The sequence below is a fragment of the Canis lupus genome, chromosome 8 (assembly GCF_011100685.1).
Source record: "Canis lupus familiaris isolate Mischka breed German Shepherd chromosome 8, alternate assembly UU_Cfam_GSD_1.0, whole genome shotgun sequence".
NCBI lineage: Eukaryota > Metazoa > Chordata > Mammalia > Carnivora > Canidae > Canis > Canis lupus.
The window spans coordinates 75,060,468-75,132,556 of NC_049229.1; the positions used below are offsets into that span (position 1 = coordinate 75,060,468).

General features: G+C 41.7%; 3 gene segments (V, D, J or C); all 3 read right to left on the minus strand.

Moving 5' to 3' along the window:
• Positions 1-24,422: 24,422 nt before the first annotated feature.
• On the minus strand, positions 24,423-28,947 carry LOC119876548 (the record flags this gene model as incomplete). The annotated part of the segment is given in 3 exon segments: positions 24,423-24,545; positions 28,520-28,830; positions 28,926-28,947. Coding segments are annotated over 3 exon segments (456 nt in total), but the record flags the coding sequence as incomplete, so codon positions are not given.
• Positions 28,948-32,097: 3,150 nt separating this feature from the next.
• LOC119872961 lies at positions 32,098-32,870 on the minus strand. The segment is given in 3 exon segments: positions 32,098-32,120; positions 32,203-32,529; positions 32,825-32,870. Coding segments are annotated over 3 exon segments (396 nt in total).
• A 10,404-nt stretch (positions 32,871-43,274) lies between these two features.
• Positions 43,275-43,918, minus strand: LOC607467. The segment is given in 2 exon segments: positions 43,275-43,630; positions 43,734-43,918. Coding segments are annotated over 2 exon segments (402 nt in total).
• Positions 43,919-72,089: the final 28,171 nt, after the last annotated feature.

The following is a 72,089-nucleotide window of genomic DNA, read 5'->3' on the forward strand; positions in this document are numbered from 1 at the left end:
TACTTTAAGTATCTTGACTTCCCCTGGAATTGTCCGTCCTGCTGGTCTCTGGGGGAGGGGTCTCTTGTGCTGATTTTCAGGTGTTAGCACTTGGGGGAGCTGCTCTGCCCCCTGCCTGGTGCAGGGCTCAGTGGGGGTTGTTTACCTCGTGAGGCCCCAGGAGGAACAACCACGGTGGCAGTGGAGCTCTGGAAACCTGGATTCAGCCCCCACAGGAACTCTGAAGCACTATGCCTGCAGGGCCTGGAGGCTCCGGGGCAGGGCTGCTGATCTGCTCAGCTCTGGGCAGGAGCATCCTTGCTGTCCTGGGCCCTCCTGGCCTCTGCCTGTCCCGGGGGGAGGCCGGATCCTGGGTTGTGTCCCGGCGCCCTGTGCTCAGGGCCTGCGCTGTTGGATTCGCACTCCCTGCCATGCAACCACCTCCGCGGAGCCACCCCCCAAGCCCTTCCAAGCTGCTCCGTGTCCCGCTGTGCGTGCTGCAGCCCTTAGGGAGCTCGGTGCACTCTCCTGGGGTGCAGGTGTCTGTTAGTGTCCCAGGGAGCCGGAGGGCATCCCGGCCCTCCTGGGGTCCTGCCTTAACTCCTTGTGGGTGCCTTTCCACCGGAAAGGTTGTTGCAGCTCCCGCTTCTCAGGGAGGGAGCTTTCCTGTCCTGGGGACACTCGCCCTGGCCTTAGCCCAGCTCCTCGCGGGGCACCTCCCCCTTGGAGGCCTTTTGTTTCTTTATTTCTTTTTTCCCATCCTCCTACTTTGATAGAAGCGCGAACTCTTCTCACTGTAGCATTCCAGCTGGTCTCTCTTTAAATCTCAGGCCGAATTCATAGATTTTCAGGATGATTTGAAGGTTATCTAGGTAATTTGGTGGAGACAGATGATTTGGGGACCCTACTCCTCAGCCATCTTGCCCCTCCTCCTAAAAATTTTTTAATAAATAAATAAACAAACAAACAAAAAAGAACGTTTAACCAGATTTGTCATTTCCCATATAAGAATAGTTGTTTTCTAAAACCAACAAATTTTTCAAATCAGAAGCTGAATAAGGAATAAACAAAGAAGGAGACTCTGTCATTTTTGGATGTTGGAATATTTCTCTTTCTATGACAACAAAGTTTGTCAGTTAGAGTTTGAATACATAAGCACAGAATCGTGTGCCCAGAGAGGCTCCCTGGGGGAAATTGCTCCTTGGAGAGGAAGCCCAGACCTTGACAGGAAACCGGCCCAGAACCTCCATCTGCACCTGCTCCTGGGCCTTCAAGACAGAAGTGGTGAGGAGTGTGCAGCCCCTTGTGGTCCCCATCCCCTTCTATAGGGAGCTTTGTGTATGGGCTCACACTGAGGTCCCCTCACTGTGTCACTCACACAGTAATACGCGGTCATGTCCTGGGCTCTCAGGCTGTTCATCTGCAGATACAGCATGTTCTTGGCATTGTCTCTGAAGATGGTGAATTGGCCCTTCACTGTGTCTGCATAGTATGTGCTACCTCCACCACTGTTAATAATTGCAACCCACCCCAACCCTTTCCCTGGAGCCTGGCAGACCCAATGCATCCAGCAGCTACTGAAGGTGAATCCAGAGGCCACACAAGAGAGTCTCGGAGACTCCCCAGGCTTCACCAGGTTTCCTCAGACTCCACCAGCTGCACCTCACCCTGGACACCTGCAGACACAACACATCCTGGTCAGGAAACTGTCCCACATCGCCTGTTTCTCTCACTCACCTTCACTCACACACTCAAGGTCTCTTTTTATCCATGAATTACCTTTTAAAATAGCGACAAGGAAAACCCAGCCAAGCACAGACTCCATGGTGGTTTGTCTGTGTTCTCTCCTGATCCTTGAATGGGATCACCTGGGGATCCTGGGGCTGGGGCTCCTGTCCCAGCTGGAGGGTCTGGGCTGTGCTGGTTTAATCAGTGGAGGGAGGGCCCTATTTGCATGTCCTCTCATTACATAACCAGCTCCAGACTCGATTCAATCCTTTAGAAGATATATACAAGCATTACTTCCTAACCCTAGGTAACTTTCTTTTGGTGGCACAGTGGATTTATGATGTTCTAATCCATCACCGTATTTATCTTTGTATTTATCTCTGCCTTTTTAAAAGCCTTTCATTAATATAGTTCATTTTAAAGAACATTTTCTGTCCTTAATGAAGTTTAATCTAAATATTTATTTTTGATACAGGTGTAAAAGGGATTATTTTATATATTTTAAAGAAAATATGTTGTTAGTGTGTAGAAATTAACTTTATTGTCTATGTTGATTTGATATCCTGAATTTTCCCTGCGCTCATTACTTACCTCTAAGTGTTTTTTTTTCAATGAATTTCCTCGTTGACTATGTATATGCAAACAAATTATTTTTCTTTCTTTGACTGATTTTAATATCTTTTATTTTATTATTGCCTAATTTCTATGGTAATCTTTGGCTTAGTGGCATAGCCATTTTCCCTCTTTTCTGTCATATTCTTTGTTCTAATATTTCATTTGATATATAGCAGATGTAGGAGAGCAAATGATTTTCTTTTTGCATGGGGATGAGTTCCCTAATATATGGTGTGATGTGGGATCTCAGGACAGGACAGGAAGTCTGTCCACAACTTCTGCCTGATTCTGATGGGATATATATCCTTGATGTGTGTTGAGATTGATAAGTTCATTGTAGATTTGAATTTGAGCCTTTAATCTTGTAAGACATTTCCAAATATCTTCTTCCATTTTGTAGGCTATTAATTACACTAAGTGATTCCTATGCTGTGAAAATGCTCTTTCCTTGATGAAGTCCCCATAGTTCATTTTCCTTTTCTTCCCCTTGCCTCTGGAGACACGTCTAGAAGTGGTTGCAGGTGAGGTAGAAAAGGTGCTGCCTGTGTTCTCCTGAGGTTTCTGATGGTTTCCTGACTCACATTTAGGTCTTTCATCAACTTTGACACCATTGCTGTGAATGATGTAAGAAAAGGGTCCCCTTTCATTATTCTGCATGTGGGTCTCCAATATTCCCAACAACATTGTTGAAGAGACTTTCTTTTTTCCATTGGATATTCTTCCCTGCTTTGTCAAGATTTTTTGACCACAGAGTTCAGGGTTCATTTCTGGGTTCTAAAACTTTTCTATTTATCTATACATCTGTATTTCTGCCAATGCCATAGTGTCCTGATGATCACAACATTGTAATTTACCTTGACAGCCAGAATCAGGATATCTACTGCTTTGCTTTAGTTTTAAGGATTGCTTTGGCTATTTGAGGTCTTTGTGGTTCTCCAAAAAATTTATGACTGTTTTCTCTAGCTCTGTGAAAAATGCTGGTTATAGTATTATATGGATGGCTTTGAATGTGTCACTTGCTTTTGACAGCATAGACATTTTATCAATATTCATTCTTCTAATCTGTGGGAATAAATATTTTCTATCTCCTTCTTTATTCCTTCTTGTCTTTCATAAGTGTTCTGCAGTGTTTAGAATATAGATCCATCCCTCTTCATTTACGATTTTTCCTAATCATCTGATGATTTCTGGTGCACTTGTAATTTGCATCCAGTCCTTGATTTTCTTTTTTCTGCTTCATTTGAACTATAAAGAAGAGCCACTGACTTCCTTGTATTGATTTTATATGCTCCAATTTTGCTGAATTTCTGTATCAGTTCTAGCAATTTTTTTTACAGTAATCTTTGGGATTTGAACTTAAAGATCTTGTGGTGTATTAAGAGTTAAAGTTTGGCTTTTTCTTTGCTGAGTTGGATGACATTTCCTTCTTTTTGTTGTCTGATTGTTGAGGCTAGGACTTCTAGCAGTAAGGTGAAGAACTGTGGTGATGGTGGACATCCCTGTCCTGTTCCTGATCTTAGGAGAAAGCTCTCAACTTTTCCCTGTTGAGGAAGACATTCTCCATTTGTCTCTGTAGATGTATTTTATGATGTTGAGTATGTCTCCCTATCTCTACAGAGCAAGAGGATTTTTATCAAGAAGGTATAATCTCTTTTGCCACAGGCTTCTTAGGCATCAGGTGAGAGGATAAAATGGTCCTTATGCTTTCATTTATTAATGACTCAAATACCACTGTTTGTTTTGCATATGCTGAACCACCTTTGCAGACCAGAAATTAAACCGATTTTTGTCATGAAGAATTATCCTTTTAACGTACTGTTGGATCCTGTTGGTTAGGATATTAGTGAGAATTTTGCATCCATATCCATCAGGAATATTAGTCTGTAATTGTCCTTTTAAGTAGAATCTTTGTCTGCTTTTCAGTACATAAAATGAGTTTGGAAATTTCCTTTAATTTCTGTTTTTTGGATAGCCATTTTTTTATGATAGGCATTAATTCTTTTTAAATACTTGTTGCATTGCCTTGAGCAACCATCTGTCCCTGGACTTTTGATTGTTAGAAGACCTTTAAAGATGTTCGATTTTCCTTTCCTGGTTTTGGATCTGTCTTGCTTTTCTATTCATTCCTGAAATAAGTCAATCAGCGGACAAGCATTTTTCAGGTTGCTTGCACATTTATATATCTTTTATGAGGAAATATCAATTCGTGTTTTCAGCTCATGTCTTGCCTGGATTTTCTGTTCTTTGAGTGTTGAATTTACTAAGTTCTTTAATGATTTTGGCTACTATTTTTCAAATAAATCCTCATTTGTAAATAGCTACTCATATTATATTGGTTGTGTTTATGTTTCTTGACTTCTTTCCCCTCACATACCTGTTTATCCTCATGAACACCCTATAATTCATATTTGCAATTGTTTCACTTGCTTTTGGAAAAATGTCTTGTAAGACTTTGGTCTGGACAATATCAGGGAGGTTACTGCCTGGGTTCTGAAGGATTCTTTCTCATATATAGGTCTTTCATCCATTTTCAGTTCATCTGTGTGTCTGGTGTAAGAACCTGGGCCAGTCTCGTTCTTCTGCATATGGCTGTTCAAATTCTCCAACATCATTTGTTGAAGAGACTCCCTTTTTCCATTGGATACTCTTGCCTGCTTGTCAAAGATGTGTTAACCGTAGGGTTGAGGATCCATTTCTGAGTTCTCTAATCTTTTCCATTGACCTATGTGTCTGTTTTGGTGCCAGTACTATAGTGTCTTGATGATCACAGCTTTGTAATACAGCCTGATATCAGGCATTGTGATGCCACCAGCTTTGGTTTCCTTTTTCACCATCCCATTGGTTTTTAGGGTCTTTTATGGTTCCATTCAAAGTTAACGATTGTTTTTTCTATCAGTGAAAAATGTTGATGGTATTTTGATAGAGATTGCATTACTATGTAGATTTTCTTGGGTAGCATAGAGATTGAAGCAATATATATTTTTCTCTAATCCTTAAGCACAGAAGGTTTTTCATTTCTTGTGTCTTCCTCAAATTGCAACCTAAGTATTCTAGCGTTCTCAGTGTACACATCTGATTTGATTCACTGTTAGTCATTTTTGTTGTGCTGTTGCAATTGTAAATGCCAGGGACTCCTGGGTTTCTTTTTCTAATCTATCATTGTTAGTGTAAAATGTGCCTGACTTTGGTGCATTGAATGTATATCTTGCTATTTTGCAAAATTACTGATTCAGATATAAAGTGTTTTCCTAGAGTCTTTTGAGGTTTCCATGTGGAATAGCATGTCATATGTGGAGAGTGAACATTTAACCTATTCCTTATTTATTTGGGAATTTGTATCTCTTCTCTTTGATTGCTGAGACAAGGATTTCCAGCACTTTATTCAAGAACTGCTTTGAGAGTTGAGATTCCTGTCATGTTCATGACCTTAGTGCATGAGATCCATCTTTCTCCTCATTTAAGAGGGTCATTTTATTTTTTTATTTTTTTTAATTTTTATTTATTTATGATAGTCACACAGAGAGAGAGAGAGAGGCAGAGACACAGGCAGAAGGAGAAGCAGGCTCCATGCAGGAAGCCTGATGTGGGACTCAATCCTGGGTCTCCAGAATCACACCCCAGGCTGCAGGCGGCGCTAAACCGCTGCGGCACCGGGGCTGCCCAAGAGGGTCATTTTAAGTCCAGACACCTCTAAATTTGAAATTGAGTTTGTGGATCGCATTTTTATTGCTAAGTGACATCCAAGAAAACTGAAGTATCAATTTTTATATCAGAACTGGTTTCAATCCAAAGACTGAAATAAGAGACAAAGAAGAGCACTACTTCCTAATTAAAGTGACTATCGAACACGAAGATCACTGACAGTGATGCTGTGATCATGGTCCAGTATAGTGTCCACACCAGAGGCCTTTCCTCTGTTGCTCAGATTGTTAATGCCTCTGTAGCCTCGTGTCCAACATGCACTTTATGCTCCTTGTAGCACACTTGCTGGTTGATCTGGGTTCTCCTGTGATGCACACTGAGTGCAGTTGGTCTCCTGCGAAGCATAAGTTGATGAGCATCAGGATATTGGGAATGTATTTGTATTTAGAGACAGGAATAAGCAATGCATGTGAATGATTCATATGTGTAGTTTAGTGTATTTCTCTTCCTATGACAAATACATTTGTAGGAAAACACTGAAATGGTCAACATAGAATCCTGTGTACAGAGAGTCTCTCTGGGTTTAATATTTGATGGAGAGGAAGCGCCAGACACTGGCATGAAAGTAGTAAACAAAGGATCTCGAGATTCAGCCTGTATATTTTTTGAAAGGTTTTATTTATTTATTCCTGAGAGACATGATTAAATGTTGAGGTGTTGAGCGGTTTTTGATTTTAGGGGGATCTCTCTATTTCCTGGATCTGAATGCCTGTTTCCCTTCCCAGATTAGGAAAGTTTTCAGCTATGATTTGTTCAAATACATATTCTGGACCTCTGTCCCTTTTGGCGTCCTCGGAACCCCAATTTAACGTAGTTTTTTCTTCCTCAGGCTGTCATTTATTTCCCTTAATCTATCCTCATGGTCTTTTAATTGTTTGTCTTTTTTCCCTCAGTTTCCCTCTGTCATAAACTTGTATTCTGTCACTCACTCGTTCTTCCACCTCGTTAACCCTCATCATTAGGACTTCTAGTTTGGATTGCATCTCATTCAATTGATTTTTAATTTCTGCCTGATTGGATCTAAATTCTGCAGTTATGGTCTCTTGAGTCCTTTATGCTTTTTCTAGAGCCAACAGTAGCTTTAAATTAGTGCTTCTGAATTGGCTTTCTAACATTGAATTGTAATCCAGATTTTGTAACTCTGTGGGAGAGAGGACTGTTTCTGATACTTTCTTTTGAGGTGAGGTTTTCCATCTAGTCATTTTACTCAGTGCAGAATGGCCAAAAACAAGTTGTATTGGAAAAGGAGAAAAAGAGAGGAGAGAAAGAAGGAAAGAAAAGAGAAAAAGAAAAAAGGAAGAAAAAAAGAAAAGATGAAGAAAAAGAGAAAGAAAAAGAAAGGAAAAAAGGGTGGAGGAAGCAAACAGAAATCAAAAAGCAAAAAAAAAAAAAAAACAAAACACGGGGGAGTATCTTCTGATTCTGTATACTTTAAGTCCCTTGACTTCCCCTGGAACTTGTCCTTCTAGCTGGTCTTCTGGGGGAGGGGCTTGTTGTGCTGATTTTCAGGTGTTAGCACTTGGGGGAGCTGCTCAGCCCCCTGCCTGATGCAGGGCACAGTCGGGGTTGTTTACCCTGTGAAGCCCCAGGAAGAACAACCACAATGGTGGCGGCCAGCTCTAGAGCCCTGGATTCAGCTCCCACAGTAACTAAGGAGCTCTCCATCTGCAGGGGCCTGGATGCTCTGGGGGCGGGGCCGCTGATTTGCTCATCTCAGGGCAGGAACGTCCTTGCTGTCCTGGGCCCTCCTGGCCTCTGCCTGTCCCAGTGGGAGGCCGGATCCTGGGCTGTGTCCCCAGGGCCCTGTGCTCCAGGGCCTGAGCTGTTGGATTCACACTCCTTGCCACACAGCCCCCTCCACCGCAGAGCCACTGCCCGAGCCCCTCCCAGCTGCTCCCGGGTCCAGCAGGGCGCCCCCTGCACTCCTTTAGGGAGCTTGGCGCACTCTCCCTGGTGCACAGTTGCTCTGTTAGTGTCCCAGGGAGCCTGAGGGCATCCCCGCCCTTCCTGGGGTCCTGTTCTAACTCCCTGTGAGTGCCTTTCCACCTGGAGAGATTGGTAAAGCTCCTGCTTGTCTGGGACGGAGCTTTCCTGTCCTGGGGACACTTGCCCTGGCCTTAGCCTGGCTCCTCGTGGGGTCCCTCCCCCTTGAATGCCTTTTGTTTCTTTAATTCTTTCCCGCCCCCCCCCCGTCTTCCTACCTTGATAGAAGTGTGAACTCTTCTCACTGTAGCATTCCAGCTGTTCTCTCTTTAAATCTCAGGCTGAATTCGTAGATTTTCAGGATGATTTGAAGGTAATCTAGGTAATTTGGTGGGGACCCTACTCTTCCGCCATCTTGGCCCTCCTCTCAAGTCTTTTTTGCAAGGTTTGTCCTCATTCACCATTTATACAACAATGTCATATACAAGGAAATTATTTTTCTTTCTGTTGAATGATATTAATAACTTTTATTTTATTATTGCCTAATTTCTATGGAAATCTTTGATTTAGGGGAATAAAAGCTTTCCCTCTTTTTGTCAGATTCTTTGTTCTAATATTTCATTTGATATATAGCAGATCTAGGAGAGCAAAATAATTTCCTCTTGCATGTGGATGAGCTTCCTAATATATGATGTGATGCGGGATCTCAGGACAGGACAGGAAGTCTGTTCACAATTTCTGCCCAATTCTGATTCGCTGTTGAGCTTAATAAGTTCATTTTAGATTTGAATTTGAGTCTTTAATCTGATAAGACTTTACAAAATATCTTCTCCCATTCTGTAGGCTGCCTTTCAATTACACTGAATGATTCCTTTGCTGTGAAGATGCTCTTTCCTTGATAAAATCGCCATGGTTCATTTTCCTTTTCTTTCTCTTGCCTCTGGAGACACGTCTAGAAGTGGTTGCAGCCGAGGTAGAAAAGGTGTTGCTTGCGTTCTCCTGAGGATTCTGATGGTTTTCTTCCTCACTTTTAGGTCTTTCATTAACGTTGAGTCCATTGTTGTGAATGATGTAAGAAAAGGGTCCACTTTCATTCTTCTGCATGTGTCTCCGCAACATTCCCCACGCAATTTGTTGAAGAGACTCGTTTTCTTTTTTTTTTTTTAATTTTTATTTATTTATGATAGTCACACACACAGAGAGAGAGAGGCAGAGACACAGGCAGAGGGAGAAGCAGGCTCCATGCACTGGGAACCCTACGTGGGACTCGATCCCGGGTCTCCAGGATCATGCCCCGGGCCAAAGGCAGGCGCCAAACCGCTGCGCCACCCAGGGATCCCGAGACTCATTTTCCATTGCATATTCTTCTCTGCTTTGTCAAGATTTTTTGACCTTAGATTTCAGGGTCCATTTCTGGGTTCTCAAACTTTTCTTAATTTGTGCCAGTACCATAATGTCCTGATGATCACAACGTTGTAATTTACCTTGACAACCAGAATCAAGATGTTTCCAGGTTTGCTTTAGTTTAACAGGATTGCTTTGGATATTTGAGGTCTTCTTGGTTCCCTAAAATTTTCTGATGCTTTACTCTAGATCTGTAAACAATGCTGGTGATATTTTTATACAGATGGCTTTGAATGTGTAGCTTTATCTAGAAGCATAAGTATTTTATCAATATTCATTCTTCTAATATATGAAAATAATATTTTCTATGCTCTTGTGTCTTCCATACTGTCTTTCATAAGTGTTCTGGAATGTTTAGTCTATCCATCCAACCCTCTTTGGTTAGGATTTTTCCTCATTATCTGATTATTTATGGTGCAATTATAAATTACATCCAGTCCTTGATTTTCTTTTTTTCTTTTTCATTTGCACTATATAGAAAAGCCACTGTCTTTCTTGTATTGACTTTCCATGCACTGATTTTGCTGAATTCCGGTATCAGTTCTAGCAATTGTTTCAAATGAATCTTTGGGATTTGAACTTAAAGTATCGTGTCATGTGTGAAGAGTGAAAGTTTGAGTTTTTTCTTTGATGATTTAGATGACTTTTACATCTATTTGTTGTCTGATTTTTGAAGCTAGGTCTTCTACTACAATGGTGCAGAAGAGTGGTGAGGGTGGGAATTCCTGTCCTGTTCCTGATTTTAGGGGAAAAGCTCTCAAATTTTCCTGTTGAGGATGACATTCTCCATGTGTCTTCTGTAGGCAGCTTTTATGATGAGAATGTCTCCACATCTCTACACCACAAATGGTTTTTATGAGGAAAGTATAGTATCTTTTGACAAATATTTTTGGGCTTCAGATGAAAGGACAAAATGGTCCTTGTCTTTTCTTTTATGAATGAGTCAAATCCCATTGTTTGATTTTCAGATGCTGAACCACCCTTGCAGACCAGAATTTAAGCAAATTTGGTCATGATGAATTATCCTATTAATGTACTGTTGGATCCTGTTAGTTAGGATCTTGGTGAGAATTTCGCATCCATATCCATCAAGTCTGTAATTCTCCTTTTCAGTTAGATCTTTGTCTGCTTTTGAGGTCAAGGAAATGCTACCATTGGAGAATGAGTTTGGACGTTTCCTCTAATTTCTATCTTTGAAACATTTTCTCGATAAGTATTAAGTTATTTTAAATGCTTGTTGTATTCCCATGAGCAGCCATATGTCCTTGGACTTTTGATTGTTAGAGGACTTTTAAATATATCTGATTTTCATTTCTGGGTTTTGGGTCTGTACAGCTTTTTCATTCATTCCTGTTTTAGATTTCATTGTTTCTACATTTATAGGAAGGCATCCATTTCTTCCAGGTTGCTGAATATGTTGGCATGTTATTGCTCATAATATTGTCTCTTCAATAATTTATTTTCAATTTATTTATTCAATATTTTATTTAAGTTCAATTTGCCAACATATAGTAACACCAAGTGCTCATCTGATCACGTGCCCTCCTTAGTGCTCGTCACCCAGGTACCACGTCCTACCACCTACCTCCCCTTCTGCACTCCTCTGTCTAAGTCCCAAAAATACGAGTCTCCCATGGTTTGTCTTCCTCCCTAATTTATCCCCACTCTGTTACCCTCCTTCACTTATGATCCCTTTCACTATTTATTATATTCCATGTATGAGTAAAATTATTATGACTGACCTTCGATTGACTTATTTCATTGGCATAATTCCCCTGTAGTTCCATACACGTTGATGGAAATGGTAGCAATTGATCATTTCTGATGACTGAGAAATATTTTTTTGTATATATAAACCCTATCATGTTTATCAATTCATCTGTCAAAGGACATCGTGGCTTTTCCCATAGTTTTCCTATGGGCATTTGGGGACATTGCTGCTGTAAACATTGGGGTGCACGTGTCCTGCCGCTTCACTACATCTGTATCTTTTGGATAAATCCCGAATAGTATAATTGCAGGGTCGGAGGGTAGCTCTATTTTTAACTCTTTCAGGATCCTCCACCCAGTTTTCCAGAGTGGCTGCACCAGTTCACAATCCCTCCAACAGTGCATGAAGGTTCCCCTTTCTCCACATTCTCTCTAATGTTTGATGATTTCTTTCGTATTAATTTTTGCTATTCTCTGTGGTGTAAAGCGGCAGCTGATAGTGGTTTGTATGTGCTTTTCCCTGATAACAAGTGATCTAGAGCAATTTTTTATGGACTTCTTGACCATATGTAGGTTTTATTTGGAAAAATTTCTGTTCATGTTTTATTGCCATTTCTTGCCTGGAGTCCCTGTTCTTGTGTGTTGAGTTTGATAGGTTCTTTATAGATGTTGGACACAAGCCCTTTTTCTGATATGTCATCTGCTAGTATCATCTTCCCTTCTGTATGCTGTGTTTTAGTTTTGTTGACAGTTTCCTTTGGTCTCCAGAACATTCTTATCTTTTTTTTTTTTCAGAATATTCTTATCTTGATGGAGCTGCCAAAATTCATTTTTGGTTTTGTTTGCCATGCTATTATAGATATGCCTTGCAAGAAATTGCTGTGGCTATGTTCCTAAAAGCTGTCCCCTCTCTTTTCCTGAAAGAGATTTAGATGGATTTTTTTCTCACATTTTATTTTGTTGTTGTTTTTTTTCATGTGTATGTGAGTTTTCATACACCAATTTCCAAGTAACATCTTCAATTAGAATGCAGGTAGGTTCTAACTGCCATAAATGATTGGCTAGCTGATATCTGCCTCCAAGGCATACGTATTTCTGAGAGTTGAGATTATGGCCTGTGCATCCCACATCCTGATTGCCTGTATGCTTAGCTTCAAACAGGCTTATGTTCTATGTATGACAGAAGTTGGGTGAGAGGCAAGCGAAAGGTGAAGGCTCAAATTTTAATCATGCTGACTTTATATTTTTGTTTGGTATAAGAGAATGGTCCAGTTTAATTCTCCTGCAGGAGCTGTTCAATTTTCTTTATGCCAATTATTTTTGAGACTGTTTTATTTTCCCAGGGGATATTTTTCCTATTTTGTCGGAGATTTTGGCCATACATTTGGAGGTCCATTTCCTGGTTCTTTTTGCTGTTCTACTGATCTATGTGTCTGTTTTTTTTTTTTAATGATAGTCACAGAGAGAGAGAGAGAGAGAGAGAGAGAGAGGCACAGAGACATAGGCAGAGGGAGAAGCAGGCTCCATGCACCAGGAGCCCCACGTGGGATTTGATCCCAGGTCTCCAGGATCGCGCCATGGGCCAAAGGCAGGCGCCAAACCACTGCACCACCCAGGGATCCCTATGTGTCTATTTTTGTGCCAGGACCGCACTGTCTTAATGATCATAGCTTTGTAGTGCAGCTTGAAGTCACACAATCTGATACCCAGGTTTTGTTTTCTTTCTCAACCTTACTCTGGCTATTGGAGCTCTTTTCTGATTTTATAGAAATCTGAAGATTATTTGTTTCATCACTGGAAAGAAAGATTGTGGTATGCTTTTTTAAAAAATAAACTTTTATTATTTAAGCTAATTGAATCAGGATTTCTTGTTACTTTCAGCCAGAGGTAAACTAACTGAGAAAGTCCCCATATCTTTTTTTAAATTTTTATTTATTTATGATAGTCACAGAGAGAGAGAGAGAGAGAGAGAGAGAGGCAGAGACATAAGCAGAGGGAGAACCAGGCTCCATGCACTGGGAGCCCAATGTGGGATTCGATCCCTGGTCTCCAGGATCACGCCCTGGGCCAAAGGCAGGCGCCAAACCACTGTGCCACCCAGGGATCCCAGATTGTGGTATTCTTATAGGACTTGCATTCAGTGTCTACATTGCACTGGGTAGCATGGACGTTTTCACAATGTTTATTCTTCTGATCCATGAGCAAGGAATGTTTCTCCATCTCTTTGTGTCTTCTTTGATTTCTTTCATAAGTGTTCTCTAGATTTAAAGGACAGATCCTTTACCTCATTGGTTAGGGTTATTCCTAGATATCTTATGGTTGGTGCCATTGTAAATGAGTTCAATTCCCTAATTTCTCTCTTATCAGTATCACCGTTAGTGTATAGGAATGCAGGTGCCCTCTATGCCTTGGTTTTGTCTCCTGCCACATCTCTACATTGCTATGTCATTTCTAGAAAATTGAAGTGGTGTGTCTTGGAGTTTAGATACAAATATCATGTACTCTGCAAAAAGGGAGAGTTTGATTTTTTCTTTGCCATTTTGAATGGGTTTTATTTATTTTGTTGTCCAATTGCTGATGGTAGGATTTCAACTCCTATAGTGACACAAGTGCTGAGATTGGGAATCTCTGCTGTCTTCGTGAATTTAGGGACAACTCTGTTTTTCCCCACAGAGAATGAGATTCACTATGAAAATCATAGATGGCTTTTATGAGATTGAAGAATGTTCCCTCTATCCTCTACTACATCAAGGAATTCCAATATTTGGCGCAGGCCTATGACCTAACCTGGCATGACTTACATGTCATCCAGACCACCACCCTCACCACTGAGGAGAGGGAACGTATCGAGGCTGCTGCCCAGGAACACGCTGATCAGGTCCACCTTACCGACGCCACAATGCCAGTCAGAGCTCAGGCGGTCCCAGCCATAGAGCCAGGCTGGAATTACCAAGACGGTCAAGATGGCCACCGGCGCCGCGACCACATGGTCCGATGTCTCATCGCTGGCATGCGGGCGGCCTCTAATAAGGTCGTAAATTATGACAAGATCAGATAAATCATACAGGCCCCTGACGAAAACCCAGCTATATTCCTTAACCGGCTGACCGAGGCATTAATTCAGTACACTCGCTTGGACCCGGCCTGTCCCGCGGGGGCCACGGTTCTAGCCACACATTTTATCTCTTAGTCAGCCCCAGATATCTGCAAAAAATTAAAGAAAGTCGAGGAAGGCCCTCATACCCCCATTTCTGACCTAGTGAGAATGGCATTTAAGGTCTTTAACTCCCGTGAGGAAGCCACAGAGCTTAAGCGACAGGCCAGACTCCAGCAGAAGGTTCAGCTACAAACCCAGGCCTTGGTAGCAGCCCTGCGGCCAGACGGCTCCAGGAGCCAGCAGAAAGGGGGAACCAACCGCACCCCTCCGGGGGCCTGTTTCAAATGCGGGGCTGAAGGCCATTGGGCCCGTCAGTGCCCCAACCCAAGGGCACCAACTCGACCATGCCCTCTCTGCCATTTGATGGGCTATTGGAAATCCGACTGCCCTAGCCTCAGGGAATCCTCGGCGCCTCAATGTGGGGGAATACCGAGACGGTGAGTCCAGCCTTCCAACTGCTCAGGTTGGAGGACGACTGACGGAGCCCAGACTCAGCCACCCCTCTCACCCAGGCCGAGCCCAGGGTCATGCTCCAGGTAGTGGGTAAGTCCATCTCCTTTCTGCTGGATACAAGGGCTACCTATTCTGTTCTGCCTTCCTACGCGGGACCTACTTGACCCTCACCAGTCACTGTTATGGGGATCGACGGGAACTCCTCCACTCCTAGGGCCACACCTCCCCTTACTTGTAGCCTGGATGGGTTCCCCTTCTCTCACTCATTCCTGGTGATTCCCTCATGCCCAGTGACCCTGCTGGGTAGGGATATCCTCCAAAAACTAGGGGCCACTATTCATTTGTCCCCCTCTCCTCCCTCCTCACCCTCAGCTCGTCTCATCCTATATCTCTCCACTCCATCTTCTCCTACCCCTGATCAATTACCCTTCATGAACCCCCAAGTATGTGATACCTCAGAACCTGTAGTGGCCTCCCACCACCCTCCTGTCAAAATAAAACTCAAGGATGGTTCCGAGTCCCCCTCTAGACCCCAGTTCCCTATCTCCCTCCTCCATTGCCTCGGCCTCAAACCGATCATAGAACGACTAAAGCATCAGGGACTTCTGATTCCCATAAGCTCTCCCTGTAACTCCCCCATCCTGCCGGTCCATAAACCCTCCGGAGCTTATCGATTGGTTCAGGACCTCCGACTCATTAATGAGGCAATAGTCCCTCTCCATCCAGTGGTTCCTAACCCTTATACCCTGCTATCCCATATCCCTCCAAGCACCACTCACTTTACGGTGTTGGACCTGAAGGATGCCTTTTTTACTATTCCCCTACACCCCGATTCCTACTTTCTTTTCGCCTTCACCTGGGAAGACCCAGACACACATACCTCTGGACAATTAACCTGGACTGTCCTACCCCAGGGGTTCCGGGACAGCCCCCATATTTTTGGTCAGGCCTTGGCTGCGGATTTACAGCAATGCCTCCTTAAGGCTAGTACCTTACTACAATATGTAGACGACCTCCTCCTCTGCAGCCCTGCCCTCACCATCTCTCAGGATGACACCACCTCCCTACTTAACTTCCTAGGGAGCAAAGGGTATCGGGTCACACCCTCTAAGGCACAACTCTGCACCCCTTCGGTCATTTATCTGGGAATCCACCTGACCCCCACCTCTAAATCTCTTACCGGAGACCGTATCCGCCTCCTACGAGAGCTCCAACCCCCTCAGACGGCAGATGAAATACTTTCCTTCCTCGGGTTGGCTGGCTTCTTTAGACACTGTATTCCAAACTTTTCTATTTTGGCCCGCCCTTATACCAAGCAGCAAAGGACACTCCCCAGGGTCCTCTCACTGATCCCTCTTCGGTCCGCCGCCTGTTTTCCAAGTTAAGAGACTGTCTCACCGCTGGGCCGAAACTAACTTTGCCTGACCCTTCAAAACCATTCCACCTTTACACTGATGAGCGGTCGGGTTCAGCTACTGGCCTTTTGGCCCAACTGGTTGGACCTACTTACCGGATTATAGCCTATCTATCTAAGCAGCTAGACAGCACTGCCCGCGGATGGCAGCCCTGCCTTAGGGCGCTCGCAGCTGCTGCCTCCTTAACTAAGGAGGCTCTCAAATTGACTTTGGGACAACCCCTCGTGGTTTACTCCCCACATCGTCTTAGGGATCTTCTTAGCCACCGATCCCTGGCCCACCTAACCCCCTCTCGTCTCCAACTCTTCCATCTGCTATTCATCGAAAACCCTCAAATCTCCCTCTCTACCTTTCCCCGCTTAAATCCTGCAACTCTGTTGCCTACACCTTCACCTACCTCTGAACCCACTCACTCCTGCCCGCAGCTCATAGAGGATCTCACCTCTCCCCACCCTGGACTCTCTGATCAGCCATTATCCAACCCTGACCGTATACTCTTTGTAGATGGCAGCTCCTTCCTGGCTGCGGATGGTCAGAGACACGCCGCCTATGCTGTAGTCACCCCAGAGACAGTAGTGGGGACAGTCCCCCTCCCAATTGGGACTACTTCCCAAAAGGCTGGACTTATAGCTCTCACCAGGGCTCTACATCTATCTAAGGGACAACAAGTCACCATCTACACCGACTCAAAATATGCCTATCTCATCGCTCATACTCATTCCGTCCTCTGGCAGGAGCGGGGATTTTTAACCACCAAGGGGACGCCTATAGTAAATGGACCTCTCATTGCCAAATTGCTTGAGGCCCTTAGTCTGCCCACTGAGGTTGCAATCGTTCACTGTAAGGGCCATCAGACTTCTAAAGACATGGTCTCCATAGGAAATAATAAGGCCGACTCAGTGGCCAGGGAAATGGCCTTAAGTAACCCAATATCTCCCATCCTCTTCCTTAATACCCCTCATCGACCTTCCTACTCTATAAAGGAAACTCAAGCCCTCCAGGCCCTGGGAGGAAAGGCAGAAGGTAAAGGATGGATTTACATCCGAGGGAAGATTGCCCTCCCAGAAAACCTGGCCCATACCCTAATTACTGATATCCACCAATCTCTCCATATTGGCCCAAGGGCACTGAACCAGTTTCTCCAGCCCCTGTTTTACTATCCATCCCTACCTAAGGTGATTGAGGCTGTCCATAGGGCTTGTAAAACCTGCTCGGCCGTAAATGCACAGGGAGGAATCCGCAGGCCAGGGCCTAACCATCAGCTCCAAGGCCATCAGCCCGGTGAAGACTGGCAGCTGGACTTCACTCACATGCCCCGCCATAAAGCCTTTCGTTATCTACTGACTTTGGTTGATACTTTTACAGGATGGATTGAGGCATACCCCACAGCCAGAGAGACTGCAGATGTGGTGGCCACAATCCTCATCGAGCACATCATCCCGAGGTTTGGGTTACCCCGGACCCTACAGTCAGACAACGGGCCGGCATTTATCTCCAGTGTGACCCAACAGGTGGCCGAGAGCCTCAACATTACCTGGAAGCTGCACATCCCCTACCACCCTCAGTCTTCGGGTAAGGTGGAAAGGGCCAACGGGCTACTTAAGGCTCAACTCACTAAACCTACCCTGGAGACTCACCTGTCGTGGCCCACACTGTTACCTATAGCTCTCACCAGACTCCGGGCGTCCCCCCGAGGACCATCAGGTTTGAGTCCCTTTGAGTTACTGTACGGTCGGCCCTTCCTTATCAACCACAACCTCCCGGCCGTTCCTCCACCTCTTTTATCCTATCTGCCTTACCTTACCCTCCTCCGGGCCCTCGTGAGAGCCCTTGCCAATGCTGTCATTCCGGCCCCGACTGACAATGCCTCCGAGGAAGTCTCTCCACGAGACTTATCCCCAGGGGACCAGGTCCTTCTCAGAAATCTGCAGCCAGGCTCCCTGCAGACCCGATGGACCGGACCTCACACGGTCATCCTCACCACCCCAACCGCGGCAAAATTGCTGGGACATACGGCATTGGTGCACATCAACAACCTTAAACGGGCACCCACAGGTATCGAATGGGCCTCCCAGATGGTGGGACCCACCAAACTCCGCCTGGCTAGGGCCCCTTCTCATACTTCTCCTGAGCCCCCCGATCCAAGCGGTAGAATGTGATTGCATGAAAGGCAGCGGTACCTCGCGCTACTTTTCATCTTATACCCACATGCCCAGAACTTGTTACTCAGGGAAGACACCCATCATCTGTACTTCAAGACATGCCGAAGGAACCTTTTGGCTGTCTGAACTTTCTCAAACCAGCCAATCCCCTTGCAGCCGGTACCCCAAGACTGGAATGCCTGCAAGAACTCACCCGGGTATCTGTCAAACAACTTTTACTTCACCCATACTCTCTCTTGCCCACATCCGACTACCCCTACAACGACACCCCACCGTCAGCAGGAAGTAGCCAGAGCAGAGTCGACGCCCCCGACACCATTATATAAAACAAAAGGTCGGAATGTTGGGGCCAGGCGGGAAGGGAAACTCCTCAAGATGGCGGATACGCCAAAATGGCTGAGGTTCCTGTCACCACCTCCACTTGGGACGACAGCTTGAGCAGACCCTTACACCTCTCCTTTGGACTTCCCCAACCGAACCCAATGCCCTTCAAACCCCAAAGGAGTAAGTCACTTTTGACTGGTCGAATTGCAATCCTTCCTTTGCATAGTGAGGGTCACTCTGACTGGTTGGATTGCCATCCTTCCTTTGCATATGAGCCAACCAATAGGAAACCGTTCTGCCTTACAACGTTATGTAAACCCCCTACCACCTTGTCTTGGCGCGACTTCCTTGACTCACTCTCTTTCCCCTGTGAGTCGTGGAACCTCGCCCGAGGGTGATTGCAATAAAATCTGTTCTTGGACCCTCGCTTGCCTTGGCGGTCTCATTTCCATCTAGTTACTAAAAAACTTAACAGAAAGTATAATCTCTTTCGTGAAAATTTGTGGGCATCAGTTGAGAGGACAAAATGGTCCTTTTATTAGTGACTCAAATCCCATTGTTTGATTTGCAGATGCTGAACCACCCTTGCAGACCAAAATTTAAGCCCATTTGGTCCTGGTGAATTATGCTGTTAATGTACTGTTGGATCCTGTTTCTTAGGATCTTTGTGACAATTTTGCATCCATATTCATCAAGTCTGTAATTCTCCTTTTCAGTTAGATCTTTGTCTGCTTTTGATATCAAAGAAATGATACCCTCAGAAAATGAACTTAGAAGTCTCCTTTAATTTCTATTTTTTGGAACATTTTCAGGATAGGTAGGTATTAATTCTTTTTAAATGCTTGTTGCATTCCCATGGGCAGCCATCTGTCCAGGACTTTTGATTGTTAGAAGAATTTAAATATGTTTGATTTTCATTTCTTGGTTTTGGGTCTGTACAGTTTTCTATTCATTCCTGTTTCAGATTTGGGTGTTTCTTCATTTATAGGAAGACATCCATTTCTTCCAGATTGCTGAATTTGTTGGCATGTTATTGCTCATAATGTTCTCTCTCATTAATAATTTATTTTTAATTTATTTATTATATATTTTATTTAAGTTCAATCTGCAAGCATATAGTAACACCAAGTGCTCATCTCATCGTGTGCCTTACTTAGTGTCCATCACCCAGGTACCATGTCCTACCATACACCTCCCCTTCTGCTACCCTTTTGCAAGTCCCAGAGATAGGAATCACTCATGGTTTGTCTTCCTCTCTGATTTATTCCCACACATTTCCCCTCCTTCCATTATGATCCCATTCACTATTTCTTATATTCCACATATGAGTGAATCTATGATGATTGTACTCTGACTTATTTCATTGGCATAATACCTCATAGTTCCATACATGTTGATGAAAATGGTACTTACTGATCCTTTCCAATGATGGAGAAATATCCCTTTGTATATATAAACCGTATCATGTTTATCAATTCATCTGACAAAGGTCATCATGGCTTCTCTGAGAATTTGGCTCTTGTGGACATGGCTGCTATAAACATCGAGTTGCAGGTGTCCTGCCATTTCACTGCATCTGTATCTTTGGGATAAATCCCTGACAGTGCAATTGCTGGGTCATAGGCAAATCTGTTTTTAACTCTTTGAGGAACCCCACACACTTTTCCAGAGTGGCTGCACCAGTTCACATTCCCACCAACAGTGTAAGATGATTCCCCTTTCTCCACATCCTCTCCATTTGTTGTTTTCTTTCTTATTAATTTTCCTATTCTCTGAGGTGTGAAGTGCCAGCTGTATGTGTTTGGATGTGCTTTTCCCTGATAGAAAGTGATGTGGAGCATTATTTTCATGGACTTGTTGGCCACAAGTAGGTTTTATTTGGAGAAATTTCCATTCATGTTTTCTCCCCATTTCTTGACTAGATTCCTTGTTTCTTGTGTGTTGAGTTTAAGTTCTTTATAGATGTTGGTTACAAGTTCTTTGATTTGTCATTTACTAATATAATCTACCCTTCTGTATGTTGTGTTTTAGGTTTGTTGACAGTTTCCTTTGTTCTGCAGAACATTTTTTTATGGAACTCCCAAAATGCATTTTTGCTTTTGATTCCCTGGTCATTATACATATGCCTTGCAAGAAATTGCTGTGGCTAAGTTCCAAAACGTTGTTCTCTCTCTTCTCCTCCTAGAGATTTTGGTGGATTGTTCTCTCATATTTAGATCTTTTAACCATTTTGACTTTATCTTTTTGCCTGGTATAAGATAATGGTCTACTTTAATTCTACATGTGTCATTCAATTCTCCCCATGCCAATTATTTTTTAGACTGTTTTATTTTCCCAGGGGACATTCTTTCCTATTTTATAGATTATAGACCATATGTTTGAGGGTCCACTTTTGGGTTCTATATTCTGATGTATTGAACAGTGTGTATGTTCTTTTGCCAGTACCACACCATATTAATGATCACAGCTTTGCTGTACAGCTTGAAACCAGCTTTGGTTTTCTTTCTCAACCTTACTCTGGCTATTGGAGTTCTTTTCAGATTTTATAGATATCTTAGGATTGTTTGTTCCATCACTGGGAAGAAAGCTCGTGGTATTTTGATAGGAATTGCATTCAGTGTCTATATTGCCCTGAGTAGCATAGACATTTTCACAATGTTTATTCTTCTGATCCTTGAGCATAGAATGTTTCTCCATCTGTTTGTGTCTTCATTCATTTCTTTCATACGTGTTCTCTAGATTTAAAGTACAGATCTTTACCTCATTGGTTAGGTCTATTCCTACTTATCTTATGGTTGGAGCCAATGTAAATGAGTTTAAAATACCCTAATTTCTTTGTTATCAGTATCATTGTTAGTGTGTAGAAATGCAGCTGCTTTCTAGCCTTGGTTTGTCTCCTTCCATGTCCCTAAGTTGCTACATCCTTTCTAGAAATTTTAGGTGATATCTCTTGTGGGTTATATAAAAATATCATGTACTCTGCAAAGAGGGAGAGATTGAATTAATCTTTTCCATTTCGAATGCCTTTTAGTTTGTTGTCTGATTGTTGATGCTAGGAATTCTATTTCTTTTGTGAGCAGAATCGGTGAGGGCCTGCATCCGTGCTGTCTTCCTGAGTTTAGGGACAAGGTCTTTGAATCCCCATTGAGTATGAGATTCACTGTGAACTTTCCATAGATGGCCTTTAAGATATTGAAGTATGGGATCCCTGGGTGGCGCAGCGGTTTGGCGCCTGCCTTTGGCCCAGGGCGCGATCCTGGAGACCCGGGATCGAATCGCACGTCGGGCTCCCGGTGCATGGAGCCTGCTTCTCCCTCTGCCTATGTCTCTGCCTCTCTCTCTCTGTGTGACTATCATAAATAAATAAGAAAATTTAAAAAAAAAGATATTGAAGTATGTTCCCTCTACCCTCTACTTTGAAGAGTTTTTTTTAATTTTTATTTATTTATGATAGTCACAGAGAGAGAGAGAAAGAGAGGCAGAGACATAGGCAGAGGGAGAAGCAGGATCCATGCACCAGGAGCCTGATGTGGGATTCGATCCCGGGTCTCCAGGATTGCGCCCTGGGCCAAAGGCAGGCGCCAAACCGCTGCGCCACCCAGGGATCCCGACTTTGAAGAGTTTTAATCAGGAATGCCTGCTGTAATTTTTCCTATGAGTTCTCTGCATCTAGTTAGAGGACCACATACATCTTGCCTTTTGTAATATTTTATAAAGATTTTATTTATTTATTCATGAGTGACAGAATGAGAGCAAGAGAGAGAGAGACAGACAGACACAGGGACAGAGAAAGTGTTAGAGACATAAGCAGAGAGTGAACAGGCTCCATGCAAGGAGCCTGACGTGGGACTTGATCCTGTGACTCCAGGTCACGTCCTTGGCCAAACGCAGGAACTAAATCTCTGAGCCACCCAGGCATCCCTCTTTGTCTTTTCTATTATTTTTTGACTATTATCTACAAATACTTATTGTAACACTTGAATAGAACTACAGGAAACACTTGGCATTTATAGAAAATATTAATTCATTGTTAGGTTACAAAAATTTATACATAGCAAAATGTAATGTCCTTTACATAGAAAATATTAGACTACTTAAACAAAACTTTCAGAAATTCCTGGTAATAGCTACAAGAATTAGAAAATTAAAATTAGGCTTGAGACACTGCCTCTTCTAGAAAACTGGACTCTAACAGCACCTCCACTGCTAGAAAAAATATTTAAGTCTGCCATGCAACAGGAAAACAAAACAAAACAAGCTATTTTGGAACAACTGTTCTACACAGAAGAGAACTTCTCCCAATTAAAAAAAGGTGAAGATCCAAATTGGCATTTTTAGGCATTAACAAGAACAAAAAAAAATCCAAATGAAATATTATACTTGATGTTCAATTTAAATAGCATCTTGATAAAGGTATGCTTCCTTTCATTTTAATACATTTCTGCACATGTATATGGTTTAAAATCCAGGAAACAGCCAAACCAAAAGTTAATTGTTAACATGAATATGCATTATTAACCCTATATTATGCAGCCCCTTTTAAAAAGCACTGATGCACCCAACAGCTATATGTAACATTTCATAAAGAACAACACAGTTTACCATCACTAATACCCAATACTTATAATCACTTAATGTGCTGGAACACAATGATTTAGAAGGCAAGTTTCTTTTGAAAATTGCTTAAACACAAGCAGGTGTTTTTTGCTGAACATTGAACTTGTATTATTCCAGGAAAGTTTTCAATTTAAAAATGAATTAAACACCAATAAAAAATAAATTTAAAAAAAAATAAATACCTATTCTAATTTAAATTACTTAAGTATTCAAGTCTATAAAAGTAGGAGGAGGTCTGTGGTCCATTTGTAAATGAGGTTTTTAGATAGTTGGTATGAAACTGTAAACTTGCTATTCAGACCACATAAAAATGGTTTAGAATGGTGGTCATTTTAATAAGGTAACACTTCTTAATTAAGAAAAACATTTGTGGAACAAAAGTCTATGAATTATTTTGGGTCTTATGTTGTATAATAAGTTCTTAGAAATCTGAAACAAATACTTATTAAGGCAGAGCTGACATTTATTTCCCAGGATGAAGAATGACAACTGGGCCATTTTATTCAAGGAAATCTATTATGAATTTTTTTGGAAAGCTTGTCAATGAGTCAGAATCCAGCGTCTTCAATGGTAGGTATAGTATATTTATAGTATATTCTTTTAGCATTATTGAAAAATAAATTTCTGATTGGATCAGGAGACTAATGTGTCCTGGAATTAAAGAATAGAGAAGTCAGTTAATTTTTTTAAAAAGCCAATTGTTAAGAATCACATGACCTTGAGCCAAAGTTTAATAAATGTCAGCTTTCAGAAATGGAACCCTCACCCCCATTCCATTTTATTCCTTAGATAGATCAATTTACTTGCGGACGGATGGCATATGTGAATTGATGGTCAAATTCCTTGATGCTGGCACATCCTTAGTCCCTCTCAAGGAGTATGCCACATTCTCAGCACTCCTCTTGGTAGGATCGCTCTACCAATAAACGTGAATATGGCACAAATTTCAGAAAGATTAACAATCATTTTGTCAAAATGTTGCCTTTTAAAATGGCGAACATGAAACCTCCAATATCTGCTTTATAGAAAAAGATTTACCTACAGGAATGTTTTCCTAGAAATACATCCCCGCAGCTTGAGACAGACAGTGAAGTGTTTTTACTTCTACATATGTTTCTTTGGTGGGGTACACATATGTACTGCAGAGCAGCTGTCTGATACTACTCAGAGCTGCAAACTCGTCAGCCGTAACACTTTGGCAAACATTTATGTGTAAGAATTGAGTTGTTCTTTTCACCTAGACTGGATATCTTTCAGTTCCTGTTCTTCCTTTGCTTTGATATCCTGGTAAGCCTGCATTTTGCTTGCATCCTTTAAGTAAGCCCAGTCAGAAGATAGTATCATGAGGAAGTGGATCTGGAAAAGAAGGGTGAGCATGATTGGTAGTGAGCATGTCAGAAGGCAAAGCAAGCTGCTAGGCAGATTAGACCGTCTTTACTGTCAAAAGGTAGAGAGGGTTATTCTGTATTAATACTCATTCTGCTGTCAGACCCATCAGATACTGGAAGCATGCTCTACTAGTATGCTTAAGAGGTAAAAGGCTGAAAAAAATTAGTATACAGACATAATGAACTGAAAAAAATGGCCAAAGTTATTGTTAAGAAAAAGAAAAAATGAAATAGGAGAGGATGTTTTTTGTTTGTTCGGGCTTTTTTTGTTTTTGTTTTTTATCATTTTGGGAGTAATTTTAACTAACACAGATGTTCAGAAACACATTGTGTGCTTCTTTTAAAATCAGTGTCGTGCAAAGATCTTTACTCTCTGTGGATAAAAATCAATTCCCTAAAGGCCTAGAAGTGTATAATACTTATTTTGAGTAACGAATATAAACCATGTATTTAACATGGCAAAATTACCTGAATGTCAAGACTACAATTTTAAGACCTCTAAGCAAAGCATGCAGTCAGTGTTAACACATTTTCAGTAGTGAAACTCCAAGTTTTGTTCTCTAACTGCCATTAGTGCATTTCAGAAAGTGTACAAATCCTTCTTCTTTAGAGTTGATATGACCAACACTTCTTTCCCGCTTATTTTCCTCATCTTTCCTGCAAAATCTACATCTCCAGTGCCTCATATTTCCCTTTCAACATATCTGAGACTTCCAGATCCAGGCACAATTTCTGTTTCCCTTAAAACCTGACGTGCAGTTGGACACCTGGCTCTGAGGAATCAGGGACTCTGCGCCAAAACACAACAACACGAGGTTACTGATGGTGTGGCTCTGAAAGTAGGGACTGTGTTGTGCCGAGAGAACACATGCCCCACATTCAGATCCTGGTCTCATAGAAAACAACTGGATGCTCTTTATTTTTCTTCACATGGTACTCTAGCTAGAGGCCTACTTGGAAGGGCATCTATTTGGTAGTGAGCCATGTAGTCCGAAAATAATGTTTAGTCAAATTTAAGATATGTTTGCCTTTTTTCCCAGAGTCGAAGAAAACAAAATCCAGATGAAAACATCTCTCTGCCATCTTCTCTCCAGCACTGGTATTGGTTATAAAGCAAGCAAAAGTAACAGACAATCATTGACAGATGAATGGATAAAGAAGATGTGGTCTCTGTACACAATGGAATATTACTCAGCCATTAGAAATGACAAATAACCACCTTTTGCTTTGACATGGATGGACCAGGAGGGTATTATGCTGTGTGAAATAAGTCAATCGGAAAAGGACAAATTATATGGTCTCATTCATTTGGGGAATATAAAAATAGTGAAAGGGAATAAAAGGAAAAGGAGAGAAAATGAGTGGGAAATATCACTGAATGTGATAAAACATGAGAGACCCTTAACAAAATGAGCAAGGGGTAGTGGAAGGGGACGTGGGCAGGGGGTGGGGTTGACTGGGTGACAGGCACTGAGGGAGGCACTTGGTAGGATGAGCACTGGCTATATGTTGGAAAATTGAACTCCAATTAAAAAATAAATCAAAAAAAATTTTAAAAAGTAACGGACAAGGCAGGTGTTACCATGTTTTAGCACTACATTTAGAGATACGCTCAAAGTTCAAGAAAGTTATTTTTTAATAGATCCTCAGCAATGTCATTACATAACTGAATCATTTTCACAACATGGAAATAGCCAGATCTCATCATTTTGTAATTCATGCCCCACATGGTCATTGCTATAACAGCATTGGGAGGGAGGAGTTAAGATTCTGGATCAGGGTCCTTGAGGTTCTCTCATAACTGGAACATGATAGGTAGTTATGCAATCACTCTGATTTCTGATGAAATCAGAGGTCTGGGAGAACAAAAACTGCAAGTCGACATGTAGAAAATCGACCATCTTTTGGACATAGGAGGTGTGGATGTTGTCATAACATATAGCTGTGGCAATGATGACAGGAGGGAGGCTGATCCAGAATATTCTGCATAGTAGTATGAGCAGCAGAGAGGAAAATCTGAACCTTTTGATGTCCGCTTCCATGGGGATGTGCTGCCTTGAAAGTGCACAGGTGGGAAAGAGGGAGGAATCCCAGGATACTAATGGGTCTCACGAACCCCAGGGTTGTAGGAAGAATGTGTGGCACAAACGTGATGCACAGCAACTAAGGACAGGAGCATGGATGGTGGCTGAGGACAGTGAGTCCAGGTGTGGGTTTCCTGCTCTATTTTGTCATAACCTGGGATGTCTGAGGTCCAGGTGCAGGCAGATGTGGTATCTGGAGAGAACCCACGTACTAGCCCGTCCTTTCCCTGTCACCTCATATGGGGCCCAGAGGCAGGGAGCTTTCCTAGTCCTAGTGTATAAGGTCCCTGGTCCCATCAGAAGGCTGCACCTCCTGATCTAAGTGCTACCCTAAGGCCTGACCTCACCTCCCATCACATGGACGTTAGGTTACAAAACAGGGATGTAAAGGTCACACAGAGTGAGCTGATATCAGCACCTGAAGGATCCATGAGTTATTCCCTGAAGGTGGAAAGTCCTCCTCCACCTTTGTTCTCTCAGTTTTCATAATAGTTTAATTTGTCATCACATGGTATCTTTGAGTGTCACCTGCTAGCACCTGTAATCACCAGTCCTCCCTCTTCTCCTCCTGCCCCACCCATGGGAAATCCAGAAGGAACTATTGAATTCCCTCCTTGATGCAGGTGGGACACTGAATCCACACAAGCCCCTCCTGGAGGGGGACCGCGTCCCTACCACTGCCCCACAACACACACCATGAGCCAGTGTCCTTCCAAAATCCAAGCATTTATGACATGCTGAGAGGCCTGCCCTGCTCTCAACAGACACTATGATGAAGGTGATAAAGGTTGGTACTCTCGTGTCTGTGTGTGTTTGGGGGCTCTTCAGACTACACATCCTCACAATGTACTTCTTGGGGTCCCTTGCTTTCCCAGATTCACACTGATATTGATTCTGTGAGAGTGGTTCAAGACTGAAGTCACACCTACACTCCGTCTTCTCTCCGTTTGATTTTCAAGCCCTTTGTAGTGACATCCTTGCATATTAGAAACGAGGAATACCCACCCTTTGCTACAACATGGATGGAACTGGAGGGTATTATGCTGAGTGAAGTAAGCCAATGGGAAAATGACAAACATATGGTCGCATTTATTCAGGGAATGTAAAAAATCGAGAAAGGGAATAAAGAAGAAAGGAAGGAAAATGAGTGGGAAATGTCAGGGAAGCAGACAGAACATGAGAGAATCCTTACTCTGGGAGATGAACAAGGGGTAGTGGAAGGGGAGGTCGGCGGAGGGTTGGGTGACTGGGTGACAGGCAGTGAGGGCGGCACTTGGCCAGATAAGCACTGGGTGTTATGGTATATTATGGCAAATTGAAATCCAATAAAAATATACAAAATAAAATAAAATCATTGCACAGTGAGCTGGGTGGTTGTTTCATATTCCATGTACACAGCTGGGACTCTTATAAAGGAAAAGTTGTGGTAAACGGAGATATGGGTAATAAACTGGTTTTTATGGACAGTACTAAGAAATTTTAAGCAGATTTGTCCTTGAGCATATAAGAAGAGTTGTTGACTAAAACCAACCAACTTTCCAAATCAGAAACTGAATAAGGAATAAGCAAAACAAGAGCCACTGCCATTTTTGGAATATTTCTCTTTCTATGACAACAAAGTTTGTAAGTTAGAGACTGAATATGTAAGCACAGAATCCTGTGCCCAGAGAGACTCTCTTGGGGAAACTGCTCCTTGGAGAGGAAGCCCAGACCCTGACAGGAAATCTGCCCAGAGCCTCCATCTGCACCTGCTCCTGGGCCTTCAAGACAGAAGTGTTGAGTAGTGTGCACCCCGTGGTCATCCCGATCCCCTTCTACAGGGAGGTTTGTGTCTGGGCTCACACTGAGGTCACCTCACTGTGTCCTTCGCACAGTAATACACGGCCATGTCCTTGGCTCTCAGGCTGTTCATCTGCAGATACAGCGTGTTCTTGGCATTGTCTCTGGAGATGGTGAATCCGCCCTTCACAGCGTCTGGGTAGTATGTGCTACTTCCATCACTGCTAATCCGTGCGACCCACTGCAGCCCCTTCCCTGGAGCCTGGCGGACCCATTCCATATAGTAGCTACTGAAGGTGAATCCAGAGGCCACACAGGAGAGTCTCAGGGATCCCCCAGGCTTCACCAGGTCTCCCCCAGATTCCACCAGCTGCACCTCACCCTGGACACCTGCAGACACAAGACATCCTGGTCAGGAAACTCCCACATCCTGTTTCTCTCACCTCAACTCACAGACTGAATGTCCGTTGTTCTCCATGAATTACCTTTTAAAATAACGACAAGAAAAAAAAATAAAAAAAAATAAAATAACGACAAGGAAAACCCAGGAGAGCACAGACTCCATGGTCGTTTGTCTGTGTTGTGTCCTGAGCACTGAATGGGGTCACCTGGGGATCCTGGGGCTGGAGCTCCTCCAGCTGCAGGGTCGGGGCTCAGCTTGTTTAATCAGTGGAGGGAGGTCCCTATTTGCATGTCCCTGACTACATAGTCACCTACCAATTTAGATTCAATTCTTAATAAGTTACATACAGGGATCCCTGGGTGGCGCAGCGGTTTGGCGCCTGCCTTTGGCCCAAGGAGCGATCCTGGAGACCTGAGATCGAATCCCATATCGGGTTCCCGGTGCATGGAGCCTGCTTCTCCCTCGGCCTATGTCTCTGCCTCTCTCTCTCTCTCTCTCTCTCTCTCTCTCTCTCTCTCTCTGTGACTATCATAAATAAATAAAAATTTTTTAAAAAATTAAAAATATAAGTTATATACAAAGATTGCTTCACAACCCCAGATCAGTTTGTTTTGGTTTCACAGTGGGTTTATGATGTTCTAATCCATCAATGTATTAATCTTTGCATTTCTGTTCCTTTTTAAAGGTCTTTCTTTAGTATAGGTCATTTTTAAACAGTATTTTCTCTGCTTAATGAAGTTTAATCATAAATATTTATTTTTGGTACCAGTATAAAGGTGATTGTTTTGTAAATTTGATACAGAAAATGTGTTGTTAGTGTGTAAGTTTTAACTTTATTGTCTATGTTGATTTTATTTCCTGAATTTTGTTTGGGCTCATTAGTTACTTGTAATTGTTTTTTGGAATAATTTTCCTCATTGACTATGTATATGCAAACAAATTATTTAACTTCCTGTTGACTGATTTTAATATCTTTTATTTTATTATTGCCTAATTTCAAGGGTAACCTTAGATTTAGGTGCATAAATATTTTCCTTGTTATTTGTCAGATTCATTACTCTAATATTTTTTCTGATATATAGCAGAACTAGGAGAGCAAATGAATTTCTTTTTGCATGTGGATCAGCTCCCTAGTATATGGTGTGGTGCGGGACCTCACAAAGGACAGGAAGTCTGTTCACAACTTCTGCCTAATTCTGATTGGAGATATATATCTTTGGTGTGTGTTGAGATTGATAAGTTCATTTTAGATTTGGATTCGAGTCTTTAATCTGATAAGACATTTCCACATATCTTCTTGCATTCTCTAGGTGGCCTTTTAGTTACTTTGAGTGATTCCTTTCCTGTGAAAATGCTCTTTCCTTGATGAAGTCGCCATAGTTCATTTTCCTTTGTTTTCCCTTGCTTCTGGAGGCACGTCTAGAAGTGGCTGCAGCTGAGGTAGAAAATGTGCTGCCTGTGTTATCCTGAGGATTCTGATGGTTTCCTGACTCACATTTAGGTTTTTCGTGAACTTTGAGTTCATTTTTGTGAATGACGTAAAACAAGTGTCCACTTTCTTTCTTCTGCATGTGGCTCTCCAATATTGCCAACGGCATTTATTGAAGATATTTTCTTTTTATTCATTGGATATTCTTTCCTGCTTGGTCAAGATTTTTTGACCATACTATTCTGGGTCCATTTCTGGGTTCTTAAAGTTTTCTATTTATCTATAAGTCTGTATTTTTTAGAGCGCCATACTGTTCTGGTGATCACAACGTCATAATTTATCTTGCAACTAGAATCAGGATGTCTCCAGCCTTGCTTTACTTTTTCAGGATTGCTTTGGTTAGTGGAGGTCTTTGTGGTTCCCTAAAGGTTTTTAGATCGTTTGCTCAAGCTCTGCGACAAATGCTGGTGATATTTTATAAACCTGGCTTTGAAAGGATAACTTGCTCTTGGTAGCATAGTTATTTTTTCAATATTAATTCTTCTAATATGAGAATATATATTTTCTATCTACTTGTGTCTTCCATACTGTCTTTCATAAGAGTTCTGTAATATTTAGACTATACATCCATCCCTCTTTGGTTAGGATTTTCCCTCATTATCTGATGATTTCTGGTGCAATTATAAATTGCATCCAGTCCTTGTTTTTCTTTATTCTATTTCATTTGCACTATATAGAAAAGCCATTGACTTCCTTGTATTCATTTTACATGCTCCGATCTTGTTGAACTCTGGTGTCAGTTCTAGAAATTTTTTCAAAGGAATCTTTGGGATTTGAACTTAAAATAACTTACCTGTGAAGAGTGAAAGTTTGATTTTTTTCTTTGCTGAGTTGGAGGAAATTTCCTTCTGTTTGCTGTCTGATTGACGAGGTTACGCCTTCTACCACAATTGTGAAGAACAGTGGTGATGGAGGGTATCCTTGTCCTGTTCCTGATCTTAGGAGAAAAGCTCTCAACTTTTTCCTATTGAGGAAGACATTCTCCATGTGTCTTCAGTACAAAGAGAATGGTCTAGTTTCATTCTTCTGCACGTGGCTGTCCAATTTTCCCAGCACCATTTATGGAAGACACTGTCCTTTTTCCACTGGAGAGTCTTACCTGCTTTGTCAGATAAGAGTTGACCATGGAGTTGAAAGCCCATTTCTGAGTCTTCTATTCTGTTCCATTGATCTATGTGTCTGTTTTTGTGCCAGTAACGCACTGTATTCAGGATCACAGATTTGTAGTGCCACGTGAAATCTGACATTGTGATGCCCTGGCTCTGGCATTCTTTTTCAGTATTCCCCTGGGTTTTTGGAGTCTTTTCTGATTCCACACAAATCTTAAGATGATTTGTTCCACCTGTCTGAAAAAAGTCCATGGGATTTGATAGGGATTTCATTGACTGCGTAAATTGCCCTGGGTAACATTGACATTTTCACAATACTAAATCTTCCAATCCATGAGCGTGGAATATTTTTCCATCTCTTTGTGTCTTCCTCCCTGGTGCACAGGGAGTGCTGTTATGATTCAGGAAAATATTCAGTTGATGAGTATGGAGGTATTTGTAAGTGATTTATAGTCCAGGTCAGGGAAATTTAAGTTCAAGAAGTGAAAGTAGTAGAGTTGTTTACAAAAGTATGCAGATGCTAGAGTTGATTTCCCAAGTTTCTAAGATAGAGAATGAATACTTTAACACAAAATCCTATGTCCAGAGAGACTCTGTGGGGAAAACTACTCCTTGGAGAGGAAGCCCAGACCCTGAAAGGAAATCTGCTGATAACCTCAATCTGCACCTGCTCCTGAGCCTTCAAGACAGAAGTGTTGAGTAGTGTGCACCCCCTGGTGGTCCCGATCCCCTTCTACAGGGAGGTTTGTGTCTGGGCTTACACTGAGGTCCCATCACTCTGTCCCTTGCACAGTAATATAGGGCCATATCATCAGCTCTCAGGCTGTTCATCTGCAGATACAGAGTGTTCTTGGAATTGTCTCTGGAGATGGTGAATCTGCCCTTCACAGCGTCTGGGTAGCTTGTGCTACTTCCATCACTCCTAATTCTTGCAACCCACTGCAGCCCCTTCCCTGGAGCCTGGTGGACCCAGTGCATGTAGTAGCTACTGAAGGTGAATCCAGAGGTCACACAGGACAGTCTCAGGGAACCCCCAGGCTTCACCAGCTCTCCCCCAGACTCCACCAGCTGCACTTCACCCTGGACACCTGCAGACACAAGGCATCCTGGTCAGAAAATTATCCCACATCTTCTGTTTCTCTCATTCACCTCCATTCACATACTAAAGGTCTCTTATTCTTCATGAATTACCTTTTTTCATTTATTTATAATAGTCACACACAGAGAGAGAGAGAGAGAGAGAGGCCGAGACATAGGCAGAGGGAGAAGCAGGCTCTATGCCCCAGGAGCCTGACGTGGGATTCGATCCCGGGTCTCCAGGATCGCGCCCTGGGCCAAAGGCAGGCGCTAAACCGATGCACCACCCAGGGATCCCCAAATTACCTTTTAAAATAGTGATGAGGAAAACCCAGGATAGCACGGACTCCATGGTGAGTTGTCTGTGTTCCGTCCTGATCACTGAATATGGTCACCTGGGGATACTGGGGCTTGGGCTACTCTCCCAGCTCAAGGTCGGGGCTGGGGTGCTTAATAAATGGAGGGAGGGCCATATTTGCATGTCCTCTGACTATATCTTCAGCTCTTGACTACAATTCGATTCTAATGAGTTTATAGCAAGGATTGCATTACCTTTGCAGATCACATTGTGATGATGTCACTCATGAAATATCAAGTTTTCATCTGTGAGAGGTGTAATCTTTTCATTTCTGTTTGTTTTCTAAAAAGACTTTCATCAAAATAGGCCATTTTTAGTATGGTATTTTATCCTTTATTCAAATATATTTCTAAATTTTATTTAGAAATAATTTTTTTATTTTATTTCTAAATTTTTATTTTTGATGCAAGTTAACGTGATATTTTTGTTGATTTTATATAGATAGTTTTTGTTAGTGTGTGGAATCATAGCTGTATTTATTTTATATCCTGAATTTTCCCTGAAATCCTTAACTGATTCCTAGAATTTGTAAAGTTTGTAGACATTGCCCCTAGCAGATCATGTCATATGGAAATGAATAATATTTCTTCCTCTCTACTGATTAATTTTTTATTGCCTACTTTCCCTGGGTAGGTATTCACCTTGTTGGAGAAGAAAAATTGCTCTGCTTTTCTTCTGATTCCATTGCCTCATCTAATAGCTCAGTAGTCATAAGACATAACTAAGGGGAGATGCATTTCATTTTCCATGTGCATGAGCTATGTAAAATATGACACCCAGACAATGACTACAGCAGGCAGCACTTCTGTCCTTAGACAATACGATGTTGCATTTGTGGATATTTAAGGCCAGGGTTTGGGTTTGGGTCAGTGAATGAATGAGCAGATGACAAAGGCTGTTTGCAGAGCCATCTGAGCCCTGTTCCATACCATGATTTGGAGGATGGTTTTCCTCTATTGAAATGGAGAAAGGGTGAATCCCACCAAATATTTGTTTGACTGGCTGAGGGAGCTTAAAAAGTTCTTTACACAACAGATGCAGTCTGAAAATGCCAGAGTATCAGCGTTGGATTCATATGTCACTAGTATCTTTGCCTCTGTCTACAAAAGTTAAGAATGTCTGTTTCAAATCTGTGAAGAAAGTCTATGATGTTTTGATAAGAATTGCATTGACTGCATAGAATGTTCTGGGTAGCATATATTTTTAAAATATTCCTGTTTAAAAATTATTTCATAACTTTCTTTTTTTTAATTTTTATTTATTTATGATAGTCACACACAGAGAGAGAGAGAGAGGCAGAGACACAGGCAGAGGGAGAAGCAGGGTCCATGCACCAGGAGCCCAACATGGGATTCGATCCCAGGTCTCCAGGATCACGCCCTGGGCCAAAGGCAGGCGCCAAACCGCTGCACCACCCAGGGATCCCCATAACTTTCTTATTCATGAGAGACACCTAGAGTGATGCAGAGACATAGTCAGAGGGAGAAGCGGGATCCCTCTCACAGGAAGCCCATTGTGGGATCCATACAAGGACCTTGAGTTTGACGAGAGCGAAAGGCAGACACTCAATCACTGAGCAACCCAGGTGTCCCAACAATAGTTATTCTTCTAATACATAAACATGCAATGGTTTTCTGTCTCATTGTGTCTCCCTCAGTTTACTTCTAGAATCACTGTATAAGTAGAAAAATGTTGAAAAAATCGAAGTACCACAGGAGGGGGGCATCACAATGTTGGTGGTCAAGCTGTATTACTTAGTCGTTATCATCAATACAACCTGGTACGTGCACAAAACAACACATAGATGAATCGAACAGAGTAGAGAAGCCAGAAATGGACAATCAACTCTATGATCAACTAAACCTCCAGAATCAAGAGTGAATGTGCAATGGAAAACACACAGGCTCATCAATAAATTGTGTAGAACGCTCGCCAAAGTAACTGAAGAAGACACAAAGAAAGGGAAAATATTCCATGTCCATAAAATGGAAGAATAAATATTCACCACACTTCCATAAAATGGAAGAATAAATATTCACCACACTGATAGTCCCTATAGTTTAGTTAACCAATGTCCTTTTAAGATGCCTCTGCTACCCAGAGCAGTCTACACATTCAAAGTAATCCTAATCCATATACCATGTTCCCCCGTGTAGTTAATACGCCATGTGATATTGCGTGTACAATATAGTAATGACACTTCATAGATCTATCTCCTCCTAGAAAAGGATTTACACCAAAAGAAGGTACCCAAATATCACGATACACGAGTTAGATGATTAGATTTGGGGCGATATAAATTATTATATGTAGGTAAAATTTGGCCTTGGGTCATTACTGTTATGGATTGCCATTTAGGGTGATGCCAATGTGTGTCACTGTGAATGCCATGTGAGAATAAGGTGAACATTTGCATGTCTGAGTATGGACTGTATTTATCTAGGTCATTGTTGAATCTTTGGTTGATAACTTTGTGGCCCAACGGATTGTCATGGTTGATAATTTCAGAGATCTTGATATTACCACCATGATGGCGAGTTTCGATCTGGACATTGGAGGATTGAATGACATTCACCTTCTGTCCATCTCATGTATCCAGATGCAGGGGACTGAGGACTCAACATCCATGAGTGGCTTCACTCTGTGAATTGGGCAGGGAAACCTCATAACCAGGTGAAGCCACTTTCCTCTATAAACTCCACGTCTCTTTCTGGTTCTGTGTGTCTAACTGAACTCAGATACGTGTACATGGATGGATGGAAAACTCCATGAGTCAGAGAGAGACTTTGCCATATAAAAAAAAAAAGGTCTCTAAATTTGTCATTGCGCCTGAGTCTGGTGTGCACCTGGTTCTCTGCAGGCCTGATGGGATGATGCAGGACACTTGTCAGTGGAGAGAGGGAGCCATCCCTACAAACATGGCTCGGGGATGTCTGCCAGAACCCATGACCATCCTCAGTGTGAATGTGATTAGACCCAGGGGCATCCACAAGGTGTCTCTTCCCAGCAATCATTAGGTCCCTGACAATTTTGTGAAGCCATCAAGCCTCTGAGTTGTTTCCCTCCAAGTGTTTCATTGCCATAGGTTCTATTGGATTGGAAATGTAGCCTCTCTCAGTAAGTTCAGGGGACCTGCTTATCCTGGAAGGACTAATTCCTGGGATCTTGTCCCTGGTATAAACCTCTGATCTGTGTTCTGATAGTGAAAGTGAATGTCCTCTTCCCTTGAAGATAAGACCTGATATGGTTTCCACACTTGTTCCCAACATTCTCAGTGTGAATCACTAATGAGATTGTCATTGGTCTGATAATTCTCCCAAGGAGCCAGTGCTGGGATGGATCGGTGGTGTTAGGAGGTGAAGACCAGGGTACACTCCTGGTAAACAGGCATCCCCAAGCTCAGTATTGTTTCCTACAGAGGAAAGGGAGGTGAATGGGAATGCCAGCTGACACTTGTCCATGACTCCTGCAGATCCAGCAGCAGCCCGTGTGAACCAGTCTGGTCCAGGATTTCAGTATGACCCCATGCAGGCAGCTTGTGGGAGACCATGCCTGAATCGGCTGCCTGTGAGGTGTGGGCACAGATGATCTAGGATGGGTAGCTTTGGATCGATGTCTAGCCCATGGGACACCACACTGATAGTCCCTATAGTTTAGTTAACCAATGTCCTTTATCTGTTATTAATAAAATTATAAAATGCAAAAAGAGAGACTTATTTAATTAGATTCCTTTGGCTACGTCCTTTGAGGCAAAATTTCTCTTTATTCCTGAATTTTGAATGATCATAAAATTATTCTGGAACCTTAAAAAAGACTTTTATAAATATACGGTAGATTTTCTGTCAGTTAAACCACTTTATATTTATTTTAGAAATAGTACACAGAGTGAATCTTAAAATTCTTGAGGTGTAAAGCACAGTACTGTTAGGCATATGCACTGGAAATTTTCACCCTGAAGCACCTACAACAGAACCTCATTGATTCCACAACACCTGATATGTGGGTCAGCCCTTCCAGGCTCAGAGGCTCAGGAACCAACCAGAGTCCTACCGCTGGTCGCATATCATCTGGGCCTTTGCAAGAGCTCCCATGGTTATTGATATACTTGAGTTGAGTAGAGATATAGATAATATGTTAATGTTTACAAGGTATATCCTCTTCATCCCTCATGTAGGAAGCAAATAACATCAGGACAATTAGGCAGGAGTTAAAGCACAAGCATATCCCAAAGCAAAAATTTAAGAATAAGCCATCTACTCCCAAGTCATACAACATTCTGAAGGGCAAGATGGCAGAAGAGTAGGGTCTCTAAGTCACCTGTCCCCACCAAATTACCTAGATCACTTTCAAATCATCCTGAACACCTACAAATTCGGCCTGAGATTTAAAGAGAGAACAGCTGGAATTGTACAGTGAGAAGAGTTCACGCTTCTACCAAAGTCAGAAGATGGAAAAAAATAAATAAAACAGCATCCAAAGGGGAGGGGCCCCAGCAAGGAGCCGGGCTAAAGTAGCCTTAATAATCTACATTTTTTTTAAAAAAGATTTTATTTATTTATTCAACACACACACACACACACAAACACAGAGGCAGAGACACAGCAGAGGGAGAAGCAGGCTCCATGCAAGTAACCTGAAGTGGGACTCTATACCGGGTGTCCAGGATCATACCCTGGGCTGAAGGCGGTGCTAATCTGCTGAGCTACCCTGGCTGCAGAATAATCTAATTTTATCCTACTTTTCACTACACCAATTGTTAGATTATAAAGTCCGGAATTTCCATTTTTTATAGATTATTAAATTTCATTTTCACATAAGTGGTAATTAGTGAATCCCTGAATACTATCACCTTTGTTTAATAGAAAAAAACTGCCTGAATTCTGCATGAAACTTAGGACAATGAATAAAATTTCCAGTTTTATTTAGTGCTTTTTTAAAATTTTTATTTGAATTGCAGTAGACACTCCTGTGTGTGTGCACGTGTGTGGTAATTAAGTATTATTCAATTATACACATGTGTATATTTGTGTAATCAGCACCACAACTAAGCCATAGAACTGTTCTATAGAAAGTATCCCTCATGCAATCCTTTTATAGTCAGTCACCACAATACCACTCACTTCCCTAACTCTTGGAAACCACTAATCTTTACAACATTTTCATGTCAAAAATGTTATAAAATTGGAATCATACACAATGTACCTTAGGGATTGCCTTTTTTTCACTCAGCATAATTCCCTCTAGGTTCATCCAAGTTGTTGTGTGTATCAATAATTTGTTTCTTTTCATAGCTGAGTTGTATCCCATGGTGTAGATGTAAACTGTTGGTTTAACCATTCATTGGCTGAAGGATATCTGGGCTGTTTCCGAGTTTTAGCTGTTATAACTAAACCTTCTATGAACATTCAAAAAAATTAATTGCAGTAGAGGTCACTTCCAGTGTAACACCCATTTCATGTATCCAACATGCTGATTGAACACTTCCATACATCACCCAGTGTTCATCAGGACAAGTGCACTCCCTAAGCCCCATCTGACAGGTCACCCATCCCCAACACTCCTCCCACCTGGTAACTATCAGTTTTATCTCTGTATTGAAGGGACTATTTCCTGATCTCTGCATCAATCTCTTTGCTCATTTGTTCTGTTTCTTAAATTCAAACTATGACTGGAAGTATACAGTATTTTCTTTTTCTCACTGGCATGTCAATTAGCATTATGCATACTACCTCCATCCTCATTCTTGTAAATTGTTAGATTTAATTCCACTGCATTGATTAGTAAAATCCCTATGTATCTAGTTCTATCTATCTATCTCTCATGTTCTTTATCCATTCATCAGTTGACAGATACTGGGATTGTTTCCATAGTTTGGCTAATGTAGATAATGCTGCTGTAAACATCGAGGTGCGTGTATCCCTTTGAATCAGCACTTTTGTAATCTTAGAGCAAATACCCAGTAGGGCAGTTGCTGGATCACAGGGGAGGTCTACATTTACCTATTTGAGGCACCACCATATGGTTTCTCTGAGCGGCTGCACCCCTGCCCACCCACATCTCCTGACCAGAGAATTCTGCAGGGCCCCAGTTCTAGTGGAGGTGGTTTCATGGCTCATTTAATGAGCTGAGCAGAGCACACCCAGTTAAAACTCATCGCATTCTTCCCAAGGACCACACACTGCCCACTTCAGGCAGAGAGAGCGTGTGTAGATACCAGACCTGAAGGAAAGAGGCACCAAAACAATACAGGACAGTGCACGCAGCACACACCACAGACACTCTCTGAAGACCCAGACCCAGGACCCTCTGTGACCTCTTCTTCATAAAACTGTTATAGTTGTAGCGGGATCTATAACTGGCATTTGTACACACAGAGGAAGATAAAGACTTAGAGAAAATTCCAAGATTAAGGAATTCAATTCCAGTTTGCCGCCTGGAGCCAGCTCAATTTGGTTTTCTCATGTCAGTCCCTTTGACCCTGCCAAATGAGACAAGACTTCTTTTCTGCCTCCAGATCCTACAGTTTCCATCCTTGAATGGGTCGTGTGCATCACAGAGACTTCCAGCAGACCATCCCATCCAAAATGGAGTTACATAGACTGTAGGGAGACATATAACTCATGACAATTATATTCCTGCATTTCTTGTCCTTGGGGAGGTTGCCTGAACTCATGCCTGAAGCCCATGTCACATGGTGATAAGTGCTTTCTCTCTTTGTCACTCATCAGTGAGGTGATTTTCATAGAACACAAAACTCAACCATTACTACTGCAAAAATAATAACAATTGTATGACATACACCCAGACAGATGGCCTCACATGGAGCCAAAGGGCAGGAGGCATTCCCAATCCTGGTGTATAAGGGCCCTGATCCCATAATGAGGCTGCACCTCCTGACCTAAGTGGTCCCCTGAGGCCCCACCTCCTCCTCCCATCACATCAACATTAGGTTCCAACATGTGGCTGTCAGAGGACTCACACAGTGAGCTGATATCAGCACCTGAAGGATCCATGAGTTATTCCCTGCAGGTGGAAGGTCCTCCTCCACTTTTGTTCTCTCAGTTTTCATAATTGTATAGTGGAATTTGTCATCACACTGTATTTTTGAGTATTACCTGCTGTCTCCTTGATCTCCACTCTTCCCTGTTCTCCTCCTGCCCCATCCATGGGAAATCCAGCAAGCGCCCTTGAGTTCTGTCCCCAGACACTGGAGGGAAACTGACTCCATATAATCCCCTCCTGGATCAGGACCTCATCATCACCACTTTCTCTCAACACACACCCTGAGCCAGTGTCTATCCCTGGCTCCATCCAAACATATCTGATTTGCTGAGAGGCCTCCCTGCTTTTAACAGAAACAATGATGAAGCTGAAAACGTTTTATACTCTTGTGTGTGTGTGTGCGTGCATGTGTGTGTGTGTGTGTGTGTGTGTTGATGCTCAGACTCCACATTCACAGAACATCCTGGTGTGAATCCTGCTTCCTTCCCAGGCTGTCACTAACATGGATGCTGTGTGTTTGGATCAAGTTTTTGACCCCATTAGGGGTATGTCTTCTTTTGCTTTAGATATTTGATGCATTTGCAGCCTCATGTCCAACATGGAGTTTATGCTGCTTCTATCAAATTTCTCCTTGAGCTGGGTGGTCGTGTGATGCACAATGATTGCAGGTGCAGATCGGGGAAATGCTTAGGTAATGTACGTGGAAATATTTGCAATTACCTGGTATTTAGGGAAAATAGTAAGCAACTGTAAGAATCTCTGTCTTTGCAATATCACAGAAGTGACGTTGTGTTCTTGACAATGTATCATATCAGGGGATACATGATATATTTTTTCTCTCAGGATATTCTTGATAAAGGTAATGTTTGTTGGGTATTTCCACTGTAGATTTGCTATTATTCCCTTTGTAACTAATAGCTATATTTGGAGAGATGCTCTAAGATTACATGACTATTCTGGTTCACCCAATTATTTTATTTTATTATTTTATTTTATTTTATTTTATTTTATTTTATTTTATTTTATTTTATTATTTTATTTTATTTTATTTTATATATACATATATTTTTTGTTAGTTATGATTATTTTTTCAAAATAATAAATTTATTTTTTATTGGTGTTCAATTTGCCAACATACAGAACAACACCCAGTGCTCATCCCATCAAGTGCCCCCTCAGTGCCTGTTACCCATTCACCCCCACCCCCCTCCATCCCCCCTTTCCACCATGCCTTGTTCGTTTCCTGGAGCTAGGAGTCTCTCATGTTCTGTCTCCATCTCTGATATTTCCCACTCATTTTCTCCCCTTTCCCCTTTATTCCATTTCAGTATTTTTTATATCCCCCAAATGAATGAGACCATATAATGTTTGTCCTTCTCCAATTGACTTATTTCACTCAGCATAATACCCTCCAGTTCCATCCACGTCGAAGCAAATGGTTGGTATTTGTCACTTTTTAAAAATTTTCTTTAAAAACTTATTTATTTATTTATGATAGAGAGAGGCAGAGACACAGGAGGAGAGAAAAGCAGACTCCATGCGAGGAGACCGACGTGGGACTCATCCCGGGAATCCAGGATCGTGCCCTGGGCCAAAGATAGGCACCAAACAGCTGAGCCACCCAGGGATCCCCATATTTGTCGTTTCTAATGGCTGAGTAATATTCCCTTGTATACATATACCATATCTTCCTTATCCATTCATCTTTTGATGGACACCGAAGCTCCTTACACTTTTTGGCTGTGATATCACCAAGAAATACAAAACCTTAATCTAATCGTCCAAAAGGGTCACATAAACCCAAAGTGAGAGCCATTCTTCAGAACAACTGACAAGTACTCATCAAATTTTCAAGGCCATGAAGGACAAAGAAAGACTTAAATAGCTGCCATAGGTTAGCAGAAACAAAGAAAACAGCAACTAAATGCAGTTTGGGATCCTAGTTTGGATTCTGGGCAAGAAAATTAACTATTTGGAAAACTGGTGAAATTTCAATAAGGGCTATAGATTACTCAATATTATAGTACCAGTGCAAATCATACAACTGTATAAAAAATTTTATTATAGCTGGCAAATTAATACAATGTCACCAGTCTGCTAAATTATATAGTTATACACTGTCCTAGCTTTTTTATTCCAAATAAATAGAGCATGAATTACTCCTTCTTATGAAACTAGTTGCATAAGCCTATGTTTTCTATAATCATTACATTTACCTATCCTCCAAATTATCTTTTCTATTATACTATCTCATCAAATTCACATATTTATTGATTGCCACAGTATGCAGTGTACTCAAGATATAAATTAATATATCTTATATATGTCTTATATACAATGTATAAGTATAACGTATATACCATATATATATATATATCTTATATTACAACGTTATTACCTGCATAAACAAATCTAGAAAAATAGTTTATGTAATTTATGTTTTACATGCCTACTATAACCTATTATCAAGTAAACTAAAATTACTGTGAAATCTAATGTGAAATGGTGCAGCCACTCTGGAAAACTGTGTGCACGTTCCTCAAAGAGTTAAAAATAGACCTGCCCTATGACTCACCAATTGCACTGTTGGGGATTTACCCCAAAGATGCAGATGCAATGAAACGTTGGGATGCCTGCACCCCGATGTTTCTAGCAGCAATGTCCACAATAGCCAAACTGTGGAAAGAACCTCGGTGTCCATCGAAATAAATGGATAAAGGAGATGTGGTTTATGTATGCAATGGAATATTACTCAGCTAATAGAAATGACAAATACCCACCATTTTCTTTGATGTGGATGGAACTGGAGGGTATTATGCTGAGTGAAATGAGTCAATCGGAGAAGCACAAACATTATATGTTCTCATTCATGTGGGGAATATAAATAATAGTGAAAGGGAATAGAAGGGAAGGGAGAAGAAATGGGTAGGAAATATCAGAAAGGGAGACAGAACATAAAGACTCCTAACTCTGGGAAACGAACTAGGGGTGGTGGTAGGGGAGGAGGCAGGGGGGTGAGGTGAATGGGTGATGGGCACTGAGGGGGGCACTTAATGGGATGAGCACTGGGTGTTATTCTGTATGTTGGCAAATAAATAAAATTAAATTACTGTAAAATCTATTGATAGAAAAAGAATTGCTGTCTTTTGTGCATGGCATAATAGCTGTTTTCATATAAAAAATGAATGTGTCTAAATCAGAGACTGAATAGGTATGCACATATCATCTGCCTAGATATCTAGTTATCCCTAGATAACTCCCTGGGGAAAACAGCTCCTTGGAGAGGAATCCCAGACCCTGACAAGAAACCTGCCCAGAACCTCCATCTGCACCTGCTCCTGGGCCTTCAAGACACAAGTGGTGAGGAGGGTGCACCCCCTGGTGGTCCTGATCCCCTTAACAGAGAGGTTTCTGTCTGGGCTCACACTGAGGTTGACTCACTGTGTCCTTCGCACAGTAATACACGGCTGTGTCCTCAGCTCTCAGGCTGTTCATCTGCAGATACAGCGTGTTCTTGGCATTGTCTCTGGAGATGGTGAATCAGCCCTTCACAGTGTCTGCGTAGCCTGTGCTACTTCCACTACTGCCAATAACTGCGACCCACTGCAGCCCCTTCCCTGGAGCCTGGCGGACCCAGCTCTTGGCATGGCTACTGAAGGTGAATCCAGAGGCCACACAAGAGAGTCTCAGGGATCCCCCAGGCTTCACCAGGTCTCCCCCAGATTCCACCAGCTGCACCTCACCCTGGACACCTGCAGACACAAGACATCCTGGTTAGGAAACTGTCCCACATCCCCTGTTTCTCTCACTCATCTACACTCACAGACTCAAGGTCTCTTATTCTTCATGAATTACCTTTTAAAATAGCGACAAGGAAAACCCAGCCAAGGAAAGATTCCATGTTTAGTCGTCTGTTCTCCACCCTTATCCCTAAGCAGGGTCACTTGTGGATCCTGGGGTTGGGACTCCTCTCCTAGTATCAGAGTCGGGATGGGCTGGTTTTATCAGTGAAGTGAGGGCCCTATTTGCATATCCTTTGAATATATAATCAATCCAGATCTAGATTTGATTCTTTACAAGTTATTAACAAGGATTTCTTTACATCCGTAGGCCACTGTGTGTAAGTCTTCTGACATTATGAAGTGTTCACACTTATGAAAAAAATGCATTTGCATTTTTTGGACTCTTTAAAAATCTCTCATCAATGTTCTTTTAGTGGACAGTATTTTACCTCTTTCAGAATATTTAATCCTACCTATTACATTCTTAACACCGGTGCCAATGTAATAAGGTTTTATTAATTACCTTTCATGTACTTTATTGTTACGGATGTTTGTGTGGCTCAGCGGTTGAGTTCTGCCTTCTGTGCTGGGAGTGATCCTAGAGTCCAGAGATACAGTCCCACATTGGGCTTCCTTCATGGAGCCTGCTTCTCTCTCTTCCTGTGTCTCTGCCTCTCTCTGTTTGTGTGTCTTTCATGAATAATTCAATAAAATATTTAAAATATAAGTAAATAGTTGTTACTGTGTGGAAACCTAGATTTACTTTGTTTGTTGATTTTGTATTCTATTGATTTCCTGAAGTTGTTCATTACCTTAGGGTTTGGTTTTGTTTTTGTTTTGTTTTTTTTTTTGTTTTATTTTTTATGATTTATTTATTCATTCATTCAGCGAGAGCGAGAGAGAGGCAGAGACACAGGCAAAGGGAGAAGCAGGCTCCATGCAGGAAGCCCGATGTGGGACTCGATGCCGGGTCTCCAGGATCACACCCCAGGCTGCAGGCAGCGCTAAACCACTGTGCCACCAGGGCTACCCAGGGTTTGGTTTTGAAGCTTGGCAGGTTTGACCCTGCAACAGATTGTGTCATATGGATACAAGTAAATTTCTCTGTATCTATTGATTTAAATATCTTTTATTCTTTGTTTCATAAACTTCCTGGTTTGGAATTCCAGTCATTACCACAGTACGGGCTTCCTTCCCTGATTCCTGGTTATTTGTCTGGACTAATTACTCTGTAGACTTATAAGAGACCTAAGTGAAGATGTATTTTATGTTGCATGTGAATGAGTTCCCTGTAACACAACAGACAGACAATGAACAAACTAGGCAGTCCTTCTTCTTCTTACCCAACAAGACGTTGATTTGTGGAGATATAAGGCCAGGATACTGGATTTGGGTCAGTGAATTGGTGAGGAACTTATAAGGCTTGTTTTCACATCCTTCTGGGCTCTACAGACGTTTCTGGTGCTGAGGATGGTTCATCCCTCCTGGTTCAGGGAAGGGAATTTTCCCATGGGAGATTTATTTCCTTACATCAGGGTGAAAGAAGGGTTCATCCTCTCTGTCCACTGGATGATTCCTGTGTGATTTTATTCACAATAATCCAGGGAACCAGCTGACATTTGCGGTGGCACAGTTTATTCTCCTTTAGAATAATATGTTGAATACTGAGGGTGGGAGTGACCCCTGTGTTGGTCCTGACTTGACAGAAGGGCTTCAGGTTTTCACTTTTTTAAAAAGATTTTATTTATTTATGCATGAGAGACAGAGAGAGAGAGAGAGAGAGAGAGAGAGGCAGAGACGCAGGCAGAGGGAGAAGCAAGCTCCATGCAAGGAGCCTGACTTGGGACTCGATCCTTTGTCTCTAGGATCAGGCCCTGGGCTGAAGGCTGCGCTAAACCGCTGAGCCACCAGGGCTGCCCAGGTTTTCACTTTATAATGCAGTGTTGGTTGTGGGTTTTTCATAAAATGTGACTACTTCCATCAAATAGGAGGCAATCTCTTCTGCCTCGACTGTTAAGATGTTTTGAAGATAAAAGCACGTTAGATTTTTTTCAAGCGGTTTTAGGTATCATAGGAAAGAATCATGTACATCCAATCCTTGACTGTTAATACAGGGGCCAATTGATGATCTGGGTGTGTTGAAGCATCCTTTCATCCTAGGGATGATTCCTTCTAGGTCATCCTGTGCCATTTGTCCATGGGCTGTTGGATTCAAGATGCCAGGATTTTTGCATTCATGTGCATCTGAGATATTGTCCATGAGACCCTTCCTGTGGGGTCCTTGGCATGGGGTGGCTGTCAAACTGATCCTGGCCTCCTTAAATCAATTTGGTCACGTTCCATTCTAAATACGTTTTGGAAGAGATGGAAACATTTTGGCCTTATTTCTTAAAATATCTGAATATTTGTAGATAAAATGATCTGATTTTGCCTTTTTCATTACATTATTCTTTTTAAATTTTCATTATCCTTTTTGAGGCAGAATTTTTAAAAAGATTTTATTTATTCATGAGAGACACAAAGAGAGAGAGAGAGAGAGAGAGGCAGAGACACAGGCAGAGGGAGAAGCAGGTTCCATGCTGAGAGCCCGATGTGGGACTAGATCCTGAGTCTCCAGGATCAGGCTCTGGGCCATAGGTGGTGCTAAACTCCTGAGTGAACAGTCCTGCCCCTGGCAGGATTTTTAGATAATAGTTTCAGGCTTCTTATTTGTTCTGTTTTGTTCATTTTTTTATTTCTTCATGAAAAAGTTTTATTTTCTTGATAATACTAGTAATTTTGTAATTTGCCTTGGTCATCCATTATTTGCACTGTTAAAATCTTAGAATTTTTTTCATGGTCCTTTCTATTTTTAGTGTCAGTTATTTCTTCTCTTTGAAATCTGATTATATTTATTAAGGCTTAACTCTTTTCCAAGAGTGTCTATGAGTTAAATTTTATTTTTCTTTTCCATATACTTATTAAATCTCCCTGAGAATTTTTATTTGTCCATACAAGTAGACAAATAATTTCTGTTCTAATTATTTTAATGTTGATTAAATTAATCAAAATATCAATTGTTTTCTTACATAATAGAAAAACTCCACATTCATATGGAAAACAAAATCACATGAGAGTGACCATACAAGTTTAAGAAATTAGAATAGTCAGACATCACACATCCCTCTACGGAAATGTATTTTAGTCGCACATTAAGCATTTCAGTGTGTGACTGCCTGACGTCAGCAATGTAGATGGTGGACCATATTACAGAGCCCAGAAGTTAACGTGTGCATATACAGTCAGAAATCCTTCAACCATAGTATATGTAAGAATACACAGTGGGGAAAGGATAGTCTCTATAGAAAATGGTGTTGAACAGCCTCATACAAATAATGACACTTGGTCCTTATCAAACATCACACAGATTCAAGGACACAGAAAATCTCAAAAGTGATTAAGAGTTAAGCAGAAGTCTCAACCCTAGAACTTAAACATGTAAACTAAGGGGAAAACATCATGATATTTGCTTGGCTGTGAATTACTTATTTTTTAAATATTTATTTATTTGTGAGAGACACACAGAGAAAGAGGCAGAGACACAGGCAGGAGAGAAGCAGGCTCCATGCAGGGAGGCCCACTGGAGCTTTGATCCCGGGATCCAGGATCATGCCCTGAGCCAAAGGCAGTCGCTCAACTGCTGAGCCACCCAGACGTTTCACGATTTATTTGATATAACATTAAAATCACAGTCAAAAAAAAAAAAAAAAACAAAGACTGATAAGTGAGGCTACCTCATGCACAAAGTGTGCAGGACAAATATTATTGGAGCAAAAAGATAGCCTATGAAATGGGAGACAGTGTGTTCAACTATATACTGAGATGGACTTAGTCTTCAAAATACAGAAAGGAATCTTAACCTCAATAGAAAGTCTGACAAAACGCAATAATAAGAAACACAAATCTCTCTTTAAACAGTTGCTCAAGGATGTGTCGCCTGGTCGACTCACATGGTTAAGCATCCAACTCTTGATCTAACTCTTGTTTGTGAGTCACGTCGTGATCTCAGGATCCTGGAATTGAGCCCGAAGTCAGGCTCTCGTCATGGGGAATCCGCTTGAGATTTTCTTTCTCTCTCTGACTCTTCTCCTTCTCTTTCTCTCTAAATAAATATATAAAATATGATTTTTTAATCTGGACAAGTTCTTCTATATTTATTTCTCTATAGAAAACAAACAGTAGTGGGATCCTCTGCGGACAGCTGATTAAAACTGTGACCTCATTCTGTTCCCAAACACTTGACCTGATTTCCACCTGAGTGAGAGGAAGGTCTAGACCTCAGGTTGTGGGGAGAAACAGTAGCAGGAGACAGATGGACTCAGTGGAGGTGTCTTAACCTAGTCCTGCTCAGCTGCAGGAGAGAACCAGAGCCAGAGATGCTGGAGGGGACAGTTCCTATCACAACACACGTCTGACTCTCAGGAACCCCCCATCAGAGGACAAGAGGTGGATTGTTTCAGTGTGTGGACATTCCATACCTGAGGACATTGTGCACAGGAGGGGAGCATGCAGCCTGATGCAGAGGAGCTCATCATTTGGGTTTGGGGAAGAGAGAGGGACAGAAAGCCCAACCAAATAATTATGGCCCTGGCCTGGCTGTACAAATGCCCCAGGCTGCACGGCCTGTCATCTCCGAGACTGCTGAGCTTCATGGAACAGCATGTCATTGAGGTTCCCCTGTGATCCTGGGTGTGTATCAATAGTGTGGCTTCTTATCGCAGAATCCTGTCCCATTGATAGATGTTTTCTACGGGCATTATTCTTTAAATCACGCAGGCTTTTGGGGGGGGGGGTATCTAGGCTTCTAACGGAAATGAAGACACTATAATTCATCACATGCCATTTTTACAAGAACATTGGGTTTCCTTATTCTGGAGCAAGCACTGAGGAGTGAGATTTCCAGGTCCCTTGGTAGGTTATCCATCTTTAATTTCAGGAGGAACAGAAAAATGATTTTCCAGGGCTTCTGTTTCATTTTTCATTTCTACTTGCAGGGTTGAGGCCCAGGGGTCCTGCATGCTTCCCAAGATGTTCTGGTCAGTGCTTCTTTCATACCTGAGCCCTCGTGATGAGTGTATAGGGCACCTCATTGTGGTTGACGTGAATTACCCTGAAAGACCCTGGTGGGATGTGTCCTCTCCTGTGCTTACTTCATGTATATGTACCCTCCTGGATAACATGTCCACACAAGGCTCTGCCTGTTTTGTACATGAATTCTGTTGTTTTTTCCACTAAGTTTTGAGGGTTCTTATGATATTCAGGTGAAAGTTCTTTGTTGGTTATGAAATTTGTGCAAGTTTTCTCTTGGTCCATATCTTGTGTTTTATTACCTTGATAACTACGTAGGTAGAAAAATGTAGCTGATTTTCACTAAGTGTATTCTTAATATTTGGTGTTATGCATAATGATTTTTACCTATAACATTCTGATTTCATGATTAATGATTACTTATGAATAGTTTCTCCATTGACAATATATTGAAAAGTCTTGTTTTCTTTTTCCTGGTCTCCTCAGCATTGACCTGCCCCCTAACTGGTCTCTACTATATCAGTGTTATTTTTTTATATGAATATAGAATTTGGCAATTGATTTTCATGTTGCTCTTTTTGTAAGCTGTGCGAACTTTTTTCTCATATTCAAACGTGAACTTGTGATTTCATGTAAGATGCTCTGTTGTATCTGATCACTCTGGTTGTTCAACAGGTTCATCTAGTTGATTTTCACAAAGTGTACTCTTAATATTAGGTATCATGCATATTGATATTTTATGTACAACATTCCTATCTCATGATTAATGATTGCCTATGAATAGTTTCTCTGTTGATAATATATTGAAAAGTCTTGTTTTTTTTTCCTCGTCTCCTCAGTGTTGACCTGTTTCATACTTGGTCTCTAGTAACTCAGTGTTTACATATTATATAAATATAGATTCTGGGAATTGATTTTCATGGTGTTGTTTTCATAAACTATAGCAATTCTGTTTCCATGCTCAAACATGAACTTATGATTTCATGGCAGATGCTCTGCTGTATCTCATCAGCTGGTTGTTCATCACGTTGAATAGATGTGCTTCTGGGGTGAAACATTATCATTTTTCTTTCCAGGCGTTGGAAGTTCTATACATCTTGCTGCTGTTCAGAGACAGGTTGTGGTACTCAGCCTTTTCCCTCCAGACTTTGGCATTGACTACAGGGTGTTCCCCTGGAGGCTGATGGACCCATGTGACACCCTCACTGACATATGCAGTGAGAACCCAGAGAAGGGGCAGGTGAGTGTAAGGGTCTGCCTGCGGTTCCCCAGCCCAGATCCAGACTCCTGCAGGGGAACCTGGGACAGATCTCCTGTGGAGAAGGACAACAAAGGATGGGGACAGGACTTGCCTTCCAATAAAAAATAATTAAAAAAAAAGAATTCTGGTCCTGCATGGAACGAACCTGGTATGATGGTGTTCAAGTGGCAAAGTGGGGAAATTTCCAGGATCTGTGGTCCCCCTGAGTCCTACAAACAAAAAGCAGCATGATGTGACGGATGGTTAAAAAGGACAGGATTCTGGAGATGGGTAAACATTATGTCTGAGTGCAGGCATTGTGATTTGTGTTTCCATAAACTGAACCATGTGTAGTCCTGTGCCTCTATCCTGAGACCAGCAGGCAGAATGTAAGAGACCATGAGACCCTTGCTCGGAGGACAATCCCAGGTCCACACCACAGGAATACCTCATGTTGACGTTTAGAGACTCATTCATGTGTCTGAGATAAACCAGCTTAGACACAGGCAGGGTAAAGACTAGGTTCAGTTGTAAACTGAGGACAGGACGGCTTGATGGCTCTCCTGTGAGGGCTCCCTGAAGACTGGAAGTGCAAACATTCAACTCCAAGCTAGAGGTAGGAGGCCATGTTCAGAACAGCTCTCTGATGCAGCCAGGAAGAGAGTCATAAAATCCCCAAAACAGGCCTCAACAAGGTAGGGTGTGAGCATCTAAAGAGGAAACTAAACCAATAGCAAATGATAACAATCCATTATCAACTGCACAGTGATTTACAGTTTTATCCGAGCCCATCTCAGGTCCAGGGGCTGAACATTGCCAGAGGAACTGTGTGATCCATCCCTTGCTCCATCCTCTCATGTTATGTTCTGAGTGTGTGTGTTTCAGGACAGCTGCTATGTGTATAAATATTAGTGAAATCAGCAAAGCCAACTACTGCCATGCTTCTGGGCATTTGGAGCTGCTCCCCTGCTGTGATGATCATGAGTTGACTAACTTTCCCTAAAACAGCTTCACCGCCATGTACGTTCATATGTAGACTATGGAATAGGATGGTAGGGCTGTTAGATATTGACATGACCAAGTCATGTTACCTGGTTGTTGCATATCCCGTGACGAAAATGTTTGCATTTAAATAAAATGATAAAGAGTAAATAAGTCATGTAGGTACCTTGAGGGGTTCCATTGAGGAAATCCTAAAGGGAATCTGATCTCATGTCCAGAGGGAGACTCACAGATGCAGCTGGGTTTGAAATGAGGACACAGGACACCAAATGTTCACCAGTGACAAGGCGCACACGTCACAGCCATCAGTACAACACAACCCTGTAAGCTGATGGTGAGACACATATCCCACAGGGTTATCACATCCTCATCTTCTGGAAATGTTATAAAAGAACATCCTTAACCTGAAGTTCCAAAGTCTCTGAGTATCTCTGACTCTCTTGTATCATTATTCTCCTTCTGTGAGTCCACTGTGAGTTTTTAACAGATACCTATGGTTTGCAAGAGGTGAGTCCTAGTTCCTGGTGAGAAATGCACCCTTCACTGGATGAGGGAGGCTAACGGATACTTTTCAAAACAAATACAGCAGGGAAATGCCACAGCATCAATGTCTCCCTTATATCTCTCTGTGTGCCATAATAATATTCAGATTATATGTTCCTACTCTGTGAAAAATGTCCAGGATGTTTTGATAAGGATTTCTTTTTTTCTAATTTTTTTAAATTTTTTTATTTATTTATGATAGTCACAGAGAGAGAGAGAGGCAGAGACACAGGCAGAGGGAGAAGCAGGCTCCATGCACTGGGAACCCGATGTGGGATTCGATCCCGGGTCTCCGGGATCGTGCCCTGGGCCAAAGGCAGGCGCCAAACTTTGCGCCACCCAGGGATCCCGATTGATAAGGATTTCTTTGAATATGTAGAATGTTCTAGGCAGTATAGAGATTTTCACAATACTTATTTTTGGTGTTGTTTTAAATATTTTTTTTTATTCAGGAGAGTCACACAGATGGAGGTAGAGACATAGGCAGAGGGAGAAGCAGGATCCTTTCCAAAATCCTGATTCTGGACACCATCCCAGGAACCCAGCATCAGCCAAGCCAATTGCAGGTACTCAAACTCTGAGCTACAGAAGTACCCTGACAAAATTCATTGTTCTATTCTATAAACATGGAAGGTTTTCCATCTCTTTGTGTCTTCTTCAATTCCTTTCCTAGATAGCCAAATAGGTAGAAATGTTTTGGCCAAAAAAAATCCTACAGCTGTTGGGCAAAACAATATTTGCAGACAAGCTCTATTATAAAGTCTTTATCATCAAGATAGCCTGGCACTGGCAAAAACAACACATAGATCAATGGAACAGAGCAGAATATGCAGAGATGGACCCTCAACTCTATGGGCAACTCCTCCTCAATAAACAAAAAAAAAAATATATATATATATATATATATCAAATGAAAAAAAAGTCTCATCAATAAATGGATCTGAAAAAAATTGTACAGCCACCTGCATAAGAATGAATATGGACCATTCAGCTACACCAAACACAAACATAATCTCAAAATGGATGAAGTACCAAAATCTGAGACACTAATCCATCAAACTCCTAGAGGAGAATTCAGGTAGCAACTTTTATTTATTTATTTATTTTTTTGGTAACAACTTTTTGACCTCAGCTGCAGCGACTGGCACCTCTCAAAAAGCATAGGAAACAACAGGGAAACATAGGGAAAGTAAACTATTAGGACTTCATCAAGGTAGAATCTGTACAATAATGCAACAGGCAACTAAATAATAGGCAACCTACAGAATAGGACAAGATATTTCCTTAACAAAGTCAGCACCCAACAAAACAAACAATTCAGTCAAGAAATGGAGATAATGCACAAACAGACATTTCTCCAAAGAAGACCTACACATGGCCAACAGGCAGATGAGAAAAGTGATCCACATGACTTGTCATCAGGGAAATACAAATGAAAACCACATTAAGATCCCACTTATACAACTCAGAATGAATAAAGTAACAAGGCTGGAAACAAAAAATATAAGCGAGGATATCCAGAAAATGGAACTTTCTCTTTCACTTTTTGTGGGAATGCAGGCTTGTTCAGCCACCCCAGAAAACAGAATGGAATGTCCTGAAAAAGTGAGAATAAAGCCACCCTATGATTCAGCCACTACACTACAGGGTATTTACCCAAAATACACAAATTTAATGAAATGAAGAGACTCCTTCACCCCCAATGTTCACTGCAGCAATGTCCACAATAGTCAAATGTGGGAGGAATCATGACGCCCTTCTACAGAAGAGTCAACAAAGAAACTGCGGAAGGAGCTTCAATGTCCATCAACAGATAAATGGATAAAGGAGATATGGTCTATGTATACAATGGGACATTACTCAGCCATTAGAAAAGATGAATACCCACCATTTGCTTCAACGTGGATGGACATGGAGAGTATTATGCTGACTGAAGTAAGTGATTCAGAGAAGGACACACATTATATGGTTTCACTCATACAAAGAATATAAGAAATAGTGGAAGGGAATAAACGGGAAAGGAGATAGAATGATTGGGAATTATCAGAGATAGTGACAGTACATGAGAAACTCCTAACTATGGGGAAAATAAAAAGAAAACAAGGAGAGTGGAAGGGGAGATGGTCTGGGAGTTGGGGTCCCTGGATGACAGGAGCTAAGGGGGGCAATTTAAAGAGTGAGTACTGGCTGTTATAATATACGTTGGGAAATCGAACTCCAATAAAAGTATACCCAAAATTGGTTTATATATACAATGGGATATTTCACAGCTGTCAGAAATGATGAATAACATGAAATAACATTTCCTGCAACATGGGTGGAACTGGAGGTATTATGTTGAGAGAAATTAATCACAGAAAGGCAATGATATGGTTTCATTCATATGTGGAATATAGGAAATATTGAAAGAGGCTGTAAAGGAAGGAGTGAAACTTAGCTTGGTAATAGTAAAGAAGAAGAAAAATCATGACAGACACTTAACTCTGGGGAAAAACACTGAGGGCCACTGAAAGGTAGGGGGTGGGAGATGGAGGAACTGGGTGATTGGAGTTAAGGAGGGCACGTGATGTCATGAGCACTGAATGTGTAGTAAATTTTGATAAATTCAATTTAAAAAAAGAAAAAAATGACTTTAGCCTGTCCCAACTCCTGGAACATCGTACATGGACTGGATGGATCAAACCAGAGACACTCATTCTCACAGATCTGGAATCTGGGACGTCTGAGGTCCAGGTGCAGGCCAATGTGGTGTCTGGAGAGCACCCATGTCCTAGGCTGTCCTTTCCCCATCACCTCACATGGGGCCAGGTTGCAGGGAGCTTTCCCAGTCCTGGTGTATTAGGGCCCCGATTGAACCATGAGGCTACACCTCCTGACCTTAGTGCTCACGTGGGGCACCTCCTCCTCCCGAAATCCCATGGAGCAAGATCCTGTCCCCAACACTGACCCACAACACACACCTAAGCTAGTGACCTCCCAGGCATCATCCAGGCATTTATGACGTGATGAGAGGCCTGCCTGGCTCTCATCGGATATAAAGGTGGGGTATTTAAAGCTTACAGTCTCGTGATTGTGTGTGTGTGTGTGTGTGTGAGTGACCTCAGAGTCCACCTCCCTACCCTGTCATGCTGGGAATTTTTCTCACTCCCAGGCCATTATTAACATTTTTGTAGAATGTCTCTTTTCACTTGTGTTGAATGGAGATTACTGAATACTGTGATGTGCAAGACAACAGTAATCATGGAGTCCTGTGATCCAAAGAGAGTGTCAAAACGACTCATGAAAATGTTCAGATGACATGAATGGAGTTATTTGTAATTGATTAATACTTCAGGTCAGGAAAAGTTAAGTACAAGTGCAAGTGCTATATTTGAATTCTAAGTCTCTAAGAAAGAGACTAAATAGGTAAACAGACAATCAAGTGTTCAAAGAGACTCCTTGGGGGAAACTGCTTTTGGAGAGGAAGCCCAGAACCCGAGAGGAAACCTGCCAAGAATGTCCATCTGCACCTTCTCCTAGGCCTTCAAGACAAAAGTGGTGAGGAGTGCGCACCCCCTGGTGGTACTGATCCCCTTCTACAGGGAAGTGTGTGTCTGGGCTCACACTGAGGTCCCCTCACTGTGTACCTTGCACAGTAATATACGGCCGTGACCTCGGCTCTCAGGCTGTTCATCTGCAGATACAGCGTGTTCTTGGCATTGTTTTTGGAGATGGAGAATCAGCCCTTCACAGCATCTGTGTAGCTTGTGCTACTTCCACTACGTATGATTTCTGCAACCAACTGTAGTCCCTTCCCTGGAGTCTGGCAGACAGCTCATGTAGAAGCTACTGAAGGTGAATCCAGAGGCCACACAGGAGAGTCTCAGGGACCGCTCAGGCTTCACAAGGGCTCCTCCAGACTCCATCAGCTGTACCTCACCCTGGACACCTGCAGACTAAGACATCCTGGTCAGGAAATGGTCCCACATCCCCTGTTTCTTTCACTCACCTGAACTCACATACTCAAGGTCCCTTGTTCTCCATGAATTACCTTTAAAATAGTGACAAGGAAAACCCAGCTGAGCACAGACTCCATGGTGGTTTGTCTGTGTTGTGCCCTGAGCACGGAATGGTGTCACCTGGGGATCCTGGGGCTGGGGCTCCTCTGCAGATTGAGGGTCAGGGCTGGGCTGGTTTAATCAGTATAGGGAGCACCCGATTTGCATGACCTCTGACTATATAGTCAGCTCTAGTCTTAGATTCAATTCCTTACAAGTTATATGCAAGCATTACTTCACAACCGTACATCACTTTCTTTTGGTGGCACAGTGGATTTATGATGTTCTAAACCATCAATGTATTTATCTTCACATTTCTGTGCCTTTTTGAAAGTCTCTCATTAATATAGTTCATTTTTAAAGAGCATTTCGCTCCTTAATGAAGTGTAATCATAAATATTTATTTTTGACTCCAGTGTAAAGGGGAATGTTTTGTTTATTTTATACAGAAAATTGGTTGTTAGTGTGTAGAAATTAACTTTATGGTCTATTTTGATTTGATATCCTGAATTTTCCCTGAGTTCCTTACTTACTTTTAAGTGTTTTTTTTTTTTGGAATGATTTTCCTCATTGATTATGTATATTTAAAGAAATTATTTTATTTCTGTTGAATGATTTTAAAATCTCTTATTTTATTATTGCCTGATTTCTACAGTAATCTTCGACTTGGGGGCATTGATGTTCTCCTTCTTTTCTGTCAGACACTTTATTCTAATATTTTTTTGATATATGGCAAATCTATGAGAGCGAATGAATTTTGTTTGACATGAGGATTAGCTCCCTAATATATGGTGTGATGTGGGATCTCAGGACAGAACAGGAAGTCTGTTCAGAAATTCTGCCCAATTCTCATTGGAGATACTGGTGGCTGTTGAGCTTGATACTTTCATTTTACATATGAAATCGAGCCTTTAATTTTATATGACATTACCAAATATCTTTTCTCATTCTGTAGGTTGCCTTTTAATTACACTGAGTGATTCCTTTGTTGTGAAAATGCTCTTTCCTTGAGGAAGTCACCATACTTCATTTTCCTTTTCTTTCCCTTGCCTCTGGAGACATGTCTAGAAGTGGTTATAGCTGAGGTAGAAAAGGAGCTGCCTGTGTTTTCCTGAGGATTCTGATGGTTTCCCAACTCATTTAGATCCTTCATCAACTTTGAGTCCATTGTTGTGAATGATGTAAAAAAAGTGTCCCCTTTCACACTTCTGCATGTGGGTCTCCAATATTCCCAATGTCATTTGTTGAAGAGACTTTCTTTTTTTCCATTGGATATGCTTTCCTGCTTTGTCAGGATTTATGACCACAGACTTCAGGTTCCATTTCTGGGATCTCAAACTTTTCTATTTATCTATACGTCTGTATTTGTGCCAGTGCCATAAGGTCCTGATTATCACAACGTTGTAATTTACCTCGACAACCAGAATCAGGATGTCTACAGCCTTGCTTTAATTTTTCAGTGTCGCTTTGGCTATTTGAGCTCTTTCTGGTTCCCTAAAAATTTTCTGATTGTTTTCCCTAGCTCTTTGAAAAATTCTGGTGATATTTTAATAAGGATGGCTTTGAAAGTGTTACTTGCTCTTGGTAGCATAGGTATTTTATCAATATTCATTCTTCTAAGCTATGAGAATAAATATGTTCTATCTATTTGTACATTCCTTACTGTAGTTCATAAGTTTTCTTGAATGTTTAGACCATACATCCATCGCTGTTGGTTAGGAAATTTCCTCATTACCTGATGATTTCTGGTGCAATTATAAATTGCATCCAGCCCTTGATTTTCTTTTTTCTGCAGAGCAGATTACTTTTATAGAAATCATAGGTTTATTTTTCTTTTTTTTCTATAGTTTCACTGGCCCTTCTGGGAGCCTACTCAGATTCTTTTGTTCTTTGCTGTTGAGTTTAATAAGTTCTTTATAGATCTTGGATACTAGCACTTAATATGTTAGATCATTGACAAATATCTGCTGCCATTCTGTAGGTTGTCTTTTCCTTTTGTTGACTGTTTCTTTTGATGTACAGAAGCATTTATCTTGATGGAGTCTCAATAATTCAATTTTGCTTTTGTTTCTCTTGCCTTCATAGATGCATATTGCAAGAAGTTGCTGCAGCCAAGTTAGAAAAGGGTGTGAAAAATAAAAATGTATACTATTTTTTAATTTATAAAATAATTTTAATTAATTGATTGATTAATGTATATTTTTTATTGGAGTTCGATTTGCCATCAATCTTCATCAATATCCTGCCTCATGTGATAGGACATAGGATCCAGCAGCATGGGGATTGAATCTGTGTAGGAGGAACAGCGAGCCTTTTTGTGGGACCTCATGTCCATCTTCTAGAGATATGTGAACGATGTTTACATCCTGTCAACAAGCGTCCATGGATACTTTGATGTGCACAGTCAGATTTGAGACACAAGTGTCCACATGTCTACCCATCCATCTTCACCAGCCCATGACTGAGGATGGGGCCTGTGCAGTTGGAGTGGGGGGAAACATGGGGAGCAGAAGCCTGGCAATATATTTTATCCTCATCTTCACTCTGCTAATGTACTGGATATGCTTCTATTTCAATCAGGTCCTGGAGAAGACCTCTATTGCTCTATTGTTCCCTTTGTGGATGGGTTTCGATGTGTCCCAAAGCTTTACAAGGAAACAAGGGGTTTGAGAGACATACTGGATTGTATGATTGTGATTTAATGTTCATTGATTGAAATTTTGCTTAAATTCTTTAATTTCTTCATTGTCTCATTCCTTCTTCAATAAGGTGTCTTTTTATGCGCATTTATTTAACTGTTACATATTTTTTATTGAAGGTTTATTTCCAACATATAGCATAGCATCCCAGTCTCATCTGGTCAAGTGTTCCCCTCAGTGCCCGTCACCCAGTCACCCCATGCCCCCATCCACTTCTCCTCCCACTACCTCTTGTTCATTTCCCAGATTTAGAAGTCTCTCATGTTTTGTCACCCTCTCTAATTTTTTCCACTTATTTTCCCTCACTTCCTCTATAATTCTTTACACCATTTTTTATATTATCCAAATGAATGAAACCATATAATATTTGTCCTCCAATGGGCCTACTTCACTCAGCATAGTACCCTCCAGTTCCACTCATGTTGAAGCAATTGGTGGGTATTCTTCTGCTCTCGTGACTGAGGAATATTCCATTGTAAATATAGAATACATGTTCTTTATCCATTCATCTTTTGATGGACACCAGGGCTCCTTCCACAGTTTGGCTATTGTGGACATTGCTGCTATAAGCATGGGGGTGCAGGTGTCCCAGTGGTTCACTATATCTGTATATTCGAGGTAAACCCCCAGCAGTGCAATTGCTGGGTTGTAGGACAGTTCTATTATTAACTCTTTGAGGAACCACCACACAGTTTTCCAAAGTGACTGTACCTACTCACATTCCCACCAACAATGCAAGGGGTTCCCTTTCTCCACATCCACTTCAACATTTGTTATTTCATGTCTTCTTAATTTTCCCTTTTCTCACTGGTGTGAGGTGGTATCGCATCATCGTTTAGGTGCCTTCCATATTTTTACTGGGTTTGACTTCTTGTTTCATAGCATATTGGTCTGAAAATATGCATGGAGTGAATTCAACCATTCTGTACCACTTGACACATGACTTGTGACCATGTATATGATCAATTCTGGAGTATTTTCCACGTGTAATAAAGAAGAACATGTATTCTGCTTTGGGAAAAATGCTCTGATATATTTGTGAAGTACGTCTGATCCAGTATGTCTCTCAAACCCCTTGTTTCCTTGTTGAGCTTCTGCTTAGATGATTCTCACTGATGTCAGGGGACATTGAAGTCTCTGCTGTAAAGGTAATAGTAGCTATGAGTGTCATTAAATTTAGGGTTAATTGGTTTGTGCACTTGTCTTCTCTGAAGGTAGCAGTGTGAATATTTAGAAAAGGTAGATCTTCTGTTGGATAAAACATTTTTATGATATAGTATCCTTCTTCATCCTTTATTGTAGGCTTTGTTTTAAATTCTGGTTCAGCTGATATGTGTTGCTACTCCTCCTTCCTCTTGTCCATTGACATGAATAGTGGCTGTTTATTCCCTCACTTTCAATCTGGATGTGTGTTTTTATTGAAAAGGAGAGTCTGCTGGAACTCCTGGGTGGCTCAGCTGTTCAGCACTTGCCTTTGACCCAGGGAATGATCCTGGAGACACGGGATCAAGTCCCACATCGAGCTACCTGAATGGAGCCTGCTGCTCTCTCTGCCTATGTCTCTCTGTGTCTCTTATGAATACATAGATTACATCTTTCAAAAAAAGAAATAAACAAAGTCTCTGCTATGATTCTCTCAAACATACATTCTGTCCTTCTCTCTCTTCCTTCCCTTCATGGGCCCCAAATATTTTAATTTAGTTTGAACTTATGGCACTAGTGATTTTTCAAGCCTTTCATGGTGCATTATTTGTGTGTCTCTACTTTCCTCACCTTCTTTCATTTCTATCACCTTGTCTTCTATGTCACCTATGCTTCCTTCGACCTCATTTACCATGGCTGTTAGAGCATCTAGTTTAGACTACATCTCACTTTGATCATTTTTTATTTGCAACTGAATTGGTTCATTTCTACACTAAGTGTCGTGTGCTTTAGCTTTCCTGAAATGCAAATAGTAACTTTAAAATTAATATCCTGATTTTGAGCTCTGATTTTTTTACTTTATCCCTCTCAATTAGATATATGGCAGAGAGAATTACCTCTGCTTCTTTCCTTTGTTGTGAATAGCATATGCCCCAGGAATTGTATTACTGAGTATTTACCCCAAACATACAGATGCAGTGATGCGAAGGGCAACTGAACCCCAGGGTTCATAGCAACAAAGTACACAGTAGCCAAACCTTGGAGGGAGGCATGACACCCACAACAGAAGAATGGATAAATAGTATGTGGAATATATACAATGGGATATTACTCTGCGATCAGAAATATCAAATACCTACAATTTACAGTGACATTGATGGAACTGGAGGGTATTTCACTGGGTAAAATAAGTCAATCAGAAAACAATTATCATGTCATTTCTGTCTAATGTGGAATATACGTAACATTGGCTAAATTTGGGAAGACTGGAAATCATTTGAGAGGGATACAGAACATGAGAAAGCATTAACTATAGGAAAGAGAATGAGGTATAATGCTTGGGTGGTTAGTGGGTGTATTGGGTTATTGTGTGATGTGCATTAAAGAGGGCACATGATGTGATCAATCCTGGGTGTTATAAGCACCGGATGGATTATTGAACATCACAAAAGAAGTATGTAGTATAAGCTGGCTAATTCAATGTAACAAAAAACAAAACTATTTTATTTAACGATATTGTTGTATCAAAGAAGATGTGGTATATCTATTCAATGGAATATTACTCAGAGGGAGGGGCAAGATGGTGGAAGAGTAGGGTCCCCAAATCACCTGTCCCCACCAAATTACCTAGATGACCTTCAAATCATCCTGAAAATCTATGAATTCGGCCTGAGATGTAAAGAGAGACCAGCTGGAATGCTACAGTGAGAAGAGTTTGCACTTCTATCAAGGTAGGAAGACGGGGAAAAAGAAATAAAGAAACAAAAGGCATCCAAGAGGGGCCCTGCGAGGAGTCAGACTAAGGCCAGGGTGAGTGCCCCCAGTACCGGAAAGCTCCATCTAGAGAAGCAGGAGCTTCACCAATCGTCCTGGGCAGAAAGGTGCCCGCAGTGAGTTAGAGCAGGACCCCAGGAGGGCGAGGAGGCCCTCACGCTCCCTGGGACACTAACAGACACCTGCGCACCCAGGAGAGGGCACCATACACCACAGCTGAGATCCCTGAAACACTGCAGCGCTCATGGCTGCACCCGGAGCAGCTTGGAGGGGTCGGGCGATGGCTCTGTGTGGAGGAGGCTGCGTGCCCAGGGGCAGCTTGGAGGCAGCTCCGGCAGAGAAGAGGCTCTGGGAGGAGGGGGCTGCACGGCTCTGGAAGCAGCTCTGAGGGGCTGGGGCGGCGGATCCATGAAGGCAGCTGTGTGGCCAGGAGCCTGAATCCAACACCGCAGGCCCCGGAGCACAGGGCGCCGAGACACAGCCCAGGATCCGGCCTCCCCCCAGGACAGGCAGAGGCTGGGTGGGCCCAGAACAACAAAGACACTCCTGCCCCAAGCTGAGCATATCAGCGGCCCAGCCCCGGAGCCTCCAGGCCCTGCAGATGGAGAGCTCCGGTGTTATTGCCGGGGCTGAAGCCAGGGCTCCAGAGCTGCCACCGCCACTGGGTTGTTCCTCCTGGAGCCTCACGGGGTAAACAACCCCCACTGAGCCCTGCACCAGGCAGGGGCCAGAGAAGCTCCCCAAAGTGCTAACACCTGAAAATCAGCACAACAGGCCCCTCCCCCAGAAGACAAGCTAGAGGGAAACGTTCTAGGGGAAGTCAAGGGACTTAAAGTATTCAGAATCAGAAGATACTCCCCCGTGTTTTTTTTCTTTTTGATTTCTCTTTGCATTCCCCACCTTTTTTCCCCTTTTTTCTTTTTCTTTCTCTTTATCTTCTCTTTTTTCCTTTTTTTCATCCTTGTTTCTTTTTCTCTTTTCTTCTTTCTCTCCTCTTTTTTTCTCCTTTTCCCAGTACAACTTGTTTTTAGCCACTCTGCACTGAGCAAAATGACTAGAAAGAAAACCTCACCTCAAAAGAAAGAATCAGAAACAGTCCTCTCTCCCACAGAGTTACAAAATCTGGATTACAATTCAATGTCAGAAAGCCAATTCAGAAGCACTATTATACAGCCACGGGTGGCTCTAGAAAGAAGCATAAAGTCTCAAAAGGCTTCGTGACTGCAGAATTTAGATCTAATCAAGCAGAAATTAAAAATCGATTGAATGAGATGCAATCCAAACTAGAAATCCTAAGGACGAGGATTAAATAGGTGGAAGAACGAGGGAGTGACATACAAGACAAGTTGATGGCAAAGAGGGAAACTGAGGAAAAAAGAGACAGACAATTAAAAGACCATGAGGATAGATTAAGGGAAATAAATGACAGCCTGAGGAGGAAAAACCTAAGTTTAATTGGGGTTCCCTAGGGCGCTGAAAGGGCCAGAGGGCCAGAATATGTATTTGAAAAAATCATAGCTGAAAACTTTCCTAATCTGGGAAGGGAAACAGGCATTCAGATCCAGGAAATAGAGAGATCCCCCCTTAAATCAATAAAAAACATTCATCACCTCGACATTTAATAGTGAAGCTTGCCAATTCCAAAGATAAAGAGAAGATCCTTAAAGCAACAAGAGACAGAAATCCCTGACTTTTATGGGCAGGAGGATTAAGGTAACAGCTGATCTCTCCACAGAGACCTGGCAGGCCAGAAAGGGCTGGCAGGATATATTCAGGGTACTAAATGAGAAAAACATGCAACCAAGAATACATTATCCAGCAAGGCTCTCTTTCAGAATGAAAGGAGACATAAAGAATTTCCAAGACAGGCATGAACTGAAAGAATCTGTACCTCCAAACCAGATCTGCAAGACATTTTAAGGAGGACTCTTAAAATTCCCCTTTAAGAAGAAGTCCACTGGAGCAATACACAAACACAAGGACTGAATAGATATCATGATGACACTAAACTCATATCTTTCAATAGTAACTCTGAAAGTGAATTGGCTTAATGACCCCATAAAAAGGAGCAGAGTGTCAGACTGGAAAAAAGCAAAACCCATCTATTTGCTGTCTACAAGAGACTCATTTTACAGAAGGAAACCTACAGCCTGAAAACAAAATGTTGGAGAACCATTTACCATTCAAATGGTCCTCAAAAGAAAGCAGGGGTAGCCATTCTTAGATCAGATAAACTAAAATTTACCCCAAAGACTCTAGTGAGAGATGAAGAGGGACACTATGTCATAACTTAAAGGATATACCCAACAAGAGGACTTAACAATCCTCAGTATATATGCCCCAAATGTGAGAGCTGACAAATATATCAATCAATTAATAACCAAAGTTAAGGCAAACTTAGATAATAATACACATATACTTGGTGACCTCAATCTAGCACGTTCTACACTTGATAGGTCTTCTAAACAAAACATCACCAAGGAAACGAGAGCTTTAAATGATACACTGGACCAGATGGATTTCACAGATATCTACAGAACTTTACATCCAAACTCAACTGAATACACATTCTTCTCAAGTGCACATGGAACTTTCTCCAGAATAGACCACATACTGGGTCACAAATCAGGTCTGAACTGATAACAAAAGATTGGGATCGTCCCCTGCATATTCTCCAACCATAATGCCTTGAAATTAGAACTAAATCACAACAAGAAGTTTGGAAGGGCTTCAAATACGTGGAGGTTAAGGACAATTGTGCTAAAAGATGAAAGGGTCAACCAGGAAATTCAGGGAGAATTTAAAAGATTCATGGAAACTAATGAGAATGAAGATACAACCGTTCAAAATCTTTGGGACGCAGCAAAACTGTCCTAAAGGAGAAATACATCGCAATACAAGCATCCATCCAAAAACTGGAAAGAACTCAAATACAAAAGCTAACCTTACACCTAAAGAAGCTGGAGAAAAAACAGCAAATAGATCCTACACGCAATAGAAGAAGAGAGTTATTAAAGATTCAAGCAGAACTCAATGAAATTGAGACCAGAAGAACTGTGAAACAGATAAAAAAAAAAAAAAAACAGCAGATGGTTCTTTAAAAGAATTAATAAGATAGATAAACCATTAGCCAGCCTTATTAAAAAGAAGAGAGAGAAGACTCAAATTAATAAAATCATGAATGAGAAAGGAGAGATTGCTACCAACACCAAGGAAATACAAACAATTTTAAAAACATATTACGAACAGCTATACGCCAATAAATTAGGCAATCTAGAAGAAATGGACGCATTCCTGGAAAGCCACAAACTACCAAAACTGGAACAGGAAGAAATAGAAAACCTGAACACGCCAATAACCGGGGAGAAAATTGAAGCAGTCATCAAAAACCTCCCAAGAAACAAGAGTCCAGGGCCAGATGGCTTCCCAGGGGAATTCTATCAAACGTTTAAAGAAGAAACCATACCTATTCTACTCAAGCTGTTTGGAAAGATAGAAAGAGATAGAGTACTTCCAAATTCGTTCTATGAGGCCAGCATCACCTTAATTCCAAAACCAGACAAAGACCCCACCAAAAAGGAGAATTACAGACCAATATCCCTGATGAACATGGATGCAAAAATTCTCAGCAAGATACTAGCCAATAGGATCCAACAGTTCATTAAGAAAATTATTTACCATGACCAAGTAGGATTTATTCCCGGGTAACAAGGTTGGTTCAACACTCGTAAAACAATCAATGTGATTCATCATATCAGCAAGAGAAAAACCAAGAACCATATGATCCTCTCATTTGATGCAGAGGAAGCATTTGACAAAATACACCATCCATTCCTGATCAAAACTCTTCAGATTGTAGGGATAGAGGGAACTTTCCTCGACATTTTAAAAGCCATCTACGAAAAGCCCACAGAAAATATCATTCTCAATGGGGAAGCACTGGGAGCCTTTCCCCTAAGATCAGGAACATGACAGGGATGTCCACTCTCACCAGTGCTATTCAATGTAGTAATGGAAGTCCTAGCCTCAGCAATCAAACACCCTGGGTAGCACAGCAGTTTGGCACCTTCATTTGGCCCAGGGCGCAATCCTGGAGACCCGGGATCGAGTCCCATGTCAGGCTCTGAGTGCATGGAACCTGCTTCTCTCTCTGCCTGTGTCTCTGACTCTCTCTCTCTCTGTGTGTGTGTGTGACTATCATAAATAAATAAAAATTTTAAAAAAAGAAATTGGAAAAGAAGAAGTCAGACTCTCCCTCTACGCCAAAGACTTGATACTCTACAAAGAAAACCCAAAAGCCTCCACCCCAAGATTGCTAGACCTCATAAAGCAATTTGGCAGCATGGCAGGATGCAAAACCAATGCCCAGAAGTCAGTCGCATTTCTATACATTAACAATGAGATTGAAGAAAGAGAAATTAAGGAGTCAAACCATTTACAATTGCACCCAAAAGCATAAGATACCTAGGAATAAACCTAACCAAAGAGGTAAAGGATCTATACCCTAAGAACTATAGAACAATTCTGAAAGAAATTGAGGAAGACACAAAGAGATGGAAAAATATTCCATGCTCATGGATTGGAAAAATTAATATTGTGAAAACGTCAATGTTACCAGGGGCAATGTACAGGTTTAATGCAATCCCTATCAAAATACCATGGACTTTCTTCAGAGAGTTAGAACAAATTATTTTAAGATTTCTGTGGAATCAGAAAAGACCCCAAATAGCCAGGGGAATTTTAAAAGAAAACCATATCTGGAGGCATCACAATGGCAGATTTCAGGTTGTACTACAAAGCTGTGGTCATCAAGACAGTGTGGTACTGGCACAAATACAGACCCATAGATCAATGGAACAGAATAGAGAATCCAGAAGTGGACCCTCAAATTCATGCACAACTAATATTCGATAAAGGAGGAAAGACTATCCATTGAAAGAAAGACAGTCTCTCCAATAAATGGTGCTCGGAAAATAGGACATCCACATGCAGAAGAATGAAACTAGGCCACTGCCTTGCACCATACACAAAGATAAACTCAAAATGTATGAAAGATCTAAAAGTGAGACAAGATTCCTTCAAAATCCTAGAGGAGAACACAGGCAACACCCTTTTTTAAATCGGCCACAGTAACTTCTTGCAAGATTCATCCACGAAGGCGAAAGAAACAAAAGGAAAAATGATCTATCAGACCTTCATCAGGAAAAGAAGCTTTTGCACAGCAAAGGATAGAGTCAACAAAACTAAAAGAAAACCTACAGAATGGGAGAAGTTATTTGCAAATGACGTATCAGATAAAAGACTAGTTTCCAAGATCTATAAAGAACTTCTTAAACTCAACACCCAAGAAACAATCCAATCATGAAATGGGCAAAAGACATGAAGAGAAATCTCACAGAGGAAGACATAGACATGGCCAACATGCACATGAGAAAATGCTCTGCATCACTCGTCATCAGGGAAATACAAATCAAAACCACAGTGAGATACCACCTCACACCAGTGAGAATGGGGAAAATTAACAAGGCAGGAAACCACAAATGTTGGAGAGGATGAGGAGAAAAGGGAACCCTCTTATAATGTTGGTGGCAATGTGAAATGGTGCTGCTCTCTGAAAAACTTTGTGGAGGTTCCTCAAAGAGTTAAAAATAGACCTGCCCTACAACTCAGGAATTGCACTGCTGGGGATTTACCCTTAAAATGCATATGCAATGAAATGCCGGGACACCTGCACCCTGTTGTTTCTAGCAGCAATGTTCACAATAGCCAAACTGTGGAAGGAGCCACGGTATCCATCGAAAGATGAATGGATAAAGAAGATATGGTTTATGTATACAATGGAATATTACTCAGCCATTAGAAATGACAAATACACACGATTTGCTTCAATGTGGATGGAACTGGAGGGTATTATGCTGAGTGAAGTAAGTCAGTCGGAGAAGGACAAACATTATATGTTCTCATTCATTTGGGATTATAAATAATAGTGAAAGGGAATATAAGGGAAGGGAGAAGAATGGTTGGGAAATATCATAACGACCGCAACTCTGTGAAATATCATAAAGACCCCTAACTCTGTGAAACGAACTAGGGGTGGTGGAGGGGGAGGAGTGTGGGGGGTGGAGGTGAATGGGTGACGGGCACTGAGGGGCACTTGGTGGGATGAGCACTGGGTGTTATTTTCTATGTTGGCTAATTGAACACCCATAAAAAATAAATTTATTATTAAAGGAAATAAAAATAAAAAATATTTGTCATTTCTAATGGCTGAGTAGTATTCCATTGTATTCTTAGATCACCTTTTCTTTTTTTTTAATTTTTTATTTATTTATGATAGTCACAGAGAGAGAGAGAGAGGCAGAGACACAGGCAGAGGGAGAAGCAGGCTCCATGCACCGGGAGCCTGATGTGGGATTCGATCCCGGGTCTCCAGGATCGCGCCCTGGTTCAAAGGCAGGCGCCAAACCACTGCGCCACCCAGGGATCCGCTATATCACCTTTTCTTTATTCATCATCTGTCGATGGACACCGTGGCTCCTTCTACAGTACAGCTTTGGTGGCCATTGCTGCTAGAAACATTCGGATGGTAGTGTCCCCGCATTTCACTGCAACTGTTTTTTTGTAGTAAATCCCCAGCAGTGCAATTGCTGGGTTGTCGCGAAGCTCCAGGGGAAGTTGAGGGATTTTTAGTATATAGAACTAGACATTACATTATAAAAAAAAATTGATTTAGAAACAGGAATCCATGTTTGCTGTCAGGTGGTGTAGTTCAGGGGAATCACACCTGGTAAAATCATTGACCTCCGACCTATTCCCAATAGAGGAATAGGAGACTCAGATGAATGCCAGTGGACACTTGTCCATGCTTCGTGAGTATCCAGCAGCACTCCATATTGACAGGCCTTTTCCATTGGTGCAGGAAGTCACCAAACAATCATGGGATGATGGGTGTCTGGACAGGCTGAAAGTGAGGTGCGGGCTTGGGTGAGTTAGGAAAAGCAGCTGTGGTTTGAATTAGAACCCACATGTTTTTTTTTTTTAAGATTTTATTTATTCATGAGAGACAGAGAGAGAGACAGAGACGGAGACACAGGCAGAGAGAGAAGCAGGCCCCATGCAGGGAGCCCGATGTGGGACTCGATCCCGGGTCTCAGGATCACACCCCCAGCTGAAGGCGGCACGAAGCCACGAAGCCCCCGGGGCTGCCCTAGAACCCACATGTTACCACAGTGGAGTCATGATGGTTTTGGTTAATTAAAATCTGATCCCACTTAGGGATAAAATGGATCAATCAAACATATATAATCTCATTACCCCATATCCCAATGGTTATGAAATTTGAGGTGTAATTTCTCTCTTTCTAGCAAAATTAGATGAAAATATCAAAAGCATAGGGAAATTTTAAAAAGATTTAATATATATATTATGATACATTTTCTGTCAGTTCTTAAACATTCTCATTTTCTTTGCTGTATTTCAGGGGAAAAAAACACCATGTCACTTTTCAGATCTTAAGTTTTTTGAAGTGTAAAGGTCAATAGACTTAGGCATATGCAGCAAACGGCATCACCCTCAACCACCTCCAATGGATCTTCATTTCTTCCACGACACATGACATGGGGATCAGCTCTTCCATGCTCAGAGTCTCAGGAATGGACATTAGTCCTGCTCTGCAGAGGACATCATCTGCACCTTTCCAGGAGCTTCCTGGTTTCACTGATTTAATTGAATAGAGTTGAGTTATGGATAATATGTAATGTTTATCAGTTCTTATGTTCTTCCTTCCCTCATATAGAAAGCAATTAAACAGAAGACCAATAACTTAATTTTAAAATAAACAAAATGAGCAGTCAAAATCAATATATGAAAGTAGACACTCTAATCTCAAATCAAAGAAAATACTGTATAAAACCTTAAAATAGAAAGATTAATTATCTTTCATAGTATAACTCATTATATATGATTCAGATCAAGAAATTTCCCCCTGATAGTGTATTGACTCTTCAGTTTCACAGAACTAGTAATTAATAAATCCCTGAATAATATAATATTTGGTTATTATAAGCGTCTTCTTGAGTTACACTATGAATTTAAGGGACTTAACACTGTTTAAGTTGTAATTCATATTACAGATTTTATTTAAATTACTGTTTTTAACATGTAGTGTAATATCAGGGTATGGTGCACAATGGAATGACTCAACTCTTTCATCAAATGTCTGATGATCATCACAACAGGTCCTGATTCCCTTCACCAGGAGGATTTCTGTCTGGACTCACACTAAAGTCCCCTCAATGTGTCACTCACACAATAATACAGAGCTCTCAGGCTGTTCATATGCAGATACAGCGTGTTCTTGGCATTGTCTCTGGAGATGGTGAATTGCCCCTTCACAGCATCTGCATAGCTTTTGCTGCTTCCACCAGTATTAACCCATGTGACCCACTGCAGCCCCTTCCCTGGAGCCTGGCTGACCCAGCTCATCCAGTAGCTCCTGAAGGTGAATCCAGAGGTCACATAGGAGAGTCTAATGGATCCCCCAGGCTTCAACAGGTCTCCCCCAGACTCCACCAGCTTCACCTCACCTTGGGCACCTGCAGACACAAGATATCCTGGTCAGAAAACTGTCTCACATCATGTTTCTCTCACTCACCTCCACTCACATAGTCAAGGTCTCCGTTCTCCAGGAATTATCTTCTAAAATAGCGACACGGAAAACCCACCTGAGTACAGCCTGCATGGTGAGTTTTCTGTGTTCTGTCCCGATCCCTGAAAGGGGTCACCTAAGGTTTCTGGGGTTGGGCATTCTCTCTCAGCTAAGGGTTCAGGCTGGGCTGGTTTACTAGTAGAGGTAGGGCGCTATTTGCATGTCCTCTGAGTACATATCAAATTTAGCAGTTAGCATCCTTATGATGCTAGTTGCTCAGAACACATGTGTGGATCATGGCAGAGTTTTGCAGACAGGATATGTGTCAGTAAATTGTGCTTTCTCCAACCTCATTTGCTGCCTGATTACTTACCATCAATTATCTTCCATTTTTCCACATACACACTCAAGATAGGTTATGAACATAACAATTTACCACCATTTACAGGTGTATAACTATTCACTGCAGAAGAGAGGTTGTGTGAGTGTCTGAGACCACACAGCACTTTTAAGTGAGTCCCAGTGTCTTGGCTGTGCTCCCCACCATGGGACATGGATCCTCCCTGAGCCACTTCCAAGAAGGAACTGGACATGAGATTTGTAGGTTTCTGGAATTTCCAGAAGTGCCAATTGAGTAATGTGTGGATACCAGGTCTCTTGGTCACGCAAAAATGGAGACAAGTAGAAACCTTGACAGAGACTCACAGAGCTGATGGAAATGTTGTGTATTCAACCACCACAGGGGCATTTACACCTCCTCTCTCTGTACATATGAATGGGAATTCTAAATAAAGACACAAGAGTGGAATGATTATTAAAATAACTAATTCCAAAAAAAAAAAAAAAAAAAAAAAAAAAAAATAACTAATTCCATAAAATGTGACCAAAAAAGGATGTGTTGTACAGCCGTGTCCTCATCTATGGCATGGAGATCATTTTTTTTTGAAGGTGTGATTTTTTTTTATTTTTAATTTATTTTTTATTGGTGTTCAATTTACTAACATACAGAATAACACCCAGTGCCCGTCACCCATTCACTCCCAACCCCCGCCCTCCTCCCCTTCTACCACCCCTAGTTCGTTTCCCAGAGTTAGCAGTCTTTACGTTCTGTCTCCCTTTCTGATATTTCCCACACATTTCTTCTCCCTTCCCTTATATTCCCTTTCACTATTATTTATATTCCCCAAATGAATGAGAACATATAATGTTTGTCCTTCTCCGACTGACTTACTTCACTCAGCATAATACCCTCCAGTTCCATCCACGTTGAAGCAAATGGCGGGTATTTGTCATTTCTAATAGCTGAGTAATATTCCATTGTATACATAAACCACATCTTCTTTATCCATTCATCTTTCGTTGGACACCGAGGCTCCTTCCACAGTTTGGCTATCGTGGCCATTGCTGCTATAAACATCGGGGTGCAGGTGTCCCGGCGTTTCATTGCATCTGTATCTTTGGGGTAAATCCCCAACAGTGCAATTGCTGGGTCGTAGGGCAGGTATATTTTTAACTGTTTGAGGAACCTCCACACAGTTTTCCAGAGTGGCTGCACCAGTTCACATTCCCACCAACAGTGTAAGAGGGTTCCCTTTTCTCCGCATCCTCTCCAACATTTGTTGTTTGGCATGGAGATCATTGTACTTGTAGACTCACATATATTGCCATGAAAATATCAATTATATTGATCCTGGAGCTTGTTCTTGGCAACTTGGTTACAGGCACTATGATTGTGTATTCAGAAATTGAGGACTCTTCTGTGTTTCCCCAGACTTAACAAACTGTTTACCATGTCCCTGCATCATGATGTTTGAAGAGAAACACGCTTTATTACCTCATTTATTCATCTGACAATGTACACTTGTGCTGTTTTCATATTTTGTCTTGAAAATAAGGAATCTATAAACAGAGGTGTTTGAGGTTCCTTGTAAACCAGATTTTCTGTATTTTTTGTGTGAATTTTTAGGTCTTTGTTTACTGGTTCATGCTAAGGCTCTGTTTTTAACTTCCTGAGTAACCTCAATACTGTTTCCTGGAGTGGCTGCACCCCTGTCCACCCACATATCGTGACCAGAGAATTCTGCAAGGCCTCCGTTCTAGTGGAGGTGGTACCAGGTGTCATTTATCAAGCAGAGCAGACCACACCCAGTTAAAACTCATCCCTTCCTGGCCAAGGATCACACACTGCCCACTGCAGACAGGGAGAGCCTCTGTAGGTATGACCTGATGGAAAAAGATGCCAAAACAGAAGAGCCCAGTGCATGCAGCACACAGTAGA